Here is a 72,089-nt window from a genome sequence, read left to right as displayed (position 1 = left end):
ATAATAGTAGCCAACAACTGAAACTAAGGGAAAGAAGTTTGGGTTTGGATCAAGAAAGGCATGCAATCCTGCATTTGCCATTTGTCCGATCAAAATTTGAATAGCCGAAGTTCATTTGCCACCTCGTAGGTCGAACAATTCTTCTCAAATTGTGGGAGTAGAATCAAAGTTAGACAGTTGTTTCATCTACCGCAGATTCTCGAACATGGAAAAAGAGATTAGCCGGTGGAAAATTCAGTTTCTCATGAACCAAGATTCCATATTGGGGTTCAGATTGTGGCAATCAACTCTCTATCACTTCCACACTTATTCACGGATAGATCTAAAATGGTGTGGTATGGGCTGAAACTATAGTTGCGAAAACTTTGGTTCTAAACCACATAAAACAACCGATAATGGTATCGTGGATTTTTTTTTTTTTTATATAGTAGTGATTGATTGGTGAGCTAAGATCGCATCTCTTTAGTCGATTTCCTAAGAGCTTATTATATAATAGCAGTCCCATTAAATTAACTGCGCGACCTTTTTTTTATTGTCTATTCGGTGATCGGGTTCATAGGATTGCAAGGCAACCTGGCTAAATCCCCTTCTATTGTAAGTTGCAGGTGGTGATAGTATTAAGAAAACGGGCTTTGTTAAGGTTGATGTTATTTCGAGATTGGTGTGAGGACCTTAGGAAGACCAATTTCCCTAAAGGAAGAATTTTCTTATCCGGTGAGATGCTTTCACAACTCTACTTGATCGCTTTCGAGATCCCCCGAACGCGTTACGGTTTTGTTCCTACCATTGTTTGTTTCTTCACCGATTTGAGGAACTCAATTAGCTTGGAGCGATCCCCGTTTCTACTAAGTTTAAAGTCGAGAAGAAAACAAAGGGTGGTGAAAGAAGTCTTAAAACTGAAAAACCATCCAACGCCAAGGTCATTTCAACCGGAGACGGATGACTATGTTGTTGTGAATGACTATTATTGATTTGTCGGGTAATCCAAAGTAGTCCGAAGAACAGTTATCACACAAGAGCGGGAAGAAAAAAGTGAATCTTGTTTCAGTTAAGGATTGATGATCGGAGGGAAGTAGAGGTGACATTCGAGGATTCCGAGTCGGAACAAATATGGTTGGGAACCGTGGTTCCTCATTTTGGAAAGATTGTCAACCCTATGTACAACTCACGGGCGAAGCGGCGATCGAATCAGGTCGGGAATCGAAGAATTTGGATTCTCGATTATAAAAGTGATGAAGCGGTCCAAGAAAATAACTCTTTGGATGATATCAATGGTAGGTTAGTGATAAACGTAAAATTGAATAGTTTTACCTACTCTAAATAAAGCGATGAAACTCTATCACTAAAGTAAAACTAAAACTATCTCACGTGTCTATATTTATCAAAGAATTCTACTCAATCCTATGAGATATAGTGGAGTAGAGTGATTCGTTTCCACTCCTAGTCCTTCCAAGATGTTAATGTTCTCTAAGTATAAGTATTCTAACTCTAAAGTCTAATGAGAGATTTACTTAAAAAGGCAACTAGACTATGATGCAACTACCCACAAGATGCACTAGTCGACTATCGTAACAACTATGGGAATGCTACGTTGATTCGATGATAAGGAGTTAGAGGGGATTGATTCCACCTTAACTCGACTTAATCCTATTAACGACAAATCGTCAGAATCATAATTGAATCGCTTCAGTAACAATTGGTTCTTCCTAATCCCTAATTACACATGGCATTCCTACCAATTCATAACTAGCATGTGAACGATTAAACCCATTCTCATGGTGAACTAATCGCGTTTCTAGAGTGGAAAAGGAAATTACGACGATTCTACGATAGTCGAATCAAGCTTTCATCAAGGCTTCTCAACCCCTCTAATGGAGGTTTAGCCGAGAATCATTACGCAATCATTTCCGATTAAATTTAAACTAAACATGATATAAAGAATTGAAATTTACTAATCTAAATTAAATAATAATTAAAATCTAATTAATAACTAAGAATTGAATAACAAGTAATAAATGAATCAGATCTAACACAAATGTAAATGACAAGAATCGAAATTTAACAACTAGCTATTTTATTAATCAAACTAATTAAGAGTAATGATTCTAATAGTTTAATCTAAAACAAGAATTGGATTTGAAATTAAACTTAATTAAAATAATTAAATCTAGATCTAGAAGCTATTCTAATGGCTACTTTCTATTCTAAGCTACCTTTTATTTTCTAACCTAATTCTCTACTCTTATCTCCACTAAAAAATCTACCATTAACAAAGAGCTAAGCTTTGGTTTTTATACTTTCAGATTCAAAAATCGTGCATGGGCTTGGAGCCATATTTTGGGCCAGAGAATCAGGCCCAAAACCCAATTCTTTCAGTCCAAAAAGGCCTCTTCAGCTACAGTTGGCTTCAACAGACTTTTCGTCCACTTATGCTCCTCTGATTGGGTCAAGGCTTAGACCATTGGAAAGCTCTTTCCGAGCCGGTCGTTTTGACATAATGTAGGGCCCATTCCGAGGTCTGAGTCCAAAGATATGGCCTTCGGAAGTTCTGCTGACTTTGTGTCTTTGTTTACGCGTCGACTTTTCAGCTTTTGACCGGGCTTTAGAAAGGCTTTGTCTTCTTGAATCTTGGCCTTTAATTACAGAACTCCTTAGTAACGGACCTTTGCTCCTTTATCTCGCTAAAGTGGCACATTTCTGCACATAATGGACTTTGAAGCCCGAAATGCATAAAAACGTGTCGGTGTTAACTCTTAATTATTACTCACATAATTGGTCTAATAGTATGACATTCTGAGGTTAAAACTACAGTTTGGGCTCTTATCAAACCACCCCAAACAGCATTTTGCTTGTCCTTAAGCAAAGATGAGAAATTAGAATAAGTGACCAAAAATGGAGTTCTAACTACTACCGTTTATTTGAGTCGCAGACATTGACCATATGCAACAAGGCCTTAAACCACTAGGAATTCCCTAGTGGGACGAAGTTATAGCCCTCGTGAGAGTTTTCCAATGGAGGTACTCACAAACTTCATCTATACTAGTATACTACAAACGACTAAGAAATAAAACTATTGTTTCCTTATCCATGCTCTAAATTAACTATACCTCTCACTAGCAATGCATATAGAGTAATCAAGTCGAAAACCTAAGCTAATATATGCATAATAATCAATCATCTACAATAAACATATATACAATGAGTAATACTATGAAATGCCTAGCAGGTTAAGTTGAAACTTAGAATAGCGTCCTTAAGTAGGTTCTCACAATAATAGTCAAGATACAACACGATTTTTCCACTCAAGTTCCATTTACTCCGATTAATGGGCACACTTTACCTTACAATCTCAATGACAACAAGGAAGTTCTGAGTCGATCAAACACATCTGCCAATTTACTATCACACTAACATATTCCTAATTGAGCTAGAGGAGGTCTTTATTAGGTGTTCAAGGGATTAGGAGATGGTTTAAGAATGAAATGGATATTCAAAAAAGGACAAGTCCGAGATAATAGAGTCTTGATTATGTAACTAGAGAAAACCTTGTTATTTACTTTTGCTTCTACACTTTGTTTCCATCCTTAGCCATTTTTTTTTTCTTTTCTTTGGCTTTTGACTCCCTTTTATTCTATTTTTGGAGTTTTTATTTTATTTCTATTTTTATTTTTCTTTTCTTTTGATGGAAACTTCTTTTCTTTATTTTCTGAAGCCATTAACTAACCTTTGTTTACACAAGTTTTTCTCTTCTTCGTTCTTCCTCATTCTATTTTCAGACTTATCTAAATTGGGTAGGTTGAATTTTTTATTTTGTTTTGTTTTGTAACAGGGTAAAGGATTTGTGGTTTATGAAAGGCTAAAGAAAGGCTTAGAGGGGCTTACTAGCGGAAAATAATTCATAGGTTTGAATTTCGGCTATATCGATCCAAAGAGGGCCTAAATTCTCGCTTAGGATATGGCATAGTGATCAAGCAAGTGGACGTGTGATTTCTCTATCCGGATTTTACTTCTCCCTTGTGTCATTTCTCAAATGTTTTCGGCTCATATAAGGCTTTAGGCTATATTCTCACGGGATTTGTAGAATAAGTACTCTAGCCTAGATTTGAGAAACTTATTGCTAACAATCATGAATACTCATGTAATATATTTATAGATAGATGCAAAGATTATTACCTACATATTAACCTAAGTTTCTAACAATTATTCTAATGCAAAAGCTACATTGAGACTTCTAGATCGTTAAGAGCATAGAAAGAAAACAATACCACTATTCCTAAGTGTATAGCATAACTTATTTATTTATATTTTTGAATTTTGAAATTTTAACTAGAAAACAAATGCATATTATACATATCTATATCCTAACAGATGCCTTAATTACACGTGTTTCTATGCCCCCCAAACAAGAAGCATGCTTTGTCCTCAAAGCATATAAATAAAGAGGGTAGGAAAATTACCATTGAAGCGTGGAAATTCGTGAACATCCGCAAAACAAAGTTAGAACGTACTAATATAGGAAATAAAAACTGACTCAACTCTATAAGAGTTCTACCCATTATGGGGTTAACAAGAATGAAATTGCTTGGGACATAAGCAGACACTAAATAGAATGAAAACTTACCTTATCTCCGGCATTACTCATCATCTTCCTCATCCTCTTCTTCCATAAAGAAGTGAGGTTCCTTTGCGTCCTGCCATGCCATGATAATTTGCCAGGCTTCCCGCCATTTATCATCTATTATTGCTAACCTATTAAGAACCACTTGGTCTGACGGGGTGTAGGGTGCAACCTGATGAGGTTGTATCCTCCACCCTTGCCAAGTCATTGCGGAAGGATCAAAAATAATATTATTGGTCGGTGCGATTAATGCGATTAACCGTAATCTAATCCGTGAAACGTGTACAAAAAAGGAAAAAAAAACATAGCATAATCACGGGAAACTAGAACAGGCATAAGAAGGAACTTATGCCTCATGCTATGGATCGAGCTAAACTAGACATCAAGGTTCCGGGAAGGTCATGACACATACGCCCCGTGGCTAAAGCAAGGAAAATGCCGCAAGTGGCATCATCACGTAAGAAAAACGCCATTCCCCTAAAATGTTTAGCATGATCCAAAACATAACAGTTCCTATGTTCATGGACAGGCTACCAAAAGTTTAATGCGTTATAGTCCCCTTGGTCCTCGATACGGAAAATGCCCTCCCCATAACGACTCATGCAAAACTCATAAGTGTAGACATACATATTATCTACCCAATAACACCATGGGTCTTGTATTTCAAATGGGCATAGCAAGTCCAATAACAAATGCTAGCAAGAACCGGTAATTTCCATTGGTTCATTATCAATGTTGATGGAGAACACTTGTTCTCCATCCGGGTCTTTCAAAGAAAATATAGTTATCGTGTAAAAATAAGATGCTAGTGTTGGAGAATAAAGTGCATCAGTCTTACCATAAGCGGCTCCCCAACCAACGATGTGATCGCCACAAAACCAAGCACCATAAGTAGTGCTTTGGAACAAATCTTCGAAGACTGTTCGGTATCAATGTTGGAGATGTCATCTCAAAATTACGCCTGGAATAGCTGCGAATGATTCGGATACTACCCATGAAAACTGAAAAATTTTACGGTCCAGGGAAAGTCGTATGAGAAAGCTCTGAATAGTGGAATTTCCGGTGTTTGGCGGTGGTCGCTCACCTCAAGCGAAGTCGCGCTCGACAAAAATCTGAAAAAAATGCGAGCGCGAAAGTGCGCCTATAGAAGCGAAAGTGCGCTTTCGGAGTTCTTGAAACTTCGGAAAATGAGCCGAAACGTGGGAATCGCGGGAGTGAAAGATGAGTGATGGAGGTTAGGTGTAGTGTGAGTTGTGAGTGTAGAATGTATGAAGTTTATATAGGTTTTAAGTTGCTAAAACGGATCGGGAAGTTGCCAAAAAGTATTTACGGCAGTTTCCGGAAATCCTAAAATTTCCAAACCCGAAAACGGAAACAAATCATTTTCTTGATTCTAAATCAAACCTAGTATCTTTTAGGTTGAATTTATGATAGAATCTACCTATTTAATCGATATTTCATCCTACCATGATACTTATTCATAGATATGCCTAAACGGCCATATTTTCACCTTGACTCCGAATAATAAATTCTAAGACGTGGTCATATAAAAATCATGCCGAATAGATAAAACCACCCCAAACAATTTGGGAAGGTGGGATCAATATTAAACAACCACGCATAATGAAAATAACAGCATTATATTAAAAATTTCATTCGAAGTACATTTCACTACAAAATTCAAATTACGGAAATAAAACTTACATTAAAATAAATGACAATAATGAAACTACAAATAAACATAGAAACATCAAACGATGCTATCCCTAACCACTCCGTGATCGGTAGCGGAGGGTTCACTGATCGAAGATGGCTCCTCGGGCTCGATGGGCCAAGACACCATTCGCCCTCGCCGGCGATGACGCTCGTGCCTCGATGGTGTGTCCTCGGAAGAGAGTCCCCGTGAGGTGGGAATCGTGCAAGCATGTCACCGAAACCGGGCGCCGAGCTTCTAGCTCGGCCCTCATCTGTTCCCACCTCTCATCCTCTCTCGTAACGGATCTCGGTTATGATGCATCGTTGCTCGCCGAGTCCGGAGGTCTTCGCAGATAGTGTTGAGCTTAACGCGATGCCACGATGAATCACAGCCATGCGTTCGCTGCGTCGACCAAAGACCTCTCCAAGGCATCCGCGAGATCAAAACAAGTCAAATCCTCCTCATCCTCCGAGGCATTGATTTTCCCCATCCTCCCCGGCATTCTCATTTCCACCGCCTCCTCCTCTTCTTCTTCTATCCTCACCCAACCTCCAAACTCGTTGGACACACTCCCTATAGATCGTGGGTTTCGGTGTAGGGTGATGTAACGACATCTATCGACGCCTGAGCCGCCGCCTCAACTTCAAAGATGATCTTGGTTATCAACACGGGGAGAGGTGCAACGGACTTCCTACTACTCCCCTAATCATGCTAAGTAAAACTCCAAGATCAGAACTCATACTTACGCCTCCCGAGTATCCATAAGATGTGGAGGCGATTCAGCCGATGTCGCCGACCTTCTCCTTCCCGGGGCGTTCCAATTAATCCACCGAAGTCAGAATTACCGGTTGGTTCTGGGTGGAAGCTCGACGAACACAACGCGACCTCGCATTGTAGTTCCTTCAAGAATGCTTCTCGTTCATCAATGGCTCTACCCCGTTATGTTGGGACTTAGAACGTGATATCAAATGGATTCTAGGCGGAATGCCTAGAATCTCAACCAACAACCGATCGTCACTTCCTTCCTCCTCTTCGCCACCACAACAAAAATCCTAGTCCCTTCCAACTCCTCAGATTGAGAAGAACCGTCGGACTAAGTCCACCGTGGTAATAGGCTTCGGTCGAGTACCACAAGCTATTCAGATCTCGACCGATCATTTCGTCACCGTAAAAGCGGCGAAGTGGTCGCCTGTAAAAGCTTGCTCTCGTAAAATTCGGCGTTGTTGAGCCATTGGTGTTTGGAATGTAGTGGGGGGTTTAAATGGGATGTGGTGGTGGGATTTGAATCGACCGAATCGGGCAAAAAGCGGTGGTGGTGGTGGAGTGGAGTGGTGGCTATGGGTTCAAAAATTTGATATTTTCGGTGGTTTTGGTTATTTAATTTGGTGGAGGTGGTGGTGGAAAGCTTTTAGATTAGATTTGAAATAGATTTGAACTGTAGGCGTAGGTAAATTTAGTTTCCTTTTTATTATTATTATTATTATTATTATTTTTTAGGTTTTGTTTGAAGCTTTGTTAATGGCGGTTTGTAAAAAAAACAATGAACTGATGGTGAAGGTGGGGTGGTGCGTCGATGAAATTGGGTTGGCGTGGGTTGGGCCCAAGCCCAAATTGAAATTTGTGAATTTTTCGGTTTTTTCGCGAAATTTCAAATCAAAATTGCCGCTTCGTTACCGGTCCGATTTTTGCGAATGAGATATGGAAATGATCAGGAGAGAATTTCCAATCCAATGATCCATAAAAAAACTCTATTCCAACTATGGATGACATATAAGATAGTGTAAAATGCCTCGAAGTGCGTGCATGACGTACGTTATGCGAACGACTGAACTCTACATTCATAGATTGTGTCAACCCGAATCGGAATACAATTAAACGGCCTAACCAATTCTAATGGGACATAAAACATTTTAGGATCGGAAATCTTAACACTTTATTCCCCAAACAAATTTTTTACAACGAAGCTTAAAAAATTTGTTTTATGAGCTGGTCTTTTAAAGTCGATTCGAGACTTCCTATATTACTATGTTTATTCTTTAATATATATTTATATATTTTAATTTTAAAAAGAAAAACAATAAACAAGAAATACATAATTCACCCCATAGAGAAACATGACTCAAAATCCGAGAAAACATGCAAAGAGTGGAAAACGTGAATTATGTTTAAATGTGGACTTAGGATCCGGGACTTACTGACCACACACTCGTAGGAGGGTCCGGTTACCTTAATGGTGCACTCACCAATATATGGAAATGAAAGGAAATGCACCAAACACAAAAAGTTGAGTCGTTTATAGTCGATACTCGAGACTTTATCTAAACATATGTATGAACATGCGGTTTATCATATATTAACAACCGAAATAATTGTGGATCATTCCATAAATAAATATCAGAGAAAATATATCCAAACACAATCAAGCACCAAGATTTCCTATGACGCGAACCTAGTGAAATGAAAGCTTAAGTCGGATAACCCTAGTACATAACATTAGCATGCACCTTCTTTTCATTTTTGAGCGAGAGGGTGTCCTAGTGAATAAGTGTGGAAGAGTGAATGGTTGTGGAGAATATGGTGGATATGGGTAAGTTGTAGAAGGAAAGCATGTAAACAATGAGGATGTGGGTTTAGCACAAAACTCATTCATGGTGTAGTTAGGGACCGCCCTCAAGTCCTGAAAATGAAGGTGTCAAATGCTTTTGTCTTTAAGTATTTGTTTACTAGGTGAATTTAAAAAATTATGAAGCACGGAAGAAACAATGGGATCGAAAGTGCAAACTCGAGATTCCTTTGAAAGGGTGGAAGGAGGGGAGTCGAGGTGGATGTTGTGCAAAGTAGTTCTTGATAGGGTGAATCATCACCTGCTCTAAGAAACTCATCGAATTGCTCATCTAGATTGGTCATAGTCCTCTACATCTTTGAGAAAGTCATCTATCTCATCCTCATCTGTAATATGTGTATCGACTAGTGTAGGGATGGAAATGTTGGAGTCTGAACTTCCAAAGGAAAGAAATTTGGGCATATGATTATCAGGGAACGTGTTGTTGAAATAATCTCTAGCAAAACTCTCCATCATGCTAACCTCTCCATCCATAGACGAATCGGGTAACTGTGTCTTTGTTTTAAAAACATTGACTTCAATAGCAAGATGGCCAAAAGACATGGACATTGAACCATCGCGGCAATTAATGAGCGCATTGGCAGTTGCTAGGAAAGGACGCCCTAAGATGATCGGGACAGAGTCGTTAACGACTTATGTATCGAGGATGACAAAATCAGTCGGATAGTAAAAATTCAACAAAATCAGTCGGATAGTAAAAATCCTGAATTTTTACCAGAACATTTTCGACGACTCCCTTAGGATACTTAATAGATCGATCGCCTAATTGCAACGCCATTTTAGTGGGTTGCATCTCGCCTAGACCTATTTGTCTATACAAATAAAGCGGGGAGTAAGTTAACACTAGCCCCCAAGTCTAATAACGCGCTGTCGTCCCTATAAGAATCTCCTAAGGTGCATTCAGACGATGGGGCGACCGTGGTCCTTGTAACTTAACAATTCCATTATGTTCAGGATAGAGTTGGGAATTGTTCGTTAAAAAAAGGCCGTTTGGTATATTGGTCTTACGCCTAGTAGTACACAATTCCTTAAGAAACTTAGCATGGTGTGGTAGCTTTTTAATAGCTCGAGGAAAGGAAGGTTTATAGTTAGATTCTTGAAAACGCCCCTAATCTCCCTCATAATTAGTATCCCTAGTTAACACGGCTAATTTTTGTGGAAACGGTGGTTTCGCTTTTATATTTAGCAATGGTATCACCGGATGTTTAACCGTGGCTTTCGTTTCTTAGGTTGTGGTTTGAAACCGGTACCTCTACAGGTGGTAGGCTCTTGGTTTCTATTTCAAGATCTAGTAAAATAGCGGTGTAGGGAATATCTTGGTGGGGGTAACTATAGGCATAGTTACTTTGTTATTAACCACTCTGCCCGAATCGAGAGTGGTGATGGCCTTTAGCTCACCTACATTTTCATATTCATTACTAGTATTATCGGTTACCTCAAAGGTCAGTATTTGTTGTTTTAGGATTAGATATTTCGTGACACGGAAACACACCTTTGGGTTGGGCTTTATCTTGAGCAAACTATTGGGTTAAATTATTAACGGATTGTAGAAGTTGGTTAGATTGAGCCATGGTTTGGAAAAGTTTTGGCTCACTTGTATGAAGGTGTCAAGACGGTCCGGTTATTGTGTGGGTGTAGTAGTCCGTGGTGGTGGACTGGAACTATTTCACGTGAATTATTTATGGGTGGATTTTGATAGTTATTATTTACCTAACGATACCTCTATTAGCATTTATAATTATTACAACCTTGACTTTGTGCTTGACCTTGTCGAGGTTGGCGCTTTAGTTGTTATAATTATTAAAATTACCCTCCCCGTCCTTGTCGTGGTGGAGCTTGGTTAAAACCTTGTGTTGGCCTAACATATTGATTATCATTGTACCGGAGGTGTGACGTGTTGGTTATTTCTCCAACCGAAGTTGGGATTTTGTCTCCGCGGGTTAGGTTCACTATTAATGGAACAAGCCTGTTCATAGGCAATAGAGACGCTGTGAGTCGGGATGCTCGTGGTTCCAAACAGAAACTACATGGATTTGAATTTACATTCATGACGGGATTGGCTTTTGTTGAATAGAAATGGCCTCTACCTTTTTAGTGAGTGATTCGATTAGAGTTTTAAGCTCGGGATCGAAGTTTAATTTCAAACATACCGCGGCCTTAATCAGATTTGATGAACTAGCGGAGCGGTGGATATCATCACTACCCCCAGTTGTTATTTCTTTAGTTTGATCCTCTAAAATTTATAAGCCTCAGGGCTTTTGTCACGACCGAGATTTTCTAAACAATTAAAATAAATGAATAATTGAAATATAAATATCTCAACCATCACTTGGTTCAATTGTCTAAAACCCGTGCTATGGGGGGATACAACACATGTCAAAACCTAAAACCCACATCACAACAGGATCAACTTAACAACAAAAATCTCCAAAATTTCTCTTTATTACTTTATACAAGTCTATCTTCCATCCAAAATCATCAATATAACATTTAAGAATAATTGTCCTCAACATCGTGATTCTCATGTCATATGAAAAGAAAACTACGTTATTACATACTTCCAAAAGATTAGACCTAATAAAAATAAACTCCCTAATGCTCGGCGAGAATCCTAATCACGCTGGCGGTTCATCGCTTCCACCTATGTTCCTTAAGAACACACCCACGCTTGCCAAAACAAAGCAAACATGGGTAAATGAATTGAATCAATTTGGTATGGAGTAGACTAAATACATATAAACATTTCAAAACTTTCCTTATCCAAACAACCACTTTATATTTTTCCCATAACTTAAGCATTCACAACTTGGAAGACAGTAGTTCAGTCATTTCAACCCAAGATAGTTTCTTCCCAAACAAAAACTTTCATTATATAACTCATTATAATAACTCGTTTTAATATCTACACCATTAAATTTAAAACTTACCGATATCCATTCGTATAAGGGTAGGACCGCGATCCAAGCACAAAAATATTATTAAGTCCCCCCCTATGAAAAGAAAGTTAGCAATTTTATATAATATGTGTAGATATCCTATAGTATTCCAATGCAAGCCCAAATACACTCAAGATAATCAAATTATTTTATCTTATTAATTAATCAATTACTTTTCTTTATACACATATTTCACAACCCATGTATCTTAGGTCATTCCCCGCCACATTCAAGGAATACCCAACCTTACATTCCCGCATACACTCCAAGGAATACAACTAACCCAAGAAGCGAATTAATACCTTAGTTCTCAGGGTAGTTCAAACAATCCTGGTCATTTATGGACATTCAATGAACCCGGGTCATTCTGGCACATTCAATGAATACCCCTATATAACGCTTAATCGGCCATTTTGGCAAGACATTCAATAAATGCCCACCTAACATATGACATCATCAATCATAAAACTCAAATATGAAATTTTAGGTGGAGAGTTCTAAAAGAGGGGGTAATCTTATTTTACGATTATTGAACTTTATCAGTGTATTATTTCAGGAACGAAGTAGTATCTTGATTCATGTATTTTTAGTTTACGCGTTATTAATTAAATTGATGTCTAAGTGTCATAACGTTGTATATCATAAAATACTGCACAATCACATAGTAGTTAATACATATACACACGATATATATAGAGGTCTTTAAATTTTTAAAATCAAGCATCTTAATAATAGCCCAGACTATCATAATAACCCAAATCATAATCCGAGTTAAAAGGTCAAAATGGGTCAATTGGTCAAAGTCAACCCTGGTCAACAGTCAACTCTGGTCAAAGTCACCCTGGTCAAAGTCAAAGTCAACGTCGACCTGCCAAGGGTCAACAGCAGTCAACCAGTCCAAACTTATCTAACCCCAAAAGCCCAAAGTCAAAGGCCCAAATTCTAAAATTAAAAAAAAACCAAACCAAACATATAGCCCACCACGATTTGGCCCAAGCCCAAATCGTGGGTCACTGTTCACCTCCTTCATCATCAAATTCTCCAGCCACCACCGACCACCACAACAGCCACCACCGGCCACCTTTACACAAAAAGAACCCAGCGGTTTGGTTCTCTGTAAAAACCCCTATCCACCGATACCCTCAAAACGAGATTTTGTTATACTGACAAAATCGAGGTCGACGCCATTAATGGCTCCTCTGGAGCTTCAACAGCCCCAACCACAACCATATCAACCTCAAACACACCCCCTCACACCCAAACATCAACCCAATCATCCACAAAAAAAACACAAAAAACCCAACAATAACAATTACTGGCGATTTCTTGGCTGCCATTGATGCTCTCTTGAGCTTCAACAGTTCAAAAACGCACCAGTCCAATGAACTAATGCAAGAGCAGAAGACATCAGCTTGGATAGGCCATCCAATCCGTCCCGCCAAAAACAACAAAAGTGTCTCAGTGATAATGGTTTGTATTCAGGCTTTAGCAGTGCTGCCTGATCATCACCGTGGTCTAAACCTCCAAACTCCTTTCTTTTCAAGCCAGTAGCAATTACTGATTCCAAAAAGCAAAGTTCTAGCTCATCATATTCGCGTAATGAGTCTTCAAAAAGATAAGCCATCTCAAACATGAAAGCTAAGCTTTCCTTTAAAAAAGAAGAAATTACAGAAGTTCCACACTGGCATGAATCTCTGCTCACTGAGCTTGCGAATCTCGTCCTCATAGAACTGAAGACGCCTATCCAACGTATTCCTGATGGATTCCACAATCTTAGAGTCCAAATCTTCCTAAAAATTTGCCTCTGATCCATGTATATCTAGTTTGCAGCACCTTTCTCTCTTTTTAGAGTTAAAGTCAACTTCAAGTTTGGCATATATTTTTTTTTAGCCAACTTGGTAACCTGGTCATTGTTGGGGTGAGCTTTCGACACAAATACAAATCCGAATTTAACAAAGTTTACTAAAACCAATGGCACAAAATCCAACACCACAGTATAATGAACAGTATCAATGCACAGAAAACCATAAGTTCGGTGAAATAGCAAAATAGCTACTCACCTGTATGAACAGCTCCTACGAATTTTCCTAGCCCGAACCGTCGTGCTCCACCTCTCCAAAGAAACTTCTTTTCTGCTCCATTTTTTTATATTTTATTATCTTCCAAACCCTATTCTGTAACAATGTGTTTATATCTTTGGGTCCAAACCCAAGCCCAACACCAACTCGGGCCCAAAACCAAGCCCACGTATCCCGAAGTCCAATCAACTAATTTTTAAAATAAACAATTAAATTAATTAATTAAATAAAAATATTATAAAAAACACGGGTGTTATACTCCTTTACTTAAGAAACTACCCCCATTCATTATGTCAGGACTTCTTTATGGTGGTGTAGAAGTCATTTGAAAAGGCACGAACTAACGTGTCTTTTCGCTAAATTATGATGTGGACACTCTATAAGGAGATCGGTGAAACGATTCCAAGCCTCGAAAATGATTCATGAGGATTTTGTCGAAAAGAAATGAATCTTGGAAAGCATCTCATCCGTCTTTAGGGGTGGGTAAAATGTTTCATAAACAAATGAACAAGTTTAGCCCACGAGTCCACGCAGAAAGGGCGTTTGGGCGCTTAACCAAGACGTCGCTTTATCGGCTAAGGTGAAAGGGAATACCGAGTTTAATTTGTTCCGCACCAACCGTAGGATGGTGGAATGTTGTTAGGACTTGTTCAATCCTACGACGTGTCTTTGATAAGGTTTTTAATTAAAAATATTTTAGGGGATTCGGAAACCCCCCACTGGATCTGCTAGAACGATGCAAGATTTGGGGCTATCGCTCAAGGCTTTGTAGAAGTCGGAGAGAGGAGTCTCTTCTTCTTCGTCGGGCATCAGGTCGTGATGTGTGTGAAATAGTAGCTAGAGGTGTGTGGGTGGTATACTAGATAGACTTGTTTGTTGACGTTGTTGTGTAATTACGTTCGGTGTTTTTGTTCGGCCAGACCTTAATCTCATACAAAGCTAAAACCAAATTTAGCTAAACACATCAACACTCCAAACAATTATGATATACTAGTATAAACCTCTAACAGGAGATGTGAGGTGTGGAAGAAAGGAATACCCGACAAGGTCCTTGCTTCGCTTATGAATAGCGTCTTGTTTACGTGTTGTTAGGTGTATATAACAAGTTAGAACACCGAAAAACTTGAAAAATCAAAGTTCGAATCAAAACCGTAGAATTCTGGAAAAATTAGCAAAGGGCGCTGGTGGCCTCTCATAGGACCCGGTCGCCACGGGTAATTTTCAAATTACAAGTGTTTTAGGGCGTCCCCTCCACATGGGGCTGGTCACGAAAGAAGTATAGGGCTTCTTCGCTCTTTCGGCGAGTGCTTCGATGTAATTTCTTGCTGAAATTTTCAACGATGAAACGGAAAGCCACAGTATGAATCAAACACGGGTGGGTGGGTGAAATGGGATTTTTAAGAAAAGTACTTACACTACGAAAACAATGCGAAAGTGCAACTAAGATGGCAGCGACACCATTTGATAAAACATAAAATTGAATAGTTTTACCTACGAAATAAAGCGATGAAACTCTATACGAAAGTAAAACTAAAACTATCTACGTGTCTATATTTATCAAAGAATTCTACTCTCAATCCTATGAGATATAGTGGAGTAGAGTGATTCGTTCCACTCTTAGTCCTTCCGCATGTTAATGTTCTCTAAGTATAAGTATTCTAACTCTAAAGTCTAATGAGAGATTTACGAAAAGGCAACTAGACTACGATGCAACTACCCACAAGATGCACTAGTCGACTATCAGAACAACTATGGGAATGCTACGTTGATTCGATGATAAGGAGTTAGAGGGGGATTGATTCCACCTTAACTCGACTTAATCCTATTAATTAATTTAATCGTCGTAATCCGAATTGAATCGCTCAGCAGAACAATTGGTTCTTCCTAATCCCTAATTACACATGACATTCCTACCAATTCATAACTAGCATGTGAACGATTAAACTCATTCTCATGGTGAACTAATCATTTCTAGAGTGGAAAGGAAATTACGACGATTCTACGATAGTCGGAATCAAGCTTTCATCAAGGCTTCTCAACCCCCTCTAATGGAGGTTTAGCCGAGAATCATTACGTAAATTATTTCGATTAAATTTAAACTAAACATGATATAAAGAATTGAAATTTACTAATCTAAATTAAACAATAATTAAAATCTAATTAATAACTAAGAATTGAATAACAAGTAATAAATGAATCAGATCTAACACAAATGTAAATGACAAGAATCAAAATTTAACAACTAGCTATTTTATTAATCAAACTAATTAAGAGTAATGATTCTAATAGTTTAATCTAAAACAAGAATTGGATTTGAAATTAAACTTAATTAAAACAATTAAATCTAGATCTAGAAGCTATTCTAATGGCTACTTTCTATTCTAAGCTACCTTTATTTTCTAACCTAATTCTCTACTCTTATCTCCACTAAAAAATCTACCATTAACAAAGAGTTAAGCTTTGGTTTTTATACTTTCAGATCCAAAAATCGTGCATGGGCTTGGAGCCATGTTTTGGGCCAAAGAATCAGGCCCAAAACCCAATTCTTTCAAAAAAAAAAAAGGCCTCTTCACCAGAGTTAGCTTCAACAGACTTTTCGTCCACTTCTGCTCCTCTGATTGGGTCAAGGCTTGGACCATTGGAAAGCTCTTTCCGAGCCGGTCGTTTTGACATAAGGTAGGCCCCATTCCGAGGTCTGAGTCCAAAGATATGGCCTTCGGAAGTTTGCACGACTTTGTGTAATCTTGTTTCTGCAAGGCGTCGACTTTTCAGCTTTGACCGAAGCTTTAGAAAGGCTTTGTCTTCTTGAATCTTGGCCTTTAATCACGGAACTCCTTAGTAACCGACCTTTGCTCATTTATCTCGCTAAAGTGGCACATTTTCGCACATAATGGACTTTGAAGCCCGAAATGCATAAAAACACGTGTCGGTGTTAACTCTTAATTATTACTCACATAATTAGTCTAATAGTATGACTGTTACAGGATTAAAACTACAGTTTTGGGCTCTTATCAGTTAGAATTGGGAGATTGTGAGAAAGATGGTGATGATGTACAAAGTAGTCCGCCTGATGTGCCTGTTGAGGACATGTTGTTTGATGATTATTATGAGCAAGATGGTGATGGCCGAGTGATTCTTTTCATCACGAGAAATTAATCAGCCCATCACTTCCAATTCAAGAAGCTATCGAGGCGTTTCATTTAAAAGAATGTTCAAGAAATCAAAGAGTGGAAATGGTGATGGTGATTATTATGACAACGATGAGGAAGGCGGTACATTTTTTTGGAAGTTATTTTCCTTTTAATAGGTTAACAGATTTATATGCACACATGTTATAATAGAAAGTCTTTGAATGTGGAGCTATTCACGCCATTTATCTTTGGCACCATTTCTTTTACTAAGTTACAATCATCACCATTCATTATATTATGTAGAACTCAACCATCGATATATCAACCCAACTTTATATTTTTATATTCTTTGATTTTTTTAACGAGAACTAAGAATTACCATGATTGTGTGAACTATTATCATTTTGTTTTTCTATCTAGGATTAGGTGGATGAAACCATCACAAGTAAGTATAGGGATATAGGGTTGGTAACTGCGAACTAATGAATTACCTTGAGTATGTTGAGATTCAAGGTGTCGTAGAATGTTCAAATGGACTAAAGTTTTTGGAAGTTTTGGCTGAAGAATGCGTTAGTATTGGAGAAAATGGTTATTTTCACGTCTAAGGATATTACATGTAATAATGAGAAAAGGTTGATGGACTTTTGCGAGAAGGTACATGCAAGAAATTCCTCGAGCATCAACAAATACTGCAATCTTCTTCTTTTGATACATTGATAGCAGACTTTTTGGACATGACATTAGGTTCCTGAAGTATTCTTTAGTTGTATTTTGGTTTTTTTTTGGAGCCATACTAGAGGGCAGAGGCAAATCTGCAATATCCATGAGATTAATGCTTTGCAGAAAGTAAATTGTGCCAATGTGAACTATGTTTCGTTCCTTATTGGAATCTTTGAACAGTATATGTGTTGGCTTCTTTTTAGATATTCCCACCGATTGGGTGCACCATGGTTGAAAATTTGAAATCTTCAACTTAAATGTGTTCAGTTTTTGGTATAACTTGAATGTGTTCTATTTTTCATCTCAACGAGGATAGTTTAACCATTGAGATTGATTTGGCAAACCAAAATACATGCAAGGTTGCTTTTCGAGTAGATTGAACGACAACTATTTGTCTTGTCTGTCGGGTTAGAGATAAACAATACAAATGACTTGAACCATTTCGTAATCGGATCAAGGGTGAGTCAAGAATTGTCCCATGATGTGCTTGAGTTCACATTGTTTGTTTGTTTTAGAAAAAGGACGAATATTACAAATATGGTTCGCTCACAACTGATGTGGACCAAGGCCGATTTGCTTAATTTAAGATAATTGAAAAAAAAAAATCTTATTTAAGATATATACAAATCATGCCTTATCGACCAAAGTAAACCAAGGCCGATTTGCTTAATTTAAGATAATTGAAAAAAAAAATCTTATTTAAGATATATACAAATCATGCCTTATCTCCTATAATTGAAAAAAAAAAAAAAAAATCTTATTTAAGATATATACAAATCATGCCTTATCTCCTATATCTATACAAATCACGTAGTAATTCAAGCAACTCCTAAAAAAAAGGAATGCTAAATAATTATAAATACCTCCCTAGATTTGGTTAATTCTCCATACTCTACTATTCACTTATACACATTCAACCAAAAACCTATTACCATACTCAACCAAAACACTTCCTTACCGTCTCTATACTCAACCAAAACCTATACATTGTTCACCAAATCAGGTACTCTTCTTACTGTTTATGTTATGTTTGATTCAATTTTTTTTTGCTTGGAGATGTGGACTTAGAAATGCCACAATACTGTTTAGGAATACGTAGGCATCAAGGGTAGAAAGTAGGACTAAAGCCTCTTTGCCATTATTTTGTTGCTTTGGAAATTGAAAACCCTTGAGATTCAGCGTGCTGAACTGTCCTCCTAAATCATCATAGTGTGTGCTTGAAGGACCTAACGTCTCTACCTATCTAAAAGAATGGTCACCTAACTTTAATAAAAAAACAAACCACATTACTCCTTCACTAGCGGGAATAGACCTCTTGCTTTATTGATAGCTATTATATTTGTTTTAGTAAATTTTAGTAGTTCTTAATAATAATTTTATGTCTTATGCAACTTACAGTTCTAATATGGTTGCAAGAGGGACAACAAAGTGTACTACAAATAGTGCCAAAGTAGCACATGGTACAACAAAACCTAGAGTTGCAAGAAGATCAAGAACAAATGTATCTGACCCTGAAAATTGTTTGGCAAAAAAACCAATTCTTAGTACTCCGGTACTAAGAGAAGTAAAGAAGAATGTAAATTTTATCGATCTAATCGGATGTCTTCTTTAGCAAAAAAGAGGAATAGACCTCTAGGTGTTGGTAATTTGCAAAATCAGCTAAAGAAGGATTTAATAAAAGAAATTCCCATAAAATATAAAACAGACCTCAAAAGAAAAAGAAACTGTTTTGATTCGCTCAGAGATGATGATTACTATTCACAAATCAGTGGATGTGAATCAGATGGTGATGAAGAAAGCAATTCATATGAAGACATGATGCTTGGAGAAAGTGAACATACAAGTAAGAATTTAAATATATGTTATTTTGATATTTAGAATGTACAAATTTTAACTGTGTTATTTTGTTATTTTTTTACATAGGAAATTTTCAAGAAGCATGGAATTTTGGAGAACCAAACGTGTGTGTTCTTTTTGTGGAGCAATATTATGGTATGAAGAAAGGGTTGGGTTTAACAAGACAAACCAAAAACCACAGTTTGGAATATGTTGCCTACATGGAAAAGTTCAACTTCCTGTTTTGGCTAATGCACCTCCATTCCTAAACCAACTACTAGATTATGAAAGTGGTACAAGGTCAAAGCAAATTATAGAAAAAATATATGGGCGATAACTTCGATGTTTGCTTTCACATCAATTTGGAGGAGTGGTTGATAAAAAATAAACAACGGAAAGGGACCATATGTTTATAAGATAAGTGGGCAGAATCATCACAAAATTAGAACCTTGCTACCAATTCCAGGTTAGCTTTTAAATTTGGTCAGTTATACATATATACAGCAAATGAAGTGCAAAATATTAGATTGTTTTGGTATGTATAATTTTCTTTAATGAACAATGCAGAAAATAATTTGACATTTGATTTTTCTTAATAATTTTGTGATTACATGTCATTTACCTGTTAATTTTGTTTTTGTTCTTTACGCCAGGTCAGATTCCTAAATTTGGCCAATTATACGTATATGATACAGCCAATGAAGTGCAAAACAGATTGAACTCTTTTAGTAAAAAGATTGAAAAGAAAAAACCGTTAGATCCAAACATTATAGCGGGACTCATTGAAATGTTAAATGAAAACAACATAATAGCCGAGGGAGTTGAGGAATGGCGAGAGATAGATTTGAGAATCTGAAATCACCGATGTTAGTATAAGACTCATTAGTACAAGATGATCGATGGAAGAGTATACAATATGCCAACTTCTAATGAGGTAGCTGGTCTCATTGTTGGTAATGGAGATGAATCTCAAAGGTCACCGTGGACGTTGTTGTTGACAAGAAAGGATACGACTTGAAGAGGATCGATGAGACTTTTCCAAGTTTTATGTCAATGCAATACCCTCTCTTATTTCCTGATGGAGCTGATGGGTATAGACCTGAAATAAAATACAGAAATTGTAGTAAAGTTGGTAAGAGACAACATGTTACCATGAGAGAGTATTATGCTTTTCGAATGCAAATGAGAGCAAATGAAGGACTAACAATATTTAGAGGTGGTCGATTGAAGCAACAATTTTGGGTTGATGCATACACTGCTGCTGAGGAAATGAGGCTTTCGTGGGTTAGAAATAACCAATATACGATTCGTGCTGAATTATACCAAGGTTTGGTTGATCTTTGTTGTTTTCGGGGACACTAAACCTCAAGATCGTTGGTAGACGATTAGTTTTACCATCGTCTTTTACAGGTAAGTTCAATCAAATCCCAAATACTCACTTGGAACCTTTGAAAATGAATATATAATGACAAATGATTAATTTTACCATTGTTTTTTATAGGTGGTCCAAGATATATGGTTCAAAATTATCAGGATGCCATAGCCATTTCCAGATGGGCTAGAACTCCTGATATTTTCACCACATTTACTTGCAACCCCAAATGGCCTGAAATTCAAATGGCATTGGACAAGGTTTCTAAGGGACTAAAACACGAAGATGCCCCCTGAAATTGTTGCTCGGTATTGAAATAAAACTGCGCGAAGTTAATAACCGATTTAAACGGCGTAAACATTTTGGTAAAAGCTAGGGCAGGTCAGACTTTATGTTTAATTCTTTTGCCTATAATTTATAAAATGCATAAGCATAGTTCCATTTGGGATTAACGAACATGTATATATACATTTCAATAATAGTGGTTCATACATAATTAACCCAAAAATATTTGGAATAATGGGAAACTTAGAATGAAGAAAGAGTGTTATAGTTCAAAGAGTCAATTTGCACCTACTATAGATTTTCAAATCTACGGTTTAGTAAGCCATCAGTTGGTGGCATAAATAAAGGAAACTTAGTACATACCTCTTGCTTGGATCAACACTCCATATTTAACACTAGGCCAGATACGAAATCGACACACATTGAAGATCATATGCCTCACTTCTTGCTATATCGCCGCGTTGCATTGGATACTTCCTATCCGTTCAATTTACATGTATAAAAAAGAAAGAACGGATCGACTCTAGACTCCATGCCGCAAATTTAGCATTGGAACTATACCAAAATACAACAACATCCTTAATGCCCTAAAAGCTTAATACTGAAGACGCCAACAACCAATAAAACTCTTGGTCTATACTAATTTGTTTTACTACTGTCTACATTTAGTTTGCACGAATTGGTGAGGATATAAACAAAGTCCTCGGAAGCATTTTGTTCTGGTGTTTGGTAATGGTTAAAAATGAGATGGATATAGACAGAAAACATAACAAGCAATAAAATACAAGTAAAAAATAAAACCATCAAATCTTAGCACAGCTTGATCAATGATCACGTCATATCAAACAATGGACCACTTCAGCTCAGAAAAAGAAGCAACCTAAAAGAAAAGGCACCATGCTAATCACTTAAATTAAACTTAAGAAAAAATCATAGTAACAAAAAGTTGTAAAGGATAAGAAAAAACATATAAAAGGAGCTGGCAAAAAACATACCTTTGAGGGGGTTGGTAAAGTAATGAAGAGAAGATGATGTTGGGATAGATGAGAGCATGTCTCCTTTCTTCAAACCTTCTCTCTCTGCTCTCTTCTCGATATGATATCTCCTTTTCTTGACTTTGCTGCTGCTGCTGCTAAAACACCAGCCCTTTGTTCAACGAGATATCTGCAGAGACAGGGAGATTTAAGCTATTTATCAAAGATTCTAAGACAAAAGATGTGTGCAAGTCAATGCTATGTACAATCCTGAGAAATGTGTATTTGTTATTAGATGTCTCTTCTCTTTAAATAGATTCTGCCTTCAGTATTTTTTGTAAAATAAGGTTAACCTTTGAGAAGCTTCCTTTCATCAGACAACTGAGATATAATGTAAATAATAGCTGCCGCCACTGATATAGGGCTCCTCCTGTATCCTCATTCTCTTATTAATATATTCTATTTACCAGTTATAAATAAAATAAAATAAGAAAAACCAGTGCTACCTTATATCAAGCTCCTCTGATTTCTGAACTACTTCTTGAGCAGCTTTAACAGATTGATTTGCCATGCCAAGATGAACTACCTCAAATAATGTAGGTAGAGTTGTCTGTATAGTCAGAATAGGGGCCAAGCAAGTCTAACTAACTCACTACCATAAAAATCTAAATCAAACCCTCAAGCTTACAGTAAACTACTTTTTCCTAACCGTTAGCATCTTTTTACATCTCCTTGGATCCGACCAAAGAATGGAAGTCATTCTTTTCCCCTTAACCATCCGCAAGCCCATCCATTCCTACCAATGTTTAAATATCCTTACATAAGAAGCATGAAGTGGTAGCCTTTATGCATGAGGTGGTAATTCATACCAGGTAAGGTAAGGTAAGGCGAGGCGTCATTTTTTTTTCTTTTCTGTTCCCTAAAACTTAGACTCTTCTATATTCAAGAAGGTGTACTCCCCTTAGATGGACACCTCCACCTTAATACCAAATGTGAGCTGTAGGCCTAACTCTTTCTGCTTACATCAAACTTGTACGTCACCTCATGGTATACATGCATTAGCATGTTAAAAATTAACCAAAAATGCAACAACGAAATAATATAAGCTAAGGTGGTCTGATCCCCAATGGCCATACAATGTTCTGATGTTCAATTAACTAATAAAAGAATAACCATTTTTAAAAACTTCAAAAACCTAAACATCCACCTAGAGTCAGAACAACAAAGAAATGAAGTAAATAAAAGAAAAATTATGACAAATGGTTTGATGTTTTGTGCAATTTGGGATTCCACACTTACTAAAAAAACGGCATTAGTTTTTACGATACATCCTGAACACAGCCAAAAAACTAAGGCAGAAACTGTGGAAGAAACAAATCAAACATACAATATGTCTACAAGTACCATCATCTACAATAAGAACATTTACCCATATGTATGTAATCACACAAATCATGAAATTATTTAGAGAATTTGGACAAATTCTAATGAGCAGATGATAAGAAGAGGACATAAATTTCAAAGAAAAGTTGTGCGTTGGACAAAGTGACAAACTAAGACATGATTATAACTGTACTCAAGTTACTAGACATCTTAGGTATCGCAAATAAGATGAATTGATATCAGTACAAGAACAAACAGATGAGGGATAAGCCTTGAGGTGACCTCTCAAATATAGGTTTATCAGATGTAAGTAAAGATGTCACTCCACCAGTTGCCCTGGGAGCAAAGAAGACAAACATTCCAGGTAGAAGCTTTGGATGCAGATCTTTTGCATTGGCTTTCTCCTCCTGAAACGAAAGGCGATTAGATATAAGAATGAAACTGGAACTAAATGACAAAGTTATATCAAGAGCTGATGGTGACCGATACAAAAAATATGTACAAATACTGGACGACTTACCACATCATCTGAATACCGTATCCGGAACCCTAAATACGTTCCATAACCACCCAACTAAAATTAGTTAGCAGTTGTCTAACGAATTCAAAACTAACATGACCATCATAATAATCACTAAGCCATGTCACTAAGCAATGTCAGTAATAATGACCATCAAAAATTAGTTAGCGCATATAATCTGTTCCGAAGCAATAATAATATTCTTTTGTACACCAAAGTTTCTACTCAATTTGTTTTTCCAAGTTTTGACTATGCCAGAGAAATAATACTTTCCAACTTTTGTTATGCAGCAATATACACAATAGAGTTTCAGAAGAGGGGTTTACCACACGGCTCATATATTGCTTTTCTTGGATAATGGTGCCAAGCCAAAGACCCTACTCGGATCAATAAGTTAATATCGTGAGCTTCGGACCTAGAAGATAAAGTTGTATATGAAGCAGTCACACAGTTTATGATACATGGGCCCTGTGGAGATTTAAATTCAAGATCGCCATGTATGTTGGACAATAAGTGCTCTAGACACTATCATAAGGCCTTTTGCAGTGAGACTTCTATTGATCACAATGACTTCACCGTTTATAGGAGAAGAAACAATATATGGTCATAAAGTCACTATTAAAGTTTTTGATAAAATTGAAGAACTGGACAATAGGTGGGTGATACCACATAATGTCGATTTGTGTGTGAAATTCCAAGCACACATAAATGTTGAGCACTGTAATAAGGTGAGGTCGATCAAATATCTTTTCAAGTATATTAACAAGGGCAAAGACATAGCCACTGCCATTATTGTCGAAAATGTCGCGACAGATTTAGGCACAGGGAAACAAACCATTAGAGATGTAGACGAAGTTGAACATTTTCTTGATTGTCGTTATCTTTTTTTTTCAAGAAGCATGTTGGAGGTTATTGAATTTTGAAATTCAATACAGAAACCCAAGCGTAGAAAGGTTGCCATTCCATCTTGAAGGAGAGCAAATGGTCTATTACGATTGATAAAGATCTACCAGAAGAAGTCATAGAACGCGAGAATGTATCAAATACAAAGTTTACAGAGTGGCTTAAAGCAAATGTCATGTACCCGTCTGCTAGAGAACTTACTTATATAGATTTTCCAACTAAATGGGTTTGGCAAACCAAAAGTAAAGAATGGACTCCAAGAAAAGGTGGTGGTAAAAAAAAAATCGGTCGTGTCTACTATGCTCACCCTACATCAGGAGAAAGATTTTACTTGCGTATATTGCTTAATATTGTCAAAGGCCCTAGAAGCTTTGAAGAGATCAGAACAGTAAATGGAACTACTTATCCTACTTTTAAAGCGGCATGTCAGGTAACTTATAAAATGAATGCTCCAAAAAATTTAAAAGATTTTCATAATTAGTGACACATCTATTATGCATGTATATTATTTGATTTCATTTAGCACATTTTTTTATGCATATATATTAAATTAAATTTACCTATTAGGCACTAGGTTTGCTTGATGATGACAGCGAGTGGGATGATGCTCTGAAAGAGGCCAGCGGATTTCAAAGCCCTAAAGCGTTACGTGAACTGTTTGTGACATTAATGTTGAAGTGCGAGATATCATTTCCTGAAAAATTATGGGAAAAACATCACCATGCTCTTGGAGAAGACATCTTATATCGGTATAGAAGAAACAATGCATGGGAATCAGACATTGAATTTATCAGAAGAGAAAATAAAAAATTACACTCTTTGTGAGATTGAAAATATCATGCTCAAAAGAGGAAAAACTTTGGCAACTGTGAAGGACTTTCCATTTCCAGATATGAAGGACCAAATGCCAGCTGGGAATAAAATAATTGCAGAAGAACTTGATTATAACGTGCGTGCATTACGTGATGAATCGTTAAATTGCATGAAGCCCTTATCTTGAGGCGGCGGGAAGTTTTCCAATCAGTTACAGAAGCAGTATATTCACAGAATGGAGGTGTATTTTTCGTTTATGGCAGCGGTGGGACTGGAAAAACGTATTTGTACAAGACTATCATTTCAAAGTTAAGATCAGAAGGTAAAATTGTACTTGCAGTTGCTTCTTCAGGAATAGCATCACTCCTTTTACCGGGAGGGCTTAATAAAGACATTCGAGGTTTAATATTCAAATTCCTACCAATGAAGATTCAACTTGCAACATCTCAAAACATGAAGCACTGGCGAAGCTCATACAGAAAGCCGATCTTATTTTATGGGATGAAGCACCAATGACTCATAGGCACGGTTTTAAAGTTTGTAACTTAGTAAAAAGAAATGGTCCAAAAACTGAACACATTCAAGTTGAAGATTTCAAATTTTCAACCATGGTGCACCCAATCGCTGGGAATATCTAAAAAGAAGCCAACACATATACCTGTTCAAAGATTCCAATAAGGAACGAAACATAGTTCACATTGGCACAATTTACTTTCTGGGGCATTAATCTCATGGATATTGCAGATTTGCCCTCGCCTCTAGTATGGCTCAAAAAAAACCAAAATACAACTAAAGAACACTTGGGGAACCTAATGTCATGTCCAAAAGTCGCCGCTATCTGCTATCAATGTATCAAAAGAAGAAGATTGCGTATTTGTTGATCTTTCGAGAAATTTCTTGTACCTTCTCATAAAAAAGTCCATCAACCTTTTCTCATTATTACATGTAATATCCTTAGGCGTGAAAATAACCATTTTCTCAATACTAACGCATTCTTCAGTAAAACTTCCAAAAAAACTTTAGTCCATTTGAACATTCTACGACACCTTGAATCTCAACATACTCAAGGTAATTCATTAGTTGCAGTGCCAACTAGGGGTGGGAATTTGGCCCTAACGACCCTAACCCGGCCCTGACCGACCCGACCCTAAGCCCTATAAAGCCCTTACAACTAAAGCCCTCACAGAGTTTAGGGCGGGCCGACCCGCCCTAATGCTCTAGAGGCGAGGGGCTAGGCTAAGATTCTAAAACATAGGCCCGACCCTAACCAAGCCCTAACCAAGCCCTAACCGGCCCTGTTTCATACTTTCACTATAAATACACATACCATAATTGTCCAACTCTTTGTTAAATATTTTCAATTAAAATAACATTGTCCTTTGTAATTTATCACTTACACCCAAGAGTACTTCCAATAACTTGTTTTATATAACAAAAATTTGTCAACTTAGCAGCCATGAAGAACAATGAGCACTAGCCTAATAAAAATAAGGCTTTATTCCTTTGATCATCAAGTCAAAGTTCATAACTTATTATTCTCAATTTCTTTTCTCACTTATTTCTTATAAATTATATTTTTATTCACATCCAAGCCAAGTCTAAAACTAAAGATTTCCTTCCACACCATTAAAGCAAAATACAGAGCAGACATTTGTAACATAGAAACCAAAAAACAACCTTTGTCAGAAAAATGACATTTGTAATCTCAAACCTTTCTCCATCACTTGTTCAAAAGCCAATATTTTCATTTCCATATACAAAGCTTGAATCACTTTTAAATTAGAAGAAAGGTAATATTATATTTGTTTGAATCTATTATAGAAATAATTTATGATATTACAAATAGTTTAACAACTTCCATGACCCTTAACCAAAACTATTATGTTTCTTCTTTATATATATTACTTCTTCCTTTAAAATGATAATATAATTATTTGTCTATGTATTTCAATGTTAAATGTAATTTTAGTGAGGTTTGAGTACAAGGAAGAACAAATTCCGAACTCTCGATGTACTTCAGTTCATTAGATTGTGGATGTGCATTTTAAATTTTTGGACTTATCTGAGATTATTACTAGATTGGTTGGACTTTGAGTTTGTAGATTATTGTACATTTTTGTAATATAAATGAGTTTTAAAACTGATGTAGTAAAAAAAAAGAAAATATATAGGCCCGGCCCTAAAGCCCGGCCCTAAAGCCCGACCCTAAAGCCCGACCCTAAAGCCTTTAAAGAGGGCTAGGGTCAGGGTCAGGGCTTGAGGTTTCGACTTGTGACCCGGCCCGACCCGCCCTATATCGACTTTTTAGGGCCGACCGAATCCGCCCTAATATCTTAAGGGCTTTAAATGTTTAGGGCCGGGCTAGCCCGACCCGGCCCATTGCCCACCCCTAGTGCCAACCCTATATCCCGGTACTTACTTGTGATGGTTTCATCCACCGAATCCTAGATAGAAAAACAAAATGATAATAGTTCACACAATCATGGTAATTCTTCGTTCTCGTTAAAAAAATCAAAAAGAATATAAAAATATAAAGTGGGTTGATATATCGAGAGTTGAGTTCTACATAATATAATGAATGGTGATGATTGTAACTTAGTAAAAGAAATGGTGCCAAAGCATAAATGGCGTGAATAGCTCCACATTCAAAGACTTTCTATTATAACATGTGTGCATATAAATCTGTTAACCTATTAAAGGGAAAATAACTCCAAAAAAAAATGTACCGTCTTCCTCATCGTTGTCATAATAATCACCATCAAGCATTTCCACTCTTTGATTTCTTGAACATTCTTTTTAAATGAAACTGGCCTCGATAGCTTCTTGAATTGGAAGTGATGGGCTGATTAATTTTCTGTGATGAAAAGAATCACTCGGCCATCACCATCTTGCTCATAATAATCATCAAACAACATGTCCTCAATAGGCACATCAGCCGGACTACTTTGTACATCATCACCATCTTTCTCACAATCTCCCAATTCTAACCTACCATTGATATCATCCAAAGAGTTATTTTCTTGGACCCTTCATCACTTTTAATCGAATCCAAATTCTTGATTCCCGACCGATTCGGTCGGCCGCCCGGCGTGAGTTGTACATAGGTTGACAATCTTTCCAAAATGAGGAACCACGGTTCCCAACCATATTTGTTCCGACTCGAATCCTGAATGTCACCTCTACTTCCCTCGGCATCATCAATCCTTAACTTAACGGTATTCACTTTTCTCTTCCGGCTCTTGTGTGATGATGATTTCTTGGGGACTACTTTGGATTACGATCGGTCCAATAATAGTCATTCACAACAACATAGTCATCCGTCTCGGTTGAGTGACCTTGGCGTTGGATGGTTTTTCAGTTTTAAGACTTCTTTCACCACCCTTTTTTTTTTCTTCCGGACTTAAACTTCTCAGTAGAACGGGATCGCTCCAAGCTAATTGAGTTCCTCAAATCGGTGAAGAAACAAACAATGGTAGGAACAAAGCAGAACGCGTTCGAGGGGATCTCGGCGGTCAAGCGAGTTGTGAAAGCATCTCATTGGATAAGAAAATTCTTCCTTTAGGGAAATTGGTCTTCCTAAGGTCCTCACACCAATCTCGAAAATAACATCAACCTTAATGGCCAGTTTTCTTAATACTATCACCACCGCAACTTACAATAGAAGGGGATTTAGCCGGTTGCCTTGCAATCCTATGAACCCGATCACCGAATAGACAATAAGCGGGGAAAAAAGGTCGCATGAGTTAATTTAATAGGACTGCTATTATATAATAAGCTCTTAGGAAATCGACTAAGAGATGCGTCTTGGCTCGATCAATCAATCACTACTATAAAAAAAAAAATCCACGATACCATTATCGGTTGTTTTATGTGGTTTAGAACCAAAGTTTTCTGCAACTATAGTTTGGGGCCCATACCACACCATTTTAGATCTATCGGTGAATAAGTGTGGAAGTGATAGAGAGTTTGATTGCCACAATCTGAACCCCCAATATGGAATCTTGGTTCATGAGAAACTGAATTTTCCTTTGGGCTAATCTCTTTTTCCATGTTCAGAATCTGCGGTAGATGAAAATTTGTCTAACTTTGATTCTACTCCCACAATTTGAGAAGAATTGTTCGACCTACGAGGTGGCAAATGAACTCGGCTATTCAAATTTTGATCGACGGCGGCAAATGCAGGATTGCATGCCTTTCTTGATCAAACCCAAACTTCTTTCCCTTACTTTCGGGTTGTTCGGTGGCTACTATTTTCACGAGACCGTCTTGGTCGCATTCCTTTGCTGAGCATAACTTATGTTGCAGTTTTTTTCCTTTTTGCGTTCTTTGAATTATGCCTTCGGGTTTAGCATATTGAGAAAGATCCCCTGTTAATACATTTCAAGTATAGCGAGAACCCAAGAACTAAAAATTACCAACTGCCAAGTACATATACAAAAGTAGTATAAAAATAGCCCGAGAACTTACGTTTGCAGTTTTTTTCCTAAAAATAGTGGCGGATACACATACACCATAGATATTAGTAAATGAATAACCAAGTTTATCTTCCGAAGGCGAATCCGTAGTACTACTACGGAAGAAATATATGTTCTAAGTTTTAGTAGTTCTAAGTACCATAGATATTTAGTAGTACTAATAGTGGCATCACATTCTTTTCACTACACCATGTCAATTATCATCTTTTAATATCATGTATCTATTCTATAAACATTATGTTAAGACAATGACACTGACCACAACTCACAACTTCATGTTAGCATGCTCAATGCCAACATACATTTCAGTTCATGCTAGAAAACAACAGGAAATATGAGATTGAAGTTTACTAAACAACACAATACAAAAAAACCAATGGGCATCTTTTCACTGATATGGTTTATAGATAGATACTACTCATTACAAAAATTAGATCTATTTTACTGAATCAATTCTTACGAAGATGCAATTCATACTCCATGAAATTGAGCGCAATTCATACTCCATGAAATTGAGCATCACTCACAACACCAGGAAAGTATGCTCAATGCTAACAAATTTTCAATTCATACTCCATGAAATTGAGCATCACTCACAGCACCAGGAAAGTATGCTCAATGCTAACAAATTTTCAGGTCATGCTTAACAATGAACTGGAACTAATAAAGTTGGGATTTCATTGATCAAAGCATACTACTCTGTTATGAAAATAAAACATATATAGAGGACTTCTAAAGTGTAGACATCAGCAACTACGTAATCTTATCCTAAACATTTTGGTTTGGATGACTCTCATCATTCCTTTACCTTTAAATTGAGCTTTTCGAGGAATTGAGGAAATCTGAAATTGTTTTGCCGTGAGGAGATTCTTCTTTTCGTACTACTCTGAGGAGGTTGTCTCACGACGCGAGGAAAGAAAAACCTGTCTTCAAAATTTGGAGACCCAGATTCATGAGGAAGACATGGAAGACTAAATACAACCCAAATTAACTGCAACTCACAAATGTAAGCAATCGCTTTAACGGTTCGTTTCGGAGATCATGAGATCGATCTGCAAAGAGGCCAAGAATACAGAGTTAAAGAAATTAAACTAATGTCTATTGATGAAACATACAGAAATGGCAATAGGAGTTTAATTTAAAGCAATAGGTGATGCATTCCATGCCAATATTAAACATCTGGAAGAGTGTAAACATACTTCATGACCGATTTTCTCTCGACTGATTTTATCTGCAATAGCAGCCCTTACTTCATCACTGGAAGCAGCTTCCTTTAACTCTTTGTCTAGTACAAATAGTGTAACCGGGGAGGTAGTGTATTCATCTCTTTTTTTTTCTCATTCATTAGTGTTTAGTTGGTAGGGAAAGGGAAAAAGATAAATAGACAATCCTAATATTGAGGAGAAAAGTTAGGATTTCGATAGAATTTGGATAAGGTTTATTAATTTATTTTTTATTTTTTTTATCAATTTGAGGAGTCTATAGAAAATTAAGCGTAGATTAGGGAGATTTAAACAACTCTGGGGAGGTGTCACTAATTATTATTCCATCCGATTTTTTAGGAGCCAATCATATTGTTGGAAGTGCAAAATGGAGCGATATGGTGAGGAGAGAGAATGTGCGCGAGCTTTTATATATATATATCACTGGAAGCAGCTTCCTTTAACTCTTTGTCTAGTACAAATAGTGTAACCGGGGAGGTAGTGTATTCATCTCTTTTTTTTTCTCATTCATTAGTGTTTAGTTGGTAGGGAAAGGGAAAAAGATAAATAGACAATCCTAATATTGAGGAGAAAAGTTAGGATTTCGATAGAATTTGGATAAGGTTTATTAATTTATTTTTTATTTTTTTTATCAATTTGAGGAGTCTATAGAAAATTAAGCGTAGATTAGGGAGATTTAAACAACTGGAGGGGAGGTGTCACTAATTATTATTCCATCCGATTTTTTAGGAGCCAATCATATTGTTGGAAGTGCAAAATGGAGCGATATGGTGAGGAGAGAGAATGTGCGCGAGCTTTTATATATATATATAACTAAATACAACCCAAATTAACTGCAACTCACAAATGTAAGCAATCGCTTTAACTGGTTCATTTCCAGAGATCATGAGATCGATCTGCAAAGAGGCCAAGAATCTGAGAGTTAAAGAAATTAAACTAATGTCTATTGATGAAACATCTGAAATGGCAATAGGAGTTTAATTTAAAGCAATAGTGATGCATTCCATGCCAATATTAAACATCACGGAAGAGTGTAAACATACTTCATGACCGATTTTCTCTCGACTGATTTTATCTGCAATAGCAGCCCTTACTTCATCACTGGAAGCAGCTTCCTTTAACTCTTTGTCTAGTACAAATAGTGTAACCGGGGAGGTAGTGTATTCATCTCTTTTTTTTTCTCATTCATTAGTGTTTAGTTGGTAGGGAAAGGGAAAAAGATAAATAGACAATCCTAATTTTGAGGAGAAAAGTTAGGATTTCGATAGAATTTGGATAAGGTTTATTAATTTATTTTTTATTTTTTTTATCAATTTGAGGAGTCTATAGAAAATTAAGCGTAGATTAGGGAGATTTAAACAACTCTGGGGAGGTGTCACTAATTATTATTCCATCCGATTTTTTAGGAGCCAATCATATTGTTGGAAGTGCAAAATGGAGCGATATGGTGAGGAGAGAGAATGTGCGCGAGCTTTTATATATATATATATAGATAGATAGATAACGAAATTATCATTACAAAATATCATTAAATCAACATGTCGACCCTGAAATCTCTATACATACACATATATACATATGTGTCACTAGTGTTATTTTATATTTGAAAATTCTGATGGGGATCTGTGTTAGTATGTTTGTTTCTATGAAAACAGGCTTTGCCAGTTTGTCGTCTGTCTTCCGATTTTGTGCATTTTGACTGTGTTTTCCGATTTTGTTCAGGAAACATTCTTGAAATGGTTGCAGTCTTTGTTTCTGTTTCGTCTTAGAAACTGCTGCGAGACACTTTTTAATTTATATATATTTGAACATTGATCCAGCTAGCAGCTACTTGGTTAATGCCACGTAAGTTATTACTTGAAACAAATGAAGTAATGTATACTCTCAAACGCGCAAATAATTGATGAAGTCCCAAAACTTGTTGGAGTTTAAATTCAATATTTACTAGGACAAACTACAAACTACAAAGTACTAGTATAAATTTGTTAAGCATGATTAGTAAGCACTAAAACGGATCGGTGAGAAGAACAAACAATTCCGTTTTCGTCTTCGGGTCTATAGGATAGAATGATAGATCAGTAGTTCAGTACTGCTCATATTAGCCTCCATATAAATCGACTATGTTGTCGGAAACGATTCGACTGAACTTTTGCTCCTTGACATGTATATATAATAAGGGTACGCAATATGCTCACTAGAGATTACAATCATAGCGGCTGATTAACAAATATGTTTCCATATCATCATTGAAAAAAATATTTCCCATATATGCCATTCATAGTTAGTTTATTAATTAAGAATAAGCTCGATTCTTATTGAAATATTGTATGAACCACCGTGAAGATAATGTTGTTAAGGAAGGAGTTTGCTAAACCATCAAGTAGCAGAGAAGGGTGGTACTCCAATACTAAAACTGAGGTAACAGATTAACAACTACCCCGCACTACCCCTTTCCCATTTAAGAGGAACCCGACATATCAAACAACAGTGACCTATCATCCACGATTCTATATTATTTATTCATCTCATTAATTAACAGAGAAGCACAATGAGTGTTACAAGGGACCATCATCGATCGATTAAATCACCAGTGATTTTATTCTCACAATGTATCGTAATAAGATTGATGTTTGTATTTTGAATTTTGTAAATTATATGGGTCTTCAAATGCAAATATATATTGTAACATGCATGTTGACACGAAAGTTTGATCTTTTAACTAGGGTGCTGATAAGTTGTGGATGGGTGCTCTGCGATGCGGTGGCTCATAATCCATATCAAGAACATCTTTGACAACATCATGTTCCTTAGAATCTATAGCTTCTTCACCTGTCCTATGGGATCCCGACCCTAGAACTGTGAGTGCTCGCCTCTTCAATCCCTACACAAGCGCCAACGCCACCTATTAGCACAAATCATGAAGCCGGGATTATCCCATATATGATTGGCAAGCAATTGATTGCATGAACCTAGCTAGGAAGAATTTTCACTAGCTTAGCTACACAAATAATTGTTTTTATCAATTTATTTGACCGATGCAAGAAGATGATCAATCACCCGGAATGCTTAATATTCTCGTGGGATCGATCAATCCTTTATTTAAGGGTATATCCCAAAACTTCATGATTTTGTGCTAAACTGCTAACAGCTTCAATATCCATATATCCTTTGCATTGACTATAGCTAGCTAGACAATATGCATATATATCCATGCATGAACTCACATGCATCCAAAGCTACTGATAATTAATCGCTTTATTCTTAATTAGAAGTAGCTAGTCGATCATGAAGGTGAACGCATGTAACATATGACATCCATGGTCACTAGCTGCATGTAGGAGCAGACCACTTGTTCTTGCTATGCTCATGAAGAACATGGTGACAAGATGGGCCATGAGTCTTTGGTCACCCCTATTCCCTACACATTAAAACTCTAGCTAACAACTATAGCTTATAATTTGTATATGTACATACACCAACGTTTAGAAGGAGAAAATGGTGTAGTTTACCTCAATTAAGTTCGAGGGTCGCAAACCAACTTCAAATAACATTATAACTTCTCTTCCTGCAAGCTCCATAACTATCAATAACAATAAACGTTAAAGTCTTTGTATAAGAAGCTTCAGAGGCCGGAGGAACAAGCTAGATAGATAGAGATAAATAATAAAATTGATTTCCAAACTTGTTATATTATTTCTCTGTGAAAACCACTATCTGATATGTGATCAGCAATAAGTAGAAGTGCTGAACAGCCAAAGCATGACATGACATACATTGAATATACATATATGTTGTAAGATTTAATTTGTTGGAGATAGTTAGAAAGAGTTAAATCAAACATATATAAGGGCTTAATTTCTAGTGGTTTTCTTTTCTGTTTTAGCTAGTCCGATGCAATATATTAGAAGATCGAGATAACAAGTACTCAGAGAATAGAAGAGAGGGAAAAAAAGGAGTGGTTCAGTTGTGAGAAGGAGGGTGTGTTTCGGGTGGAGAATAATCTAAGCTAAACCCAGGATGTTCACCTTGTTTCTTCCGTGGCACCCGAAAAGAAACTGATTTCTTCGAGTGATCTCTTGGAGCAACATCTTGATTTATCAATTTTTTCATGTCTTCAAATTCCTCAGTGAGAGCCTTTAATACTTTTCGCTTCTCTTGAGTGCTTTCAGTTGCACCACCACCTTCATGACCCTTGAGTACATTCAGTTCCTCAGGTATGGAAGATTTCACCTTTTCTATAGTCTACACCAAGAAATAAAGGTTGGTATATTTGGATTAGTTTTAAATGAGATGATACATATACTTATCAAATTACATATATACTAAAAACAAATGGTTGTATAAGCCTTTGCACCAACCTTGACAGAATGATGAACTCGCTTTGCAGAATGCTTACCAAGAGGGCGACTATCGCATGCATGCATAGATAGACATAGGAGAAGAACAAGAGAAACAGAAGATGCAATAGACATTATGAGTGAGAGAAAAAGTAAATTGAGGGATAACAGTAATGAATGTGAAACTTGAAAGATATCACTGGGGTTTGAGTGTTTGGGTGTTAAGGGCAGTAGTATTTGTACTAGAATTAGGAATAAAGGACATTTAATGCAGGTTTTTGCAAGAGATGAAAGATTGAAGAGAACATGCAGATGTGTGGGATGTGTGGGATGTGAGTGGTGAGAAAGAAAATGTAGATATGGGGTAGCCTCCCTTGTCCCCTCTCTCTCTCACTCTGCAATCAAAGAGGGACCCAAAACACGTAGCCCCTCACAGCCTCACTAAGGAAGGAAGGTAAAGAGGAGCAATGTATATGGCTATATATATATGCATATGAAGATATGAGATTGTCAAGAGAGTGCAAGAAAAAAAAAAAAAAAAAAAAAAGGTTAATTTAAGTACTAAAGAGAGTGGCAGTAAAGGTAATTAAGATTAAACAAACAGAAAACTTGTGCGCATTTGTTTTTTATTTGTATTGTGGATCTCCATTCCTTGTCTTTGTGCTAGATTTTACTTCTGCATGACCTGTGGCTCCGTGTTTGTTGCTCTTGATTTCTTGAAAACTTACCATAAAGTAAAATTGTTGTATTAATCTATTCTAATTGCTAAGGGAGATTTGTAAGATGTGGGAACAATAGAAAATTGAACTTCTTGGCTATGTAGAAACATGTATTCTATATGCTCCTGCAAATAGAGTACGGATTCAAAGTCATCCGCTAAGATTTTATTTTTAGATTTATAGTTTTCTTATTTTCAGTCATGGCTAAGGCTGTGAATCTTTTCATGAAGTAAAATTTTAACATGTAAACATGTTCCATGACAAGGTTTTGTTCCTCTGTTTCAATTTTGTTCCTTTCATTTTCATTTTTCTTTTTCTTTATCTGAAGGGGCAAATTTTTTGAGACTTCTTCATATGTGTTTTAATCCTTTCATACTTTTATCTCTCACAAAATAAAAAAAGGAAACAGAACAAATAGAAATGAGAGAGTAAACAAGAATTAAGAAACTGATTAACAATGTAATTTTAAGTGTCTGTGCTTAATCACCTATTGTTACAAGCTGAATCGCATTGGTTTAACCACATCATATTTCGCGTCCTGATCTAAGAATCCCCCCACAAATTAAGGCACTGGTTTCCAAGTTTGCATTAGTTACTCCATGAAAATTCTAAAAGGTCCAGGTATGGTGATCTAGGTACTGATCTCGGCGTCATGGAGACCGGAGATTAATAAATATCATATTAAGTATCAGCTAGTTTTGAAAGTTCAAAAAACATTTAACTTTTGATAACTTGACATTCTTTCAGCCGTCAATTGTGTGCATAATAAGTCCAGTGAGTGATAGGGACTTCAACAATTCTGCGGAAGTTTATGTAATTTACAAGTTACAACATCTACTGGTTTCTCAGATACCAGAATCCAAAAAAATCCTGACTTTCCAGATTTTAAAAATTCTGAATTTTCATTATGATATTTAGATCCACAGCGTAATTTTACTAAACCTCTTCTTAAACTCTCTCTTCCCCAAATCACCTAAAACGATCATGAATCATCAGCCTCGTCTATATTTAGGAAGCACCCACTCTATTATAGGCTCACGTGGTGTGTACCATTGCACCAAGTCACCAAAGACTCCTAAGTCCTAAATGCAGGAAATTCACTTGTTAGCACAACAAACTCATTATTTTCTGAGAAACAATTGAAATGGTCCGTCCTACAATTTACAGCAAAAACAAAGATTATATTTGCCTCGAGTGTGGGCCAGGGTGGGAGGCAATTAAGCATGGCCCTCTTTCTCATGCTCCTTCATCACGCGACAAGAGTGGGGAACCTTGGTAACATCAGTAACGGTATGACTACCACGTGGCACATACTCCACGTGCAACTGTACAAAAATAGGATGCCACGTCGGAAGAGCCACGATGGCCGCCAAAGTCCGAAATATTGGTTGGTCTCATTTGTCGGTATGAGGAGATGGCACGACAAAACTCGGTCCCGAGGTTGAGTTGGGATTTGGGAACTCGGGCATTGACCAAATGGGTTGAATCTTGAATCGTGTCTAGTGAAAGTCAAACACTCATTACGCTTCTCGGCGCCGTTGTCTCTACGCCTTTTGTTGAAAGCCCAATTATCAATCAGGCCCATCATTTATATAACAAATCAAAGACTATTAATACTGAGTAGTAGAAAATGCTCCCAGTAACCCACATCAGCTCCTTTTTTCTGCGAGGACCGACACATCAGATTTTACAATAATACGGCATAAAAAAGATAAAACTACGCCTTTTTTTACACATTTCAATTGTTCGTAACCCAAAATAGTCATCCTTCCACCCCTCCATTAATTAGGTAAATAATAATAATAATAATAATAAAAAAAAAAAAGTGATCAAAAATACATGTACCGAGAACGTTGAATCTTCCTCTTTTTTGAAAGAGGATTCAAAAGATATCGATGCTTTAATGAGTTTGGAAGAAGATGAACTCGAAGAGGATGATGAGGTGGTTAGCACTGACTCATGCTCCAATTTTTGTTCCAAATCCCGCAAGTCGAGGTTTTCTTCGACTGAGAAAAGCAGCGACGGAGGATGAAGAAAATGGTTAAGGCACTGCGTTTAATTGTTCCCGATCTTGCGACCCGGATGAATCTTGCCCTTTGTTATTGATGAAGTCGTTACTTACCTCAAGTCCTTAAAGGTTGAAGTGAAGAAACATGGATTTGGGAATTTCAGTAATTGAGTAAAGCGTTGCCGCTGTAACAAAAGTCAAGTACTTTATTCTACAGATAGTATTTTTCATTATTATCTCTTTCCTTTATGTCTATTGATACACAGTTCAGTTGCAAGGAAACATTAAGGAGATCATAATGCCAATCAATTTGCGATGTCTCGGTGCAAGCCCAAAGAGAGAAATTAATGGAAGAGACCTCATCAGTGTTCAATGGGAAGCTTAACATCTTGGTGAGTTTCACACTTACACTCAAACAACTTTTTATTTTCTTTATTTATTAATCTCAAATGGCTAAATTATCAAGTGATTGAGCTTAAAGGAAATATAAGGGTTTTTTGTAGATGTAGGCCATTGAATCAGGGTGAAGTTTCAAATGGTTGTTCGTCTGTCGTGGAATTTAATTTGTTTAAAGATAATGAACTACAGATTTTATGTGGAGATTCTTCTAGGAAGCTGTTTAAGTTCGATCATGTGTTCAGACCTCAGGATGATCAAGGTAATTTTAATGTTGTCAAATTTAGTTTCAAGTGTTTGTGATTGTACTTCTTTATGTTGTGAACATGAACCTTGCGAATAATAAATGTTTCGTGTTATGAAGGTTTTATGATTAAAACTTTTTATGTTGTAAAATGTAAACATGAAAACATGAACCTTGCTTTCACTAACAAACAAACAGTTGTTCACTTTGGAGTTAGAATATATATATACTTGCAGCGTACATTTCCTAATGCTCCAAATTTTTCTCTGCAAACTATTGATTTATACTAAGCAGTAAGCACGCTTAAAACATTACTTTTGAGTTGACAAAAAGCAAAAAATAAAGATGGATATGACCACCTAACAATGATCTTCATGTTACTTTAGTTGGTGGAGATTGTTTCATCTTGAGCATGGATCTGCCGGTAGCACACTGAACTATGGAATGCGAACCAAAATAGTGTAGAAACCTCCCTTCCCAGACCAGCATGTCAGCTCTGGCAACATTATTGAAGTCTCTACATGTGAACAATTTTTTATTAGGATTGACATGGTGGACATATGTGATGGTTGCTTTGTATTTTTGAAGTGAGTTTCTGCTTTAGAAAAAGGAACAAAGATCCACATTTTTATGTGCCTAGGCCCTTAGACCCACTTGGAAACATTTGGGTAGTTATAATTAGGGATGTGGCTAATATGGTAGAATGCATGCTGGTTTTAAAGTGTAAAGGCAATATGTTGAGATATGTAGTCACTTGCATTTTAGTCTAAAAGGGATTAAGGGGACAAGTGAGGTGGGTCCACGATTTCACACATTGTGATGCCAGGCTTTAAATGCCCAATGAGGGACTTTTATCTGAAAAACATAAACTCATTTTCTAGGAGGATCTTGGGGCTTGCATGGCGAACATGCATGAAGGCTCCTCTCTGTTTTTGAAATTTTAATCTTTAAAGTATTTCTCGGATGTTTTGTGTAAATAAACTTTAATATCTAGAAGGAGCTTAATGTTGTCAAATCTTTGCTACGTTTTCCTTAATTATTTATGTGTTGTCTCCGTGATTGATTTTTTATTTTGGAATGCTTGCAGAGGTTTGTCTTTGCTCGGACATCACCCGTCATGACTTCGTCTTGGATGGGTTCAATGTCTATATCTTTGCTTATGGGCGCAGACAAGGGCGGTAAGACTTTCACAATGGAAGGAACTCCGGAGAGTAGAGGAGTTCACTATAGAACGTTAGAGGAATTGTTTCGAATATCGGAGGAGCGAAGTTGTACTATGAAATATGATTTGTCTGTAAGTATGTTGGAAGTTTATAATGAAAAGATAAGGGATCTTTTGGTAGAAGATTCTAACCATGGTGTAAAAAAGTAAGTGTTCTTTTTGCTTTCAATTAAAAAAATAGATGGCTATTAGATAGATTAGGTATGAATTTGAGTACTTAGGTATGTCGGGTATGAACTTATTTAGCCGTACATGAGCCTATAATTAATTTGTCTATAGGATGCCCACGAATGGAAAGTAGCTGTCACACCCCGAATTTCGACAGAATTCGGAAAAACAATATTTGTTTCCGACTCTTCGATTTTCGAGGTGTGAGACACTCTCAACTTCCAAAAACCCATAAACAGTTTAAACATGCGGAAAATTTAAAAACCAATAAAAATTTTAACTTAAACAAAAGTCCTCTTCATTACAAAAATTCACAAATAAGATTAGGTTACAAATCTCTTTTCAATAACTCTTTATTTAAAATTACAAATGAAAATACAAATAATATTGTCTCAACTGAAAATCTATATCACCTCAAAGGAAAACAAAGCCTATCTTGAAATGCGACGCTAACGCAAACCACAAGCAGCAACCAACCTTCTTCAACACTAAACCTGTCAAGACTTATCAACTATGTTCATTTAATGAACACACCGGATAAGCAAACATGCAAATCGAGTCAGCATTATAAACAATGCTGGTGTGAGTAGCCCTAAAATACAACATATATTTATACATATACATACACAATCCATAAGGCAGTTAGTTCCTCCACCGAGGCGCCTTAACTTCCAACAACCACACAACAAACCATACGCATAATAAAAAGGCATTTAGTTCATCATCCACGAGGCGCCTTAGGTTCTAACTAAACTAATAACCAGCCAAACATATTATATACTTACCGCATTTCATGCTCAATTACAGAGTGGGTCGTCTCTACACAAGTAATTAGTTTGACCCACCCTTATGCAAAACCATATACAATCATCTGTCTAAAGATATATCATTAACCAACATATTACTATAATTATATTATTTAAGGCTTTTTTTGCGTGTCCCTAAAATCACGTCGTATCTATGTCTTACCTAGTTTCCCTAGCTACCACAATCGCTTCCCAATGCCGAACATGTACATCCACATGCCTCCCCTTACATAATGAACCACTCCGTGCGTAACTACCCTAAGCGGGATGCCGCACACCAGGTAACCCTCACATGAAAGCCATTATGTAAGTACTGTCACTATTCGGCATAAAATATCGCGCATCTCGTTCTAATTTTGCGAACAGAATAATCAAGCCACTATTCGGCTACGCCAGAAGGGCCATTCAGATTCACTGAAATGCTAGAAGGGCCAATCACATTACTTACACTAGAAGGGCCATTCAGATTCACAGAAACGCCCAAAGGGCCAATCATATCACATACGCCCTTCGCATGGGCCAATCACATGAGTTGTGGTAGCTAGGTTCCAGGATTTTCGTTATGTAATTTATTCAGGTGTCATACATTTTTGTCTCATAAAAATTCTTGTTCAATCTCATGCCAGTATACTTAATTATACTGAAGCTCAACGTTTCTCGTTATAATACAATCCACATTATCACATGCCAATACTATTCATTGCACGATATCCAAGTATCTCTATATCAAATATCGAAACTTATTATTTCACGTGCCAATCATATATTGCACTACACCATATGGAATATCTCAAGCCTTCATACATACTACAATTCATTTAAGTAGCAACTCATAATAATAATCAATCATGAAATCTATTTGTTCAATATATTTATGTGAACTCAAGTCACCCTCAAAGGCACGCATTATTTCCATTTGTGCACAATATAAATAGTATATAAATAAACAAAATATAAGTCCGTTCCACCAAATATCAAAATGAAACGACTTTAAAAGAAAGAACAACTCAAGTCCAAATATCACGCATAATTATTCAAGTCCAAATCACAAGTCAAGTCAAACTGATCAGCCGTCAAAAGCCCAAAACTAAAGTCCATGAATCTAAGTCCGTATGTAGTTTAATTCTCATAAAAACGTATATATCTAAGTCTTATAAGAATTCCCCCATTGTTACGTGCCAATATTTATATGTTTTACACACTACTTACGTCAAATCTTAATTAGATAATGACAAACAAAGTTATACAATTTCCGACAATATTTTATTACTACATTTGTCCATATTCTTAAATATGTGAAAATATGGAAAAAGTCAACATTCCACATTCAACGGTCAACGGTCAAAGTCAAAACGTCATTGTCAAAGTCAACACATCATTATCAAAGTCAAACTGTCGTTTTCATGTTCAACAGGTTCAGGGTCATAGCCATGGTTCATGGCTAAGGGCAAAGGTGCATGGCTCATGGGCTCATGACTAAGGTAATGGTTCGGACCCAACTAGCCAAGCCCAAACCCAAAACCTTAGAACCCAAAAGTCTAAATGTTGAAAGACCTATTTGGATCTCTATTAAGTCCTATGGACTGGCCCCAAACAATATTAGAAACTGGCCCAAAAACTTAAACTGAACTGGCCCAAAACACAAATGGGTTCGGCCCAAAAATTGAACTGAAACCGGCCCAAAAACTTTAAACTGAACTATCCCAAAACTAAATAATAGAATCTGGTCCAACCACTAACTCATGTTTAGGCCCAAAACAATATGAATGAATCCGGCCCAACTAACAAAACCAAAAGGCTTTGGCCCAAAGCCCAAGCCCAGCCGGTCATGTCCCTCACCAGCTCTCTTCCTCCATCGCCAGCCACCACTAATCAGCTACCCTCAAAATTCCCAACCTAACCGAAAATGATCAGGGGAAAAACCCCAACCACTTTAACAAAAACGAAAACTTCAATTCTTGAATTCCCCATCTTCATCAAAACTAGATCTGGGAAATTTTTGGCCGCCATTAATGGCTTCTACAACCTCCGACAGCCCCATCCGACAGCCCTCACACACCCTACACTACCCCACTTCAACCCATTATCAATCAACCAACAAAATCAACCAAAAACAGTTCGAATTAGTTTACTGGAGGATGTCTAGGCGTGCCGCCATTAACAGTTCCTTCAAGCTTCGACATCCTTCAAACCCACGTCAATACCACCTACCCAACACTTCCCCACAACCACCCAACATCATCCAACCAACACACAACATATTAAATGTACTTAAAAGTTCAAGCAGTATACATGGACGATTTCTATGGGCTGGCGCCTCCATTAACGACTTCTTCGAGTCTTCCAACAACACCCACACCACCGTCAATAACCAATCATCAAGCATTTGACCCCGACATCAACCAATACAAACCCACCGCAACAGAAAAAAGTTCAAACAACAATAAGGCAGTAAGGCAGGACAATTTCCTTATCTTGGGCTCGCGACGACGCCATTAACAGGCCCAATCAAACCCGGCGGTTAAATGTCGATTTCAAAGTTTTCAACATAGTTTAACAATAACGACAAACGACGAGGAAGAACGAACAGTAAAAATGAGTGAAAAACATTGAACATTAAGGCTGTTTCCGTATACACGTGAAGTAGAAAAACTAACTACTCACCTTAATTAACAGCTCGACGAATTCCTCCTAGTCCGAGTCGTCGCGCTCCAACGCTCGAGCAAACAAGCTGCCTCCATTTTTATTATATTTTTTTTCTCAGAACCCTATTCTCTAGAAAAATGTGATTATATACTTGGGTTTGAAACCCAAGCCCAATACAGACTCGGGCCCAGAAATCAGGCCCACATATTCCAAATCCAATCCAGCGAATTTTATATAAATAATTAAATTAATTAATTAATAAATAATTACGTATTTTAAATACGGGCGTTACAGCAGCTTAGACTGTTATTATTTACCAAAATAAAATAGTCCATACTTCCATTGTTAGCTTGCTTTCATTATGCATTACGGATTATTATAATATTTTTTTTTTTCAAATTACTACATTGTTACTGGCTTGCTGCTATATATATGTTACTTGAAATTTAATATGCGAATGGTTGGTTGTCTTAGTCTTAGCGGAATGAATGTATATGAACGTGCACACTGATCTTGACTTATGTAAAGGGCGGTAATAGATGAAAACCAATGGACAATGCTATATAACATGTCTATTCACTATACCAAAACAGGACATCCCTAACGATAAAAAACCGTTACTAAAAATATTTGTAACGGTTTTTTTGCATCACAGTTTTGGCGTTTCTAATTCTTTATTAATATTCGTAACGGTTTAAAACCGTTACATAATTATTTATTGTAACGGTTTTTTCCGTAACTAAAAATATTTACTAACGGTTTTATTTGCTCAAATGTGTTACTCTTTTTTAACAACGGTAACGGTTTTATAGAGTTAGCAACGCTTTTTGACCGTTACTCTTTTCTAACAATAGTAACGGTTTTATAAAATTAGTAACGCTTTTTTGTGTTAACACTTTTTTGTGTTACTGATTTATAAAATTTGTAACGGTGAATTTTCTTTTGGTAACGGTTTTGTTGCTTTGAAAGTGTTACTCATTACAAAGCTTAGTTACGGTTTTCCACCGTTACAAAACTATTTCATATGTAAAAAAAATATAAAAATTCCCCAAAACCACCATTTTTGGGAGACTACTGAACCTGCATAAAGATACCCCAACTTATTGGGTATTCTACAATCATCCATAACATAAACAAAAAGTCTCACAAGTAAATCCAATCACATAATCTTTTATTAAAATAACATCACCAAAATATCTTTTCATAAATAGGATTTGCCACAAATGAAATACACATTGTTTTCCAAATCAATAGGACTTGTCCTTATACTCAAGCTCTCACATCATTTGTATAGAACTCCCACCTTTAATAGTTGTAAGCATCAAGGGATGATTTTGGGATGGTATCATCAGAAAAGTCTCTTTCATCGTAGACACCAATAGAAATAAATAAAAAGGAGTCAGGCAAGTAGAGAACAAATATATATATATATATATACTTATATCTTATTCTTAGGTAATAGCTCCTTATACTCAAACTACAGAATTCAGAAAATAGAGTATGGTAGCAGACTAGTAGCAATAGAAGCATAATATAGACATGAAAGTTTATGTATCACCCCAAAACCCTATAACCTTGTTAGATACCTTGACGAAAGACAAAAAAAATTCGACAGAGTCTCCTCTGTATTTTCAACATTTTATAGACATAAAACCTGTCATAACCTGAAAATCAAATAATATACAATATATTAAAACCTCATACCTCGGTCGTAAACCCAACTACTCAAATATATATTGATTTGTAGAACCGGCTACTTAACCATCTCGACCAATGCCAGTTAAGTAAAATAACCAATCCTCGAATCAAAAGGACACTATAAATTATATACCAAAATTAAAATGAAAACAATATATACATCACTTCCACTTCTATCAGTGTTATACACCTCTATTAGTTCCAACCAGAGATATCACACTTCGAATATATATACACCATACATTCACACTACTCATATGTAAGAACCCATCTTCCAAAACAAAACTCACAAATATTCCAACATCCGCATAGACTTGTCACATATGAAACGAAAGAAAACCAAACAAAGGACCTTACCTTATTTCATTAAGTGCTAGGTCTCCTGTTATTGCTCTCCATCTACATTCCAATACATCACCAAACAGAGATCTATCACTTCAAATATACAACAAGACCCTCGAATAGATCTATTATTTGACCAAAGTGAACAAAAGAAAAAGATACAAAAACAAACATTGTATAATATTACCTGATACAAGCCTTCCATGAACCATAGAACTCCAGTCTAGATCAAAACCTTCATCTTTGTGCCCGCCAAACTTCATTAACGAATCCATAGAAAATGAGCTAGAGTCTCCTGTGCTTACTTCTACTTCTGTCTCTGCTAAAGCATTTAGATGTGAGCTAAAGTCCCAGACCTGCATAGAAAAGCCAATTGAATATGCAGTTCAATGATCGGCCAAAGAAGAGAGAAAATTCTTATTTGCAATAAGCGTAAAGGTGCACCTTCTCTGTAGCAACCTTTTTCCCATTCTGGCTTCAGAGCTCTACATGCCTTGGCATCAACTAAAGCATGGTCAGCTTGTCCTAACCGGACCTAACAAAGACTCTTATTAGAGAGTAAAGCTGCATTGCTGGGATCTAAGGTCTGCATTAACAACTATAGCTTATATTAATTGTAATTAAACCATATACATTTTGGGTAGAAAGTTATAAAAAGAGAAGGTCAAATAAAAGCGTCTCTAACTGCATATATATTTGCTAACCGAACTCAATTATATATATGTAACAAAAATAAACATTCATGGCAGACATCAATAACAAGAAGAAACTCAAAACCACATAATTATTTGGTGTCTTCTCTATTACTTCTTGCGTGGTTTGGACATTGTAGATCTGCCGATTTTGTTGAATATATTATATTTTGGGTTTTTTTTGTGTTAGTAAATAATTGAGAGAGAGACTGTCACGAGGGATTCAAACCGTTTCCATCACTTCAGTAATGGGGTTTGCTTTCGTGGGAATCATTGGTGAGTGGTCAATATTATGAAGAACAAACCTTCCAACTCCAATTGCAAAGGTTGGTTTCGTCTAAGTAATTGCTTGAGAAGGGGAAGCCGGTGGTACCTTCTATCTTACAAACTCTGACTTAAGCTTTTGTTATCAACCCAAAGGTTGGGGAAGTTCCTTAAGAAGCTTTGAGTTTTTGCGGCATGGATTGAATTTTGGAAGATATTATGCTCTTCTGATCGACCGAGACAAAATAAAAAGCAAGGGTCCAATTAAAATAGAAATCACACCATGCTCAAGTTGCTCCTTTGGTTTGATTTGGGAGGATGCTTCGTCATTGAAATTAATCATAAAACCACCAGGTGAAAGATGGTAGTTGAATCTGTTCACAACTCTCTTTGGTTTGAAAGGTGACTATCGATTAGACGTTGGATTAGGAGCTGGTAGTTCATAAATTTCAGTTCGATCTCGTACTAGAAGTTTCCGGCGTAAGTACTTGCCAAAAGCAGCAGCAAGGAAGCCTTGTATAATATCACCCGAGCATATCAGCAAGGAAACATTCATGCGAGTTAATATATAACTGCAAGGCAGTACTAACATTGTAAACAAGAAAAATAAAATGCAATGAAATAAATATAGTAGCAGTACCTCAGGCATTTCTTGCTTTTGCGCTCTGGCAATCTCTTGCACATCAGCTTCTTTCACATTTGGTCTTTCCTGCACAATCAATTCAACAAAATTAATAAAAAAAACTAACAAATATATGAAGCTATAAAGAATAATGAGCATATCAAAAACCTGATCTTTGTGGCCATCAGATTGCATATGCTCAATGATTCCATCAATACTCCAGTTGGAAATAACTTGAATAGGAGATGTCACTTGTAAAAGAACTTCAACAAGTGGCGAAATGGCGATTGCTTCTTTGAGCTGCAACTTGAATAGACTTCAGGCCATCCTGTGACGACGAAACACATTTAAGTAACGCATACTAGAAATACCAATTTCATGATCCAAAATATCAAATAAATTAAAATCTATAGATTGGAAGAGATGAGTCCAAGGCACCACCATCCTCCCTCCTTTATCCGGGCTTGGACAGCCATGTAAGAGCAATAGGAACAATATTTACCTTTATCCGAAAGTGTCGCCAAAAAAGCCAAGTGACTACAAACTGTGACTTGCATGTTAAAAGCACCCCACATTAAGGTCAAATGCTACGCAAGCTTCTAAAAAGTCTAAAAGGTATGAAAAATAAACAAAAATGGATGTAAACTATAAACTTGATTACAGATGGATGTATGAATTCACCTCTGCTGAAGGCAAGTTACTGCAAGACAGCTTACTCCTGATGTATCACTTCCAAAAGACACCAAACAAACCATAAGAATAATACTGACCTAGAGGGATAGAATAACATTTAGTTCAACACGTAAAGGCTTACCTGAAATGTTAACATCCACACCTTCTTGAATAAGGAAAAGTGTGATATCCTCGTAACCATTTGATGTTGCAAGATGTTGTTGAAAACATAGGCTCCTATAAATTAGCTAAAGATGCATTTGGTTGGAGAAAATACAATAAAGAGATACTCCTAGAATCCTAGACTACCTAGGGAAAAAAAAAGTATTTTAGTCCATTGGAAAGAACAAATTTTTGAGAGAATATTTTTGCGTTTGGCGATTCCAAGTTCCAACAATCTCCTAGGATTCATCAATTATGTACCCAGGTGACACTCGTACTACCAATAAATACTTATACATGATGCATAAATTACAAAGAACCAAATAATTAAACATGATAATTAAATTAGTATTCTAATGATTAAGAAAACTTGCGTACCATTTCCTGCAGCAACCCAAACAATATTGGAACTGAAAGCTTCCCAAGCAATACTACCTTGTACCTGTCTAGTGACAATTAAGACAAACTTAGAATATTAAAATGAATAGCACACAAGAGAGAAGTAGTAATATATACAAATAAATGGAGGGCAGTACACCACACAAGACCTTCCTTTCACCAAATCCGCCAAACACATATCATAACGCACATCCGATCCTCTCAAGATCTACCACGTACTCTAGTACCATGTTAACTACCACTTCACTAGAGGTGCCCAAGAAAAACATAAGGAATACCAAGGGGTCTTCGGTATAAGATGGGGTAGGCAAACACCTAATAACAAGCTAACAACCCATATGGTGGGAATAGTCCAACAACAAAATATAATACCTACAATTATTACAGAATAGGAGAATCGCAATCCCAAATCAAAGTTTGTACACAGAAGAATATACTCATCATACCATGCTTGGATTTCTTTTCCTCGGAAAGTTTCATCCGCAAATCCATATTTACCAAATCAACTAATATGCTTGGGCAATAACAAAAACAATAAATAAGTAAATTCATGGCAACAAATTACTGTCACTAACACCAATAGTGTAAAAAACGATAAATATACATATACACCAATCGACTTTGAGACAAAAAGTTACAACATTTAAATTTTTATATCCTAATCCAAACTAGTTTCATTGTACATAAACAATTTAGGTTTTACAATAGAGCTTATGGTTATTAAAAAAGTAACAAAATTAAAAAAACCATGCGCATAATTAGAATCCTAAAAAAATCAGACTACAAGATAGTAGTTTCACTCGAAGAACACACCCAAGTTAAAATTAAAAATCGTACCTTTTTGCACCAACTCGAACTGAACTTGGACTTAATCAGACTGAGCAATCCCTACATCACAATGGAGTAAAAAAGTGAGAGAGAAGTAAGTGGTACTGAACAATTAGCAAACTCTAGGTAATTGAAAGGAAGAGGAAAGGGGAGGCGTCCTTACGGTGGCAGCAGCAAACAATAGCGAGACTGTGATAGAGCACAATGAAAATGAATGAGATTTGAGAGATTATTAAGATAGATTTGAGAGAGGTCGAAACAGATTTGAGATAGAGGGAGAGAATCGATGAAATGGAGTTTCTTTGCTACTTAGTTAAAATAGTTGAAAGAGAGTTGCAAATAATTGGGACTTAGAATAGCGCGAGTTTTTTTTTTCTAAATTCCCAAATTTCTAATTCTTTTGTTTTTTCTCGTATAATTCACAAGTCAGTAGCGCTTATTTTTCGTAAGAAAACTTACTAAAAACATTACAAATTAACTCAATTATAATAAAAAATTATTGTTACGCTTTATCATGATTTCTAACGGTAATACATCGAAAGGAACTTTCTTACGGTAAAAAACTGTTAGGAATTAAAAAAAAGTGAACGTTACTAATATCCTATTTTGGTGTAGTGATTCTTATGTAGAACTTGATTTCTTGATAATAGTATATGGAGATCAACTCATCTTATAGATAGATAGATAGTTAAAGAAAAAGTCAAACTCAGAGTGTTTTTTTACTATTAAAGTTTCACATTCATAACTTGATTGCTTTAGCTTTTGTATTTTGACACTTGCTTTCGGTGACTTGGTGTTCTAAATTTGTACGTTTCTCATTGTATTGCTGTGGAGATGAAGAAATATTGCGAAGTTTCATTTCTATTTGAAAGTGTAGTTCGTGGTTATGGTGGAGACAAACACTAAACACAATAAGAAACTTGAGTGCATTATATCAAATAGCGAGAATGCCGAGAAGTTACTACAAACTGTATATTGGTGAGGCCCTTTGAGACACAAATTATCGTGTTTTAATATTTTCTTAAGTTTGTTTGAAAGCAACATGTGTTTGAGAACTAATGTAAATAATACCGTTGTCGGCCTTGCAGGTTTGCACGATCTTCAAGCAATATAATTGTTATTTTGATTTATTCCAACATGATATTTCTTTTTACAATTTTTTTTCACACATTTATCTCATTGCTTATTATGTTTATTCTAATTGTGAATATATATTGTAGTTTGATTATAAAAGGGATAAAAGAAATGCTAGCAAGTTTCACTGTATATAGGCGTGCGCATCAATGGCGACCAAATAGTTTGAAAGGAATACCGATACTACGCCACTTGAGAAGCACATATCATTGAAGTCGTTGTCGTAATGAGGGAAGGTATCTTGGGCATGATGTTTAAGTAAATTTTAAAAATGAGGAATGAGCCATCTTAATCCATGCTTGAACAGGTTTGCAGGGAAGTGTTTTGATTACATTGGGATTGTAGAAATTTAGTTGAACTGAATAATATTTATGTACATCCACTATCTATTTTGGTCATTGTAGATAATTTGTTGTTTGTAGAAAATATCAAATGTAATATAATGTGTATGATTTTAGTGTCAAATCAATTATCTTGATTTTTTTGGTCATGATTTTCAATCATGATTTTAATATATGACACTATTAAATTTTCAATATAGAACACTATTCTCAACCAAGATGACACCAATTTAAGCACAACACAGGCAATTTGAGATTAAAGAAAAAGTAATAACTAAATGCATCTTTGCTCTATTGTAATTTTTTATTTTTCAAAGTAAGTGTCATATTTCTTGATTGTTGCGTTGTATTATATAGGTGAGTGATAAGAATTGTTATTTAGGACAATAATAACCTAAAAATATAAATAAAACACTTCGTCAAAATCCTTAAAAAAAAATTAGAAAAACATGAATCCTTCAAACAAAAAATATGCAATGAATTCTTAGCTATCAATATACATATATTATTTATTCAAGTGAATTTTAGGCTTACGAGTCATTAGCTATCTATGTAACAAGTCCGACCATGGGCCGGGCCAAATGGCTAGTTAGAAGAAAGGGAGGGGTTCTAGAGACATATTTTATCTTGCCACGTAAACAAACTCAAAATTGTTAGAAAAGTTATAAGTTTTGGATTAGGCTAATATTTTTTAGATATGATCTCCTAACTATTATAAACATTGTAACAAATAATAAAAAAAATAAAAAATTTATAAACTTAGTATCAAAAATAGTGAAAATGAATAGTCTACAATTAACTAAAATTTGTAAATTGTTAACTACATTTGGCAAGTTTTGAAATTTTTGATTTTTTTGATTATTTGTGAAAATATTTAGAATAGTTGGGAGATTATATCTATAAAATATTAGTCTAATCCGAAACTTATAAATGCCCTAACAATTTTGAGTTTGTTTACGTGTCAAGATAAAATATGTCTTTAGAACCCCTCCATTAGGAAAAAGTGGGCCCTCAAAAACAATTCCTAACTTTTGGATATGCTTATGATGAAGATGTGGCGGATCTAAAAGCTTATGGGGTGTGGAGTGTGGACAGGATAATAAGGGGCAACAAGAGTAGTAGGGAAGTTGGGCTTTTTTAGTCGGTTTCTGCTGGGTGGGCTTTGGTTGGGCTTAGGGGAGGGCACGGGCAAAATCTAGTAGTACCAAACAAATAATGGATTAAACCTTAAAAAAAAACAAGGACAATTGAACGGCAAATGGTGTTTGTGCAGCAACTGCCCCAGTGTTCAATCCAAGCAATTACCCACCACAAAAAACATAAAAACATAAACCTTTCACTTTCACTAGACGACATTCCACCAAATGCCCTCCGTAGAAAACAGAATTCAAACTGGCGAGGTGGTTTCAGCCTAGGGGTAGATTTGGGAATGTCTCGTACTGGTATTGCTCTTAGTAAAGGCTACTCAATTCGACCTCTAACGGTAATAACTAACTAACTAACTAACTTTTTGTCGAATAGAATTTGACTTTACTTTGAACTGTTTTAAGGTTTTGGAGTTAAGAGGGCAAAAGTTTGACCTTAAACTAATGGAGATTGCCGAAAAAGAGGTAATTTATTAGTTTGCTGTTGTTTGATTGATTGAGTCCGTTTTTTGTAATTTAATATATGTATAGTAAATTGTAGGAGGTTGATGAATTTATTATTGGGCTGCCTAAATCAAGTGATGGGAATGAGACGACACAGTCAAATATTGTTCGAAGTATTGCTGGAAGGTTTGCAGTTAGAGCTGCAGAGAGGTGATTTTGTTGCATATGCAGATAAATGTTTATTTTTTGTGTAGATAAAATTAAGATATTATATTTACAATGCCAGCCATTAAATTTGATCCTGATTTTCTCTATGAAAAATAAACTCCTGCATGCATATTATAAAAGGGAGTAAAATAGTACATCCTTCTCCTCAAGCTTCATCACACTAAAGAATCACAATTTAAGCAAGTTCCAGAGTCTGCCACATTGTTGTGATTAGTAAATAGTGATGCTAACTTATTGTGAAAGAAAGGGACTCGTGAATATATGCATTTTCAGATTTCTAAAGATGTTTCTGAGTTTGGCACTTTGGCACATGTAGGGTGTTCATGCTGGGTCAAGTGTTGTTCTGTGTCCCTTGATTTCCCCTCTGTGATTGTTGAATACAAGGTGTGCTACATATATCTTTTATAACTTATGTTTGTTCTGTAAAACTCATTTTATTCAGCGAGTTTCTATTTGCCACCTTGGGGACTTGCTCTTGGATATATTAACCTCTTGACAAGTGTGGAAAGTCCTCTAGGTTTTTAACCCCAAAGGAGCACCCTTATTTCATGGAAACAAGTCGGTCTCTACTTATATTGCTCCATTTGACTCAACTGTGGAGATGGTGGAGTTCAATATTTTGATACGTAGCTTGATTTCTTGCATGAACCCACATACATTCAGTAGCATGAAAGGTAAATGGAACAGATGTACACCCAAAGGACACAGACACACTGATTGACATAATAGTTATGGACTTACGGGGTAGTTTTCATTATTATTTTTTACTTTCGTTTAGTGCTGTCTTGATTAACTTATGTTAGACATGGTATATTGATTCCAGTCTTTTCTTGGATTTGTAGGGGTTGGAGAGTATACCTGCAAAATGAGCATGGGACATCAGCTGAGGCCCTTAGTTATATGATCGATGTGTAATTTTCTAAAATGCACCGCTTCATCTTTTTATAGTTACTTGATTGCATCAATCGAGTTGTATTTTCATCCGTAGTTGGCTGTGTTATTACTTAAGATATTCATCCTCTTCGTTATCGTGTTAGATCTGCTCTTTATGAAATAAACACAGATATACTCTGTCTGATTGTGCTTTTGACATATTGACTAGTGAGGACACAGAATAAAGTAGTCGTCATTATGGTCACACATTTTCGAGTTTAGCATAAACGAACATGCTTCCAATTGAGTTTTGGAATGGCTTCTTGTTCCTACTCATTGTTTACTTTAAGACCCAGCAACAAGGAGTGGTTCTGATATACTGAGTAGGAAAAAAAAATATTGGTTCTGATTGTGTAGCTGATGACTTACATGTCAACATAGATTGATGTCAGATTTTTTTTTTTAAATCTTTTTCAGACACAATAATTACTGTAATTATCCTGAACTCGACATTCTTAAATGTTGCTTTCATATTCAATTTACTGGAATTTTCCATTTTCCATTTTCTTTTATATCTTTCTGAACTGTGTTCAAGTCTCAGGTTAAGCATTGTTGTTACTGAAGTCTTTCTGTTAGCCAAAATTTTGTCATTTCTTTCCTTTCCATTTAATTCATGTCCACTTTCTTTCGTGTGTTCTGGAGTTTGGGAACCTTCTCCCAAAAATTTCATTGTTGGGCAATTATAAGTTTCTTACCTTTGTAAATGCTTTCCATGTGTTCTTGGATGCAATTATGTTGGGCAGACAACTAAACATTAAGTTTATTTCATATGAAAAGCTTCTAAGTCATGGTGCAGACCCATTGTCAGTAGAATGTCCAAGCTGGTTGAGTTTTCCGTTAATTTACAGTGTGCAGTACTTTTACGGAAGGTTGAATATGCTTGTTGATTGGTGAGGACTCCACGACAAAGTGTAGCTGCAAAGAGGGAAAAGGCTCTATCATTGAGTCCGTCTTGCTACTCAGAATTAGTTTTGCTGAATATTTAGGTCCACCGGTGTTCTGACTGCTTATTATGCTAGCATTCACAATTTGATATGCATTATCCGATTGCCCTTATTGCAATCCCATGCCTGGATTGTACTCTGTTTCCATTCTCTATAATCTTTGTGTCCATGTGCTTTCAGTGACATTGTGGATCCCGATCGCACCAAACTTAGACTCAGAAGCCTTAAGCGTGTTTCCCTTGGGATTGTAGTTTGAACCACCATTGTAGATTGTAGTTTGAATGAAAATGCATTTTATACAATTCCACCTAACTCCATTAACTCTTTTTCAGGGGACTTAAGAAGTCTTCTCGCCAAGGGAAGATCGACGCCTACGCTGCTATGGTAAGGCAAAATCATGTCAATCTCTTGATATTGCTTTTGTAACCTTGGAAAATGTTGATGTCTTAGTTAGTTATTTTGTGTTTTCGTTTGTGACCTGGAATCAGATGGTACTAGAGAGATACTTCTCCATGTCAGGGAAAGAAGTTGAGCTTGTTCTTCCTAAGAATTTAGAACTTCAAGAAAAGTTACGACAAGGGCCACTGGAGGACTTGGATTTTTTCGTGGAAGAACTTGCTGACCAAGAGGTTTTACCAGTGCAAGTATGATTCAAAATCTTCCTTACCTACCAAAACGAATGAACTTTGATTGGTTTTGTACTCTGTTTATACATGTGTGCAGAGTTGTTTGTAACAGTTACCAACTCGTACATATATGGTAATAACAGGAAATGAAATCCTACATTCCTACCAACTTCCTCTTTCTGAGAAGAATATACTTTTTGCACGAAGTATTGCTATCACTCTTCGATATATTCTTTTACTTGCCTACCAAAAAAAGATATATTCTTTTACTTTGTAATTTGTACAATTAACTATTTGCAATCATACATCAAAAAATGCTAGTACAAAAGACTGAGGAGGGGGTATAGGACTATTAACTAGTAAGTTAAGCTTTTGAGTAACAAATATTAATGAGTTTTTTCTGCAAATTCAGAGAATGATCAAATATTCCCTCTCCTATTCCGTTGTAACGAGCATCCTGCTCGAGTGAGGACCTCCCTCAACAATATCACTTTTTTGTGTGGCCCTTTAGATGGGAGCACATGCTGAGCGCTTGATGGGTGCCTTCATAGTAGGGATGCCTCAAATGCATGCACTATGATGTTTGTTTCCTTCTTGGCCTGGATTTTGTATTGTTTCTTCACTAAAGATCTATTTTATCAGAATAGAACAAAAGAATGACTTGTTTCTGTTTGTATTATATATCAAACATGAATTTCTTTGAGTACATCGAATGGGTACACAAGAAGGCCAAAATTGCCTCACTGGTTCCATAGGAATTGTGAGAGGAAGTGTCTGATCTCCTCACCTTCATATGCCGCCCCTGTGGTGAGCATGCGAATTGTTCAGTACAGCTTATTGAATCCAGGAAGCTGTGGTGATTCTCCCAATCTGGGCAGAAAGGTTTCCTTTTCAAGTGAGACATTTAAACTTGCCATAATTTTCATTAGGGAACCCCATAGTACTGGTGCACAACAGAAGGCGTAGAAGAACACTGAAAGTGCTCGAACGATCCCATTAGAGTACCAAGGGTATGCCATGACGAGAAGTGTACCAGAAATGCCCAGCCATGGCATTAATACATGAAGTGCAGGTAGCATAAATGTATTAATCACAATTGAAGCTAATGCCGATGAACCAAGCAGATACAGCATCCATCCCAGCAATGGGTGTACTGTCCGAGGGATTATAAAGAATGGTATTATGTACGTGGCTATGACCGACCATATGGCTGTCATCTTAAGTCCTGTTTGTAGAAAGAAGAAGTTTTTGTCTTGTTGTCGATAATACAGCTTGGACAGGTTGGGTCGTGCCAGCCGAGTCACTGCAATTACTATTAGGTAAATTACTGACTGGATCAAAACCACGGGTAGCTCAGAGCCATACCTGTTCAGGAAGATTAACAAATGGCCAAATAAACAATAATTAAGAATCTGAACTAAAGCTCTTAATATAATAGAACTTGTATGACATCCCCACCACCCCACATGACTCTTTGACATTGACAAGTTGATAAATCCCATACATGCAAGTAGTTTCCACATCTCTGATATGAAATTAGGCTGGCCCAGATCTAACCCATAAGAGTTGACAAAGAATAATAGTCGACAGAGTTGTAGTTAAGGCAACTTGAATTTTCTATCACAACTTTTGTTACTCTCTTGCCTCTTGTCGTTCTCCTAGTTCAAATGTCAAATTATCATTATAATAGACTTATCACGGATAACTGATGTCACAGCCTAAAATACGATAAGGACAATGACACGACAGCAACTATGGCTATCATATTAAGGATGATAATGCGCACCCGATTGTTTGATGACGTTGCTCATGCCACCAGAGTCCCAGTGGCAGTACAGGCCAAGACCACCAATACCATGGCTTCAACCACGGTGCACTTGGGAAGGTGATCACGCTGTTAGGCCCACAAGGTATGCTCCACCTAAGTTGCAGATCTGGTATGTTCACAAAAAAATATGTCATTATTATATATCCTCAAATGACACAATCGTGAATTTACATACAGAGAAAGCCCTTCAAAAGCATTTTTGTACTTACAATAATACGAAGCATCCATCTGGTATCCTAAAGGAAGTCTGTAGGTTCCCTTTAGTTTGGTACCATTGAGTGGTGGATGAAACAATGGCTGGTCAAGCAAGTCTGAAAAGTAGCTAGTAAGAAAGCCCTGGTCTGCACCATCAGGGTTCTCACGTCCAATTTCTAATTCATGAAGCATGTCTTTGAACACTTCCATTGATGGCTGCAAGATATTAAGCAAAAGTTCATATATATTGTAAAGTTGACAAATTTTAAAGATGTGGAAACTATTGCCGTGTATGGGATTTATCAACCTTGATTTTGGCTAGAGTAAAAGAAGTTATATTTTATCCTTGCTAAAAGAGGATTAGGGTATCTACCTGCAATGCAAAGAGGCCAGTGTGAAAAATGCAAGGATTGATGAAGGCAGCACAAAACTGTCCACACTGGAACAGCTCATCAGTCTTTTGGAGGAAAAGATTGTCCGAGTCAAGCATGACAACCCGATCATATTGAGTGAGGGTCCATGCATAAAGCTTGTTTAGTGTTAACTTGAATCTGTTGTTAAAGTTGTCCTGTTTCATGTAAGGGTTATTCAAGTTCTGGACCCTTACTACCTTTGCTCCATCTTCCTTTTCCCTGGCACCACATAAGCAATTGGTTGATTATACTAACTTAAAACTCTTGACTGCAGGAACTTATAATAGTCTCGAATACATGTTCGATAGAGGAATACAAGCAGGAAAAGCACATTGTGAGTTGGCTACATAGTGCAAATGGTTTCCACAAAGCATATCCTCTCTTTTTTTCCCCGATAATAAACAAAGTATATCCTTAAGGGATTGAGTAAACAAAGAGCCAAAGTATATCCACAAAACATCTATTGACAATATGAATAAAAAAAATTGCAAATGCCATTTCCGATTAAATAATGAAACCACTTTCAAAAGCTCAATTATTGATGCGTTAGGCAGCAAACTAAATATTTTGTGAAGAGTATTTCACCAAAATAGCCAATATCCATAGAAGGAAGCATATGTTAATATCATATATGACAGTCATATATCACCAAAATAGTAAAATGAGTAGCATAAATATCTTGATGAACTTAACTAAAAATGTCTCTTCATTTGGTCAAAGTTTTGCAATATCAGAGTGTCGACTAAAAATAAGTCTTAAAGTCAATAATCCCTAGCCTAAAAAACGCTTATTTTTCTATTAAAGTTCCTGCATTGAAAGCGAAAGGCAACATGTGCTCAACTCTGTTTTCAAGGACCGTTGCACGAAAGTAGTACAATTAAAGTGGGGTGCATCAAGAAAAAATAGAAAAGCGGAAGTAATATGAACCGTCCATCAAACTTTTGTCAGTATATCTTAGACCTAAAAAGACAAAACCTCTGTGTAGTACCGGGGCCCACATGATCTAAAAAACTCAAACCCAAAAATCTAGACTCTAGAGAGAGAAAAAGATTAAACAAAAAAACAAAAAACGTATGGATTGATTCAACTTACATAGTGCGAACCCAGTTAAGAGGAACATCAATGGAAGCAATGACAACGACATCAGCATTAACCTTAAGTTTCGTTAAAGATCTTAGCATCACACGTGTCGCTACGTAGAACTCATAATCTCTTGGTGTCCCCATATACATCATCGCCACGTATGCATTTCTGTGTCGTTGTTGCACCTGAGGCTGAATATTATTAACATCTCCATTAACTCGTGGAATCCATAACGTCGCAAAAACAGCTGCACCAATCAAGAAAACCATGTGTAGAAACCCTGATAGCATCTTCTTTTTCTCTCTCTCTCTCTCCACCATTGTGTTTCTTGAATCTTGAATCTGTCCAAGAAGGGGTTGTTGATGGTTCTGGAGTCTTGAAAGAAATAGAGACGGGGGAGGTCAAAAGATATTGAAATGGAGGTGTTAACTGTTAAGAAGAGTTGAGAATGAGAGAGAGAGAGTATATAAAACTTTTAATCTGGGGATGTTTTGGACATTGCGCTAAATTTATCTCTGTCTATTTTGTAGATGCTCTTTGATTGTTTATTGGGTTTTATATTTATCAAATGGAGTTATGGTCATGTTCGAGGTGTTGCGATACGCGCCCGTGCTTAACATGGGACGAGTGTACCTGAGCATGTCGGAACGAATCCATTTCATTTTGGTGGAGAGTGACTACTCGGGGAGTGGAATAAGTAGCCTCGTTTGACCGTGTGAAGAAATCAGGGGTCAAATTATTTAACGCGTGAAAACTGAAATTCTGGTCCGGTCTGGTAGACTAGAGTGAAATTGTGAAAGAAGTACTCCGCAGTCCGCACCCAGTGTACCACATAACGCAATTTACACGAGCTAAAAGTTTTGTTTATTAGGGCAGCAAGGTTAAATCTAGAAATTGTAGTCGGCTTAATTTTGTGAAGATGTTTGTATATGTTTAGGAGGCCATTTCTACAAGAGAAACGTCCAAATCTAAAATCTTTAATGTGTCAAATCTTAATGGTTCCCATATGTCAAATTTAGGGACTGGGAACCCTTCATTCATTGTGGTATATCTGTGATAAAAATCATAAAAGTATTGGTAAAAGGACCACCTACCAAAACATCAAAGCCCCTAAAACTTAGTTGTAGATTAAGACTAGATTTTGGACCCGCGTACACCAAGGATATATTATATGTTTTGCGTGCTCACAAATTTTCAAATTTAATATTTTGCGTGCTTATAAATTCTCTCACACAAATTTTCAAATTAAATTTAATATTTTGCGTGCTTACAAATTCTCTCACACAAATTTTCAAATTAAATTTAATATTTTGCGTGCTTATAAATTTTCTCACACTAATTTTCAAATCATCGATCAGAACATATATTTATTAGAAATAAACCGAAATATGTTAATAAGCAATAATTCGTATGGTGTTTAAGTATTTGGCATTGAATAGCATATTCACTTTATGGTTTATGATATTAATCCGTAATTTTTTTTATTTTCAAATGGAATTATCTTAAACTCTAACTTGTATAATAGTTTTTTTTTTTTTTTTTTTTTTTTTTTTTTTTTTTTTTTAATATGGTGATTTAGCAATCACCACATCCCAACTTACTAATAACAAATCACTGAAACATCTATCAAATCACTAAAACAGATTGATTCTTTTCCTATCCTCAAATAATACACTACTCATTTTGTGACAAGATGTCAAATACAACATATGTTCCTAAGCAATAATCCAAGTCTCCTAAAACGGAGTTTAATATTCACATGAGCATCATTAACTCTCTATCAGGGAGGCTTTTAGCTCATGATCATTAGAATATGCAGAGATTTAATTTGAAAAATTATAAAAAGAGGAGAGAATATTCTAATTTACAAAGAAATTTTTTATTAGTAATTGAGAATGAAAACTTTTACAAGGTTTAGACTTACAAAACAAACTTAGAAAAACGTGAAAGCTTGGAAAGAAAGTTAAACTTCTCTAATGGAGTAAAGGGAAAAAAAAAAAAAAAATACTAGAAAGTAAAAGCTTGTGAGTCCTTAAGGCTCTTCATTTTTAAGCATAAAGGAATGCTTCATTTTTCTCCTCACCCATATGAATCAAGCATCTCATTCAATTCTCTATTTGATTTTCAAAACACAACCATATTATTAATGCATAGTTTTGATTTTTTTTGTTCTAATCAAGAATATTGCTTCCTACCTAATCAAGACTTTTGTTTGCCACCTAATCAAGACTTAAGTGTGCACAAAAGTCTTAAGTGCAATAATGAATTTTTTTACTTGAGAGTTTGATTTTGAGAGTTTGCTTCACGTGGGCATACATGATGATAACTTGACGTGTGAGCTTGGTCATGAGCAACCAATTTCTGTAGGTCCTCATAGTGGGCCCACATACTATGTTCAGTGGTGGGTCCGATTGTTGATTTTCTGTAAAATCTGGCATTAGATAGAGCTTGTCGCACTGATCATTCTGATGGTTCACTTGTCAAAGTTAGAGTCTCTAGGTTTAGAAGATATATGTTTGTCGGAAGTTTGATGTTTTTTGGCACGTTAACCCTGTTCTGACCTAGAAATGTCATGTTTGAGTCCTGGGCTTTAATCAGGTTTCATGGAGTTTCACATGGGCTAAATCAGAATACTTCATGTAGACACTATTATGTGCTTAAGTACTTGCTTTATCCTCATTTTTTCATTGCGAAAACCTGTAAAAGCACGAAAATACAATTAATTCATGATTATTAAACACATAATTAACCAAATTGCTATATCTATACAAGGTTTTATATTACAGTTTTTGTGTTTATCAACTTGCTCCCCCAAGTATATTTTCTTTTCCTATATTGATTGTTTTTATACATATACAAAATACACTTAAATGAAAGTAACAAAACATATTCAATTCAATTACAACATGAATAGAAGAGAAGATCATGTCGTTCTATGTCTTTCGTCAATATAAACATGTCAAAGTGTTAACGTTAGATTGAGTGGGTAAAATGAGTAATGGTTCAAATTTGAACAATCTAATAATCAAATGGATGGAAGAAGAGTGTGCCTTTCAAATAACATTCCCCTTCCAAACTTGGAGCACTAACGGGTTTAGTTTATATTCTAGCACACACCTTGAACCTGCAATAAAATGTTCAAATACTCCATCTTATTCCACCTTTTACTTTCTTATAGTAGACTAATCTATTCTCAATACTTCTACAAACACATTGCAAAATGAAGTTTATAATGAAAAAATAGTACCAAAATTTTTTGAACATTGCAATAATGTTGAAAGGGTTAAGTTTGATGGTATGAATAAAGAGCCACAAAAATCAGTGTAACAATAATTCATACAAACACTATTTACTCTTTTGGACCAAAGAATTATTAGTTGCATATATAACCATCCAAGATTTCCATCTATCAATTATTAGTATAATACTCTTAAGAGATTTTAAACTTAGATACATTTTACTCCAAAATCAGTTAAAATTCCTACAACCAAAAAATGTTTAACCAAATTTTGTTGTATATTGAATAAAGATTGTTTAGCTACTGCAAGTTCAAATGTAGTTCCATCCCTCTAAAATGCTCATTCATTCTAGTTCATCAAACTTGATGTTGGTGAAGTAGTTGTCTGGTGCCAATTCCAAAAACTTATCGTACAAAATCATGAAACCCCAAGTCCAACCCAATAGACGTTTAAGTATCTTGTATTTTGGGGTTCAACGATTGCATTTCCCATAATCTTTTTTTGGCACATGCATTTACCCACTAGCACCCTCTGTGATGCAAATTCAAAATCACAGCACAATACAAATTCAATAATAACTTTCATGTGCAATACCAAGGGTAGCCCATATAGGGGGGGTACATCCACCCTATCCATATAATCCGCCCCTGCGGTGGGGACTGTATCACTAACCCGTAAGGCTGTAACACGAATATGAGTGCAATGAGTGTTTGATCTAGAAACCCTTTTCAACTTATAACAAAACAACTGCCAAGCCACCAGATTATTACATTTCTTCACATGCTCGCAATTGTTAATGTACTTCTCCATGTTTATTTGTTTAGTTTCTCTACTATAATATATAAGCAACCATAGCGAATTCCAATAACTTACATACCAATTTAGAATTTTACTATGAATTTCAAGAAGTTGTAGATTATTATAATTCATGGTCCTTCCCATATTTAAGTTGTACGAGAAATTTAGCTTATAAATGTTTTTCCTATTATAAGTACAACTCTTTTTAGAATGGAATGTTATGCAGTTTCCTTACTATCCATCGATTTCCCAATGAAAGAGCCTCCCACGTTGCTTAGGAGTGCTTTGTGAAGAGTCTTGCCCTTCCTTAAATTTGTTAAACATCCAAAACTATTTAGATTTTATATAGGAAACAAAAGCACAAATATCTTTTGCACTAAAATCAACCAATCCGAATAAGGATTGAAGCATGTTGACGGTACCTCATGCTGCAAATTCAAGAAAGGTACTTCCAATCTACTATTGTTGTGCTAAGTTGAGTCTCTTCTCTTATAAATAGAACCTCAAAAGGCTCAAATGTTTGTACTAAAATAAAATAGGAAACCATGTGGGAGAGTTATTATAATTGGAATGAGAGTTACTCTCTACTGGGAAAGCTAAATTTCCACCTAAGATATTCTCTACAAATCCAAAATCTACTAAAAAATAGGTGAGAACCTGGAAAATCTTTGAACCAATTACCGTATAAGTCCAGATGCTAAAAAATACGTTATCTCTACAAATCCAATTTAGAAACCGTACAATCTAAAAAAAAAACAATAATATGCATGATTTGAGAATGAATGAAATAAAACAGAGAAGCATATACCTTGGTGATTCCTTGCATTCATTTTCATATCTTTGTGGACCTTCACATGCAGTCAGTCCTTGTTTCGAATTCCTCACCTTAGTGAACGCTGGTGTCACCCCCACATCCATCGAAACCTAAAATTATCAAAATTCAAAAAACAAAAAGTCCTTAACAACCAGGTACACAGTATATAATGCCAACGCCTCAATAATTCATCTTAATTAACAACCAAACTCAACAAAATTGAAATTTCAAATAGGTTTATCTCCAATTTCCTGATTACACATATAGAAGTAAAAGACTACCAAAATTGAGCAAAGGCATATACATGTAAATGACGAACATGACTTAGAAAGGTGATATATGACAGTGCAAGGTTGATTATCATAGTAGAAGCGCAATGTATTTAGGAGTGATGGATGAATGTCAATCATAATTCCATCAAATATACAACAAGAGTGATAGATTAATAAAGTAACACTCACAAAAAACAAACTAAATTTCGAGTACAAATCTAAAGTGAGTACTCAAACATTAACTTTATTACAAATCTAACCAGTCGAGAAAGAGCTATATTATTTAGTAACTAAATTGGACTCACCTTCCCAAGCAAGTTGGATTGCACGAACATAGGACGCACGTTATTCTTGTTAAATCTCACAGATTAATCCAAGTTTTCTTCTCTAGTCATCAAGTTTAACTATCACTTTTATAATCAACTTTGTGGTTGGGGGTTTCAAAAGGTGGGCATTTTCGATTGTGATTTCGATATGACTCTTCAAACATACTTCACTTATAGGGTCAATTATGCTTCCACTATTTTTTGAATATTAGAGATGTTTTTAACCCGAATGGGAGTGCAATGAGTGTTTGATCTAGAAACCTTTCTCGGTTTATAACAAAGCAACTGCCAGGCCACCAAATTATTACATTCCTTCACATGCTCGCAATTGTTACTATACTTCTTAATATTTATTTGTTTAGTTTCTCTGCTATAATATATAAGCAACCATAGCAAATTCCAATAACTTACCAACTAAATATTATTATTTTATTATGAATTTCAAGAAGTTGTAGATTATTATAATTCATGGCCCTTCCCATATTTAAGATGTATGAGAAATTTAGCTTATAAATGCTTTGTTTTGAACATGAATAAAAAGCTTAGTAATCAGTATAAAAAAGTATCACTCTTATAATCCAATAGTGCAAGATAATGAAAATTGACGTAAGCAATCTGTAGCACATTAGCATGCCGACAGCTTTGAAGACATAATTAAGGAATTCAAATTTTCCAATGGACACTTCGATGGAATCTCAACTAAATATTGACGTTGAAATATGTAAGTATTGTAGCAAAGCACGTACAACCTAATTTCAGTGTACCTTTCACCATATAGATGAAGAACTTATAAACATATATGAAATGAATTGGATAAACGGCTTTGTAAAGTTGTAATTCACATTGTAAAGTTGTGATTTCCTTACTACTTTGCCAGAGAGAAATCGTCTTTACCAAGAACAGAGTGTCCAAGAGATTCTCTTAAATCTTGGGAAGTTTGAGAAGTGCGAAGGGTTTGAGAGAGTTGGTTAATGTGAAGTTAGTGAGTGAGAGAGTTGTACTGCTTAGGAACTTTCCTTAATTAAGTGATCCACGTGTCATAGCCAAGTACTAAGAAATTGCCACATAGGATAGAAACTGTCAACTTTTAATATAGAGAATTGAAGAGAGGCTATCTTTCCTATATTTTTATAAAATAATTGATATAAATTCCAAATTGAAAGAGGATTCCTTACATGTTTTGTGGGGTAATTATAAGATATTTCCTATTTTTTATGAAATAATTGCTACTTAAAGATAATCAACGTTTCTATACTTGGAATGCTTTAAGACATGTAGTTTACAGTTGATAAACTCTTATGAGAGAGTGCAAAGTAGATATCCACATCACCACAACTCTTAAGAGAGAAAAAATGATCTCTCATATTAGAGTGACACCTAGGAGAGAGAAATCTCTCATAAAGATATCTATTTTAGTATATAGATAGTAGATTATATATTCCTATTGTGCATATCACTACAAGAATACTGAGCATTTGCCACGGCCATAGACCGTGGCTAAAGCCCCCTTTGCGGTTTATGGCGTTATGGCCACATTGCCCAATCTTTGTGGCTAACCTTTTGCCACGGCTATTAGCTGTGGCCAAAGCTTGATTTTTGCCCACGGTTTTGGACCGTTCCATAGGCCGTGGCAGATACCCCTTTTGCCACAGTTGTTAATCGTGGCCAATGCTTAGATGAACCGTGGGGATTGTTTTTCTTGAGCTAGATCAATAATTTAGCCACGGTTCTAAGCCGTGGCAAATGTTTTGAATTGGGTAAAAAAAATATGATTACAGCGCCTTTATACAACACCTGTAATTCATACAAAGATATATAATTCCATTCAAACCCACAAAAATTATAATTCTTCACAATTTAACATTTCATACATAATGTGTACTTGACATGAACGTTTTTACATCATAGATTCCATTTGAAATCCAATCTAACATAAAGAAAAAAATATAGTACTCTTTAAGAAACTTGAAATATTATTAGGACTCCCCCAACAAAATGAAAACATCACCAGACATAGCGCCCAAACTCGATAGACTATATTCCTAGCCATCTAAACAACACCTTAACTTCTTTGGATCAAAGTCCACATATTCCGGTTCGCTTGCTTGTACCTCATCATGTTGGACAGTAGGACAGGCATTGAAGATATAGCTAAAACCATATAAAATCAATCATTAGAACTTGAACTACACACACATCTTCACAGTTAAGTCGATATTTAAGATTCAGTCATCATCAAATAGAAAGATTAATAATACAAAACACTAATAAATATCAGCACCAGCCTTTGCTCACTGTGAATGGTTTAGGGCCTCTGAAGCTGCTCCTGTAAAGGCCTCACATGAGTTTTATAGACATGAGCATCCCCAATAACATGGATAAAATCACCAGGAACAACATCGGGGTGTGAAGGAAAACAAAGCCAATTACAGAAGTAACTAATGAAAATTATCACATTACTAAACCAATAAAAAGTGTACTCGACAAAAGTAAAACTGGGAAAGGAGAAAAGGATCTCTTCAACCCTTATGTCTTTCTTCTCTCCTTTTCGTTAACTTGTTCTCTAGCAAAACTAACAAGTCTGCCTTTAGATGTGTGATTATTAGGAAAGTGCAAAGAGTACACAACATTACATATGCAATATCATCATTGTAAAAGAGGCCATGCCTAGCTATTCTAAGGTCGATTATTTGGGGACTCCCATAAATAATTCTTGATACTACTGATACTGTGATACATCATTAGTTATTGCACTGATCAGGAACATGCGATAAGCTTAAAATTGCTGACAAAATAAATTTAGGTTTTAAAGATGAACAACACATACCACAAACACGAGCAATCATGCATGTGAGAAGAGCATAAGATGCAATGTTGAAAGGCACACCAAGACCCAGGTCTGCAAATCTCTAATACATTTGACATGATAGCTCTCCATTAGCCACATAAAACTACAAAAAGACGAGAGAATAAAGGAAACAATAAGTAAAAATTTACATCAATGTAATAGCCTAGAAAAAATGACCAAGTCCAACAGGGATAACCTGTGCAAACATGTGGCAAGGTGGTATTTTAATAATTAAGTGATACTCTAGCATCTTCCAAACTGTAGGGTTATCTCTTAATAAGTAGGGTGAGGTGTGGTGTGAAGCAGTTCAACTTGAATGTATTTCACCACATCAACATGCTCTAATGTTACACACTTGACGTAAAAACTTACGTAAAAGAAAGCAACCTATGAAAACAGTCCTAATTCATATAGGATCATTGTTCAATAGATTTTGATTCTAACTAATGTGTTTTCCATTCGCCTTCTATTGTTTCATCTTCTGGCAAATCAATGACCTTAATTAGCCAATGTTAACTATCTTACACACGAGGGAACAGAAATGGAAAAGACTATCCACCGCCGTGTAGAAGTAGTCTATGAGATGTACAATCTGGATTAATCACATCAATGCACCTCTTAACGAAAAATCTTTGTGCTAGAATAACAACTACCACCAGAGAGAATGTTATAGAATTTAAGAAACTCGCCTTTGGGTGGACAGTTCCCTTAAGACAATATCAAGAACTTGTAGAGCTTCTTGAGGAGTATCAGCATTTCCAGCCAGAAATTGATGTAAGTGTTGTAGGTCAGCACGAGCAACAAACTTGATCGTCACCTTAAATTCCCTTTGTCTGCTTTCAAAAAAGCCTAAATTAGAACCTTCAGATGATTGTAAAGTGAACCAAAGGTCAGCAGCTTTGTATCCTTAAATGATTCCAAACTGCAAGTAGTACTGGGTCAATTAAGTTAGAGAACAGTTACTTTAATCTGGTCATATTATGGAGTAATGCCCCGCAACAACCCTAGCATGAAGGAAGCAAATTTTATCATTTTTGTAGGTAGCATAACTAGCTGCTCTAATTGTTCAATTTTTTTTTCTCTTACAACACATGGAGGAGAAAAACCATTGCAGTCTCATTTCCCATATGTTAAGGAGAGGTATTGTTACAATTACGAACAAGGTCCATGGTCAAACTAGGCTAAGAATTTTAAACTAAATTTAATAAAAACTCGTAAAGAGATGCTCCAATAAAGTGATGCAAACAATATTTATTCCTCAAGAATACTGATGTAAGGGTTCATAGTTATATATTTGCATAGATCATCAAAAGAAATGAAAATAAACTTCCTAGGTACAGCAGACTATCAAGTACCTCTAATGCTCTCTGTAGTTATTCTAATACTGCAGCTGTGATGCCAAAATAACTGTAACGATGATCCAAAAGTAGCATCCTCTATGTTGAACACTTTTATATGTTTTTCTCTGGGCTTAAACATATAATCCGGAAGTAATAAGCAGTTTCCTTTCAATCCAGGATTGTCACCAAACAAGAACACTGAATCTCCCAAGTTTTTTACCTGAATTCACTGTTTTTCCTTTTCATCCAATCTAAAAACTCGGCACCGAACTCGAAAGAGTTGACAGTCGATCAGATATAAATCCCCATTGAAACACTACATCCCCGCCCTCCCTCCCCCACGGCCCCCTTTTCCCCACTCATTGCATAAGACTTCTGTTTAGGCTAATTGTCCGATGACATTGGCTTATGGTAAGTGAAGATTACACTAAAAATGATTAGTGACTTGTAATCAGGTCATTCTACATCTCATTTCGTTATTACATTTTTGAATAATGTATAATTGGGAAAGAGTAAGTAGTAACGGGGGAAATAATGAAATTCGTTAGAGTAGAGTATTTGACAGATTGATACTAGGGGCCAATGTTATTCCTATTGGGGAAAACAATACCAATTGAACCTCACTAAAAGATAGTTTGCTCTTGCATTGAACAATCTTCTACTCCAATAAAAAAATCTAAACTTTAGAAAACTAACCTGGCATCGTTAATATTATGACCTTCATCGACCAATGTTATACGAAATTCCTTTGACGTAAAAGGAAGTAATCCAGTAGTGTAAAGGCTATTATTTCCATCATAAGCAAGAAGCCTCATACCCAAATCAGACTCTCTATAAAGCTTTACCGACTGAGCCATTATAGCTCTATTCAATCTACGTGAACTCACCACAGGCTCAGGAGTTATTGCTACCTATATATATTAGTAAATTAAACCAACAGAAAACAATAAAAAATGTTTTAACCAATTCACACAAATTTGCAACAATCATAAATAAGAATGCTACTACTAAGTACTTACATGATAATGATTCAAATCTTTGTCTGGCAACTCTACAAGAAAATGGTTGGCTTTGACAATGCATTTAGTACCCGGCTTGTCCAGAACCCGCCTACGGTGAAACGTAAGACCTTTTTTCGAAACCAAAGGTTCCACCTGAAGATCATGATGAACCCCTATTTCTTTCAAATTCTCCACCACCTGAATATCTTTGCCTTTTCCTCTACTCCTTCTATTTCTAGCTCTCTTCTTAGTATCTTTGAGACACACCGACAGAGGTTCAGTAAAGGTTGGGGCCTTGAGAATTTTGTTTATTCATGGAATTCTGAATGGTTTCCTTGAAACCACATGCTTCTCTTGAGAATCTTTCATTTGAACTTGAGGAAAGGCTGAATATAGCTACTAATAACAGCCATTAATCAAAGAATTAAGACCAAAATAAATCGAAAATACATGTTAATTGTTAATGGAAAAGCAGACAGCAGCAATGGTGGGTAGGGTGGAGGTTGCAGGTTGCATGTCATTTTGGATCCTAGTTATATCTATTTTGATATTCACTAAAACAGGTAAGTTACTACATCGTATCTCAGAAAATGTTAAAAAAAATATTTAAAACAAATGGTAGAAACATACCTCCTCAAAATTGAGATTTAATGAAATCGGTAGAATATTGATCAGTTAATCGTCCATAACAACACAAGACTTGCAGGACGCGAGAGATAATATGAAGCGCTCATTAAAGTGCCCAATTACTTCAGAATGGGATTCGGTTTGAAATCTCTCATGAACATCCTAAACAAGCAAGGTTCTATTGATAACAGTGTCGGTGGCATAAGAATTAGCATAACAACATATAGTATTCATGGCACTTATTTCATCAAATAAATAGCATATAACAACATAAACAATTAAAATTAGAAAACCCTAAATTAGCATCTAACATCAAAATAAGTAAAAACGAAAACGAATATGAGAGTGAAATTGAACCTAGTACACGTGACCCTAGTGTGTGAGAGAGAGTATGTGAGAAAAAAAAACTAAATGCCTGTCCTCGATCTTCAGCCTGGGTAAAAGAGATAGAGAGGGGAAGGGAAGATCTATTAGAGGAGAGAAGAGAAGCTCATGTTTATAAAGGAGAGAAAGAAAGGAAACAAACCGGAGAACCACTCGAAGTCTTCTTCTTCGATTTTTGGTAGTGGTTTTCATGGCTCCTCCTTATTTTTCACGAGGGTTTTCATTAGATCTTAACCCAACATCAAAACCAAGTCTAATCTAACGATGATCTAAAACGATGGACACAACCGTGGCCAAAATGCTAAGTAAACCCAAAATACACAAACAATACCCGACGGCCACTTAAAAACTTTTGTTACGACTTTGGGCGTTGGACCCCGGCAAGCGACTAATGACCGTGGCTAAACCTAGGTTGTACTGTGGTCGATAAGAGCCTAAAACTCGTAGTTTTAACCCCTTAATAATCATTGTTAGACCAATTATGTGAATAATAAGTAAGAGTTAATACCGACACGTGTTTTTATGCATTTCGGCTTCAAAGTCCATTATGTGCGTAAATGTGCCACTTTAGCGAGATAAAGGAGCAAAAAAGTCAGCAGAACTTCCGAATGCCATATCTTTGGACTCAGACCTCGGAATTGGGCCTATCTTATGTCAAAACGACCGACTCGGAAAGAGCTTTGCAATGGTCCAAGCCTTGACCCAATCAGAGGAGCAGAAGTGGACGAAAAGTCTGTTGAAGCCGAATCTAGCTGAAGAGGCCTTTTTGGACTGAAAGAATTGGGTTTTGTGAATCAGGCCCAAAACATGGCTCCAAGCCCATGCACGATTTTTGGATCTGAATGTATAAAAACAAAAGCTTAGCTCTTTGTTAATGGTAGATTATTTAGTAGAGAATTAGGGTAGATAGCTTAGAATAGAAAGTAGCCATTAGAATAGCTTCTAGATCTAGATCTAATTGTTTTAATTAATTTTAGTTCCATTTAAATTATTGTATTAGATTAAACCTTTGAATCTTGCTCTTCAATTTGATTAGATCAATAAAGTAGTATTCTTTATCAATTTCGATTTTTGTCATTTACAATTTATTAGATCTAATTTCAATTCTTGTTATCATTCAATTCTTAGTTATTAATTAGATTCCATTATTGTTTAATTAAGTAAATTTTAATGCTTTATATTATGTTTAGTTTTAATCTAAATGGAAATGATTGCGGAATGATTCAAGGCTAAACCTCCATTAGAGGGGGTTGAGAAGCCTTGATGAAAGCTTGATTCCGACTATCGTAGAATCGTCGTAATTTCCTTTCCACTC

General features: G+C 36.1%; 3 protein-coding genes and 3 long non-coding RNA genes across 6 annotated transcripts; 1 reads left to right on the top strand and 5 right to left on the bottom strand.

The window, feature by feature from the left end:
- Positions 1–22,041: 22,041 nt before the first annotated feature.
- LOC147513022 (uncharacterized) lies at positions 22,042–22,866 on the bottom strand. Its single transcript, XR_015217321.1, has 3 exons — positions 22,776–22,866; positions 22,291–22,699; positions 22,042–22,175 (listed from the first exon to the last, which is right to left on the bottom strand). It is a non-coding gene; the product is annotated as an uncharacterized LOC147513022 (long non-coding RNA).
- Positions 22,867–34,209: 11,343 nt separating this feature from the next.
- On the bottom strand, positions 34,210–36,337 carry LOC147513021 (uncharacterized). The gene is made up of 4 exons (XM_086599512.1): positions 35,945–36,337; positions 35,612–35,828; positions 35,096–35,166; positions 34,210–34,467 (listed from the first exon to the last, which is right to left on the bottom strand). Exons 1-4 carry the CDS (start codon positions 36,056–36,058, stop codon positions 34,306–34,308), a joined length of 564 nt encoding a protein of 187 aa, XP_086455638.1. The 5' UTR covers positions 36,059–36,337; the 3' UTR covers positions 34,210–34,305.
- A 16,166-nt stretch (positions 36,338–52,503) lies between these two features.
- On the top strand, positions 52,504–55,824 carry LOC147513020 (Polynucleotidyl transferase, ribonuclease H-like superfamily protein). Its single transcript, XM_086596013.1, has 6 exons — positions 52,504–52,769; positions 52,837–52,896; positions 52,973–53,085; positions 53,946–54,014; positions 55,313–55,364; positions 55,469–55,824. Exons 1-6 carry the CDS (start codon positions 52,545–52,547, stop codon positions 55,628–55,630), a joined length of 681 nt encoding a protein of 226 aa, XP_086452139.1. The 5' UTR covers positions 52,504–52,544; the 3' UTR covers positions 55,631–55,824.
- A 428-nt stretch (positions 55,825–56,252) lies between these two features.
- LOC147513019 (putative glucuronosyltransferase PGSIP8) lies at positions 56,253–59,795 on the bottom strand. The gene is made up of 5 exons (XM_086596012.1): positions 59,135–59,795; positions 58,003–58,261; positions 57,644–57,845; positions 57,393–57,540; positions 56,253–56,971 (listed from the first exon to the last, which is right to left on the bottom strand). The coding sequence occupies exons 1-5, from the start codon at positions 59,443–59,445 to the stop codon at positions 56,431–56,433; spliced, it is 1,461 nt and encodes a 486-aa protein (XP_086452138.1). The 5' UTR covers positions 59,446–59,795; the 3' UTR covers positions 56,253–56,430.
- Positions 59,796–66,420: 6,625 nt separating this feature from the next.
- LOC147513018 (uncharacterized) lies at positions 66,421–67,732 on the bottom strand. The gene is made up of 2 exons (XR_015217320.1): positions 67,402–67,732; positions 66,421–66,725 (listed from the first exon to the last, which is right to left on the bottom strand). It is a non-coding gene; the product is annotated as an uncharacterized LOC147513018 (long non-coding RNA).
- A 385-nt stretch (positions 67,733–68,117) lies between these two features.
- On the bottom strand, positions 68,118–69,853 carry LOC147513017 (uncharacterized). The gene is made up of 3 exons (XR_015217319.1): positions 69,778–69,853; positions 69,459–69,669; positions 68,118–68,255 (listed from the first exon to the last, which is right to left on the bottom strand). It is a non-coding gene; the product is annotated as an uncharacterized LOC147513017 (long non-coding RNA).
- Positions 69,854–72,089: the final 2,236 nt, after the last annotated feature.

The sequence above is a fragment of the Coptis chinensis genome, chromosome 3, assembly GCF_015680905.1.
Source record: "Coptis chinensis isolate HL-2020 chromosome 3, ASM1568090v1, whole genome shotgun sequence".
In the NCBI taxonomy this organism is placed as follows: Eukaryota; Viridiplantae; Streptophyta; class Magnoliopsida; order Ranunculales; family Ranunculaceae; genus Coptis; species Coptis chinensis.
Note: the sequence above shows the minus strand (reverse complement) of the source record. Positions and strands in the feature narration are given on the sequence as shown.

Coding starts and splice junctions, on each gene's coding strand:
- LOC147513021 (XM_086599512.1), bottom strand. CDS start 36,058: ATGTCTATTGCATCTTCTGTTTCTCTTGTTCTTCTCCTATGTCTATCT. Junction 35,167..35,611: donor GGTGCCACGGAAGAAACAAG/GTGAACATCCTG, acceptor TGTTATTGATAG/TTATGGAGCTTGCAGGAAGA. Junction 34,468..35,095: donor GACCCTCGAACTTAATTGAG/GTAAACTACACC, acceptor GCGCTTGTGTAG/GGATTGAAGAGGCGAGCACT.
- LOC147513020 (XM_086596013.1), top strand. CDS start 52,545: ATGGTGTTTGTGCAGCAACTGCCCCAGTGTTCAATCCAAGCAATTACC. Junction 52,770..52,836: donor ACTCAATTCGACCTCTAACG/GTAATAACTAAC, acceptor AACTGTTTTAAG/GTTTTGGAGTTAAGAGGGCA. Junction 53,086..53,945: donor GCAGTTAGAGCTGCAGAGAG/GTGATTTTGTTG, acceptor TTGGATTTGTAG/GGGTTGGAGAGTATACCTGC.
- LOC147513019 (XM_086596012.1), bottom strand. CDS start 59,445: ATGGTGGAGAGAGAGAGAGAGAAAAAGAAGATGCTATCAGGGTTTCTA. Junction 58,262..59,134: donor CTTAACTGGGTTCGCACTAT/GTAAGTTGAATC, acceptor ATGTGGTGCCAG/GGAAAAGGAAGATGGAGCAA. Junction 57,846..58,002: donor CTGGCCTCTTTGCATTGCAG/GTAGATACCCTA, acceptor AATATCTTGCAG/CCATCAATGGAAGTGTTCAA.